Source organism: Schistocerca gregaria, chromosome 3, assembly GCF_023897955.1.
Source record: "Schistocerca gregaria isolate iqSchGreg1 chromosome 3, iqSchGreg1.2, whole genome shotgun sequence".
Taxonomy (NCBI): domain Eukaryota; kingdom Metazoa; phylum Arthropoda; class Insecta; order Orthoptera; family Acrididae; genus Schistocerca; species Schistocerca gregaria.
In genome coordinates, this window is record NC_064922.1 from 520,288,918 (window position 1) to 520,361,006 (window position 72,089).

Genomic DNA, 72,089 nt, shown 5'->3' on the forward strand with positions numbered 1-72,089 from the left:
TATATCCTCTTGCTTCTTCACTGCACTACTTAATCCTATATTTGCTGCAACATTATGAAAGTAATTGTTAAAGTACTTGCAACTTGTGAATTATGAGTCTGAACATTGTCATTTAGTTTAATTGTTATGGAATCTTGAACACTGACTGATGGGCTGCCGTGTCTCCTATTTGACAGTGCCCCTTATAGTTTTAATCTTATTACCTGCATTATTTCTGTAAGGACAGGCATACATCTGGACATTGTAATGAATTTCCTTAAAATACTAACGTATTTTCTGTAGTATGCAGTAATGTTGGATCTTGACTTACTCTGGCCTTTACATACATTTTCCTCTTAAACAAGATTTTAATTCCCTTAGTTATTCACAGCTTACTTCGCTCCTTTTTCTTTCAAATTGATCTTTTGGGTAATTTTTTAGCAAATAGAATATTTTGAATTAGATGTTATCATCTCTTTTTGCATATACCTCATCCCATACCATTGCTTTTAGCTTAGAGTTGCTCAATAACAGGCTGTTGGTCAACAACACTAAGTGTGATGTTGCAGGACCTACATTTAATTTACCGGCCACTATGACGAGTGTTAACCTGTTACATATAACACTGCCGCAGCTGTATCGCCCAGATGAACCGGTGGAAATGATGTCCAAACAGATACCTGGGAACCCATCCTGGCCCATTCATTGAGCCAGATGATTGGCGTGCAGGAGGGGTGAATCACAGCGTCACAACTGTTGCAGCATATAAAACAATATTTGGATGGCAGATATCAAATAACCTTGATGTGGAGAGGCACAATTCCTAGCATCATAGTAATTCTGATTTTGCTTCGCTTAGCCTTTACGTATCAGAGAGGACGAGCCATTCAGAGACCTGATCCAGGGACAATTTGAGTTCCTGCAGACTGAATACCCACAGAGAGGGATGGAGAATAGACTGTTAGGTTCAGGATTAATGTGATAATTGCTTAATAAGAAGGAATAACAAGTCTAGTGGTAAATGTATTTGTTCACGAAGGGGATGAAGTAATCTTGACAGAAGAGATGGTCGAATAAGACGTGAGGGGCCGTGTCTACCATGTGGAGGAGGGCAGTATAATGCCAGTACCCAGTTTTTAGCAAAAATAATGAGTAATCTGCTCTGGATCATTGCATTAACAGCCACAGGCTGGTAACCACAAATAAGGCAACATGTGAGTGAGAATAACATACATGTAAGGGGATTGTGAGACGAGGCTAGCTGCACTCAGCGGAAAAGTGCACCACACAGAGATAATGACTGTAGCACGTGGGTGAATGTCACCACACCAGCCCAAGTCTCTTGTTATGGTCGACGTGACTAGGGGCCTGGTTTTAGTGAAACAAATGCACTTCAGAGTGCTGTAAGGAGGCAGAAGGCATTCTCTTGCTGACAGAGCCCGGCAGCAGCACCACCATGATGCCAAGGGCCATGCTGGGTAGCAAGAAGAGTGGGCATTGCCAGCAGCAGCCACGGGTTTGAGGCCACACTGTGCCTGCCACCACCAGCACTAAGTTCCTCAGTTCTGCCACCCTTCCGTCCATGCCTGCTGCCACCAGCACTGAGTTCCTAGGGGGACTTAGTGCTTAAGTGCAAGCAATTGTCCGCTCCTGCCAGGCAGCAGTGAGTCGAGGCCAGCACACAGCTGTCTCCACATGCCACTGCAGTAGATGCGTGCTGAGTCAAGGGGCTGCCAGGGACCCACACCACTGAGGAAAGTAGGACGTTGCTGTCACGGTCATCGCCTAGACAGTCCACCAGCCTGCCATGGGCCTTCTACCAGCATCACAGGGTGCCTACACAGCATTTGAGGTGGAAGCTGCTCCCCATGAATCAGCACTGGCCAGAGACAACAGAGTGAGATATGTTTGCCTTCCTGAACTATCGTATACTGTGTATTTGAATGAAATAAAGGCATTGTTCACTGTTGCCTTTGTTTCCACTAGGCCTCCCAGCATGTCACAACCACTCACTCACCCCAGCCCCCCCCCCCCCCCCCCCCCCCCCCTGAGTGCAACTGCACTCTTCACTACAGACCATTGAAGTTACAATTGAAAAATGCATGCTACTGAGCAATTCATTTAGCAGAAAACACTGATGCCTCTGCCAACACTGTACTTAGCAGCACTCGTAGTGTTGTTGCGACAGACATAGACATATTAGATGTCATCTAATGTCTTGATTGCTATCAGGACCAGTGCATGGAGATTGGCACAAACCCATCAGCATTACACTTCACGTTTAAGCCATAGGAGTGGCCTAGTGGCAGGCTTTTGCCCCTGCAATTTTGATGGTATGTAGCATTGTCAAATCGTTGATGGGTTCTGGGTTCTTGTCCTCACTTTATCTCTCAAGACACTTTCCACAGCACCACAAAGTTTGTTGGTGCACTTTTGTTATTTGTGAAATATCTAATGATGTCAATGAAACATTAGATCCAGCTAAATTCCTGTTGTCACCAATGATAAAGAAAGGTCATCAGGTTACTAGTTTATTTGAACTACATGAAGGACAAAATTTCACATTTATAAGTGATAAACTAAAAATACTTTGAATTAAAAAGTATCCACCTTCTTGCAAGAACACTTTCTTTTTCCTGTTGTTTAATCCCCAAACATGTTTCATTACAGTTGGGGTATTTTCAGTGGTTTTTGTTTCTTTTATTGTTTCTCAAATACATACAAGTTCAGCTAAGTACCTAGTGTTTACAATAATAAATAACTTAAACTGGAATGATCACAAAGTCAATGTTGTGGGGGTAAACAAACTAAAGACTGCTATTTATTGGCAGAACACTTCTAAATCACCACATACTATGCTTGTTAGTCCTCTTCTGGAGTACTGGTGTGCAGTATGCAATCTGCATGAGATAGGATTGACAGAGGACAACGGAAAAGTTCAAAGAAAGACAGCTCATTCTGTATTATCACAAAATAGGCAACACAGTGCAAAGGATATGATACACTAATTGGGCTGGCAATGATTAAAACAAAGCGGTTTTCATTGCAACAGGATCTTCTCATGATATTTCCATCACCAACTATCTCCTCAGAATGTGAAAATATTTTGTTGGCACTCACTCACATTGGGACAAATGATCATCATAATACAATAAGAGAAATCAGACCTTGCATGGAAAGTTTTAAATGTTTGTTTTGCCCCGCACTGTTCGAGAGTGGAACAGTAGAGAAATCTGTGATTCTTCAGTTTCTCTCGGCCTATTTCTTGCGCGAATAGTCCACGGGTGAACTGCCGGTTCATAATGTCCAACAGGCACAACATTTCAGCGATCAGACAAGTCGCCAGTCTCCATGATCCACACCCGCGGGCATGTGTTAGCAATCGCTAAGACGCTTGCATCGGCGTCTGTGGTGGCGTTGGTGTAATTGCCTCGTCCGCCATGGTCGCCCTCTTTGCTGAGCGTCCTTTTAATTAGACTCAATTCTGGTTCCGATGCCCTGCTGAGGTTATAGCCGCAATCTCGGTTGATGAGTCCATCCCTGGTACGAATTTTGATAGCCTCTCTAGCGACACTGTCTCAGTATTTAGATGTCTGAGCCAAGACCCGGGTATGTTGGTAGTCCATGTCACGATTTTCGGAGAAACAGTGCTCTGCGACTGCCAACTTATTGGGGTACCCAAGTTGCATGTGCCTCTGATGTTCTTGGCAATGATCTTTGATGGAGCGCACTGTCTGTCCAATATAAGTCTTCCCACACTGACATGGAATTTGGTATATGATGGCCTTCTGCAAACTGAGACTCTCAGCAAAGAAAACAAACGGGCGACCAGGGCGGACAAGGCAATTACACTGATGCCATCACAGACGCCGACGTCAGCATCTCAGTGACTGCCAACACATGGCCACGGGTGCGGACCGCGGAAAGAATGCCTTGCAGGGGGAGGGGATTTAAGAAGGCTGCCCTTCCTCAGGAGCTCAACTCATCAGTGCACCTGACGATGGCGACATGTCTGAGCGCCAAAATATTGTGCCCTGTGGACACTATGGACCAGCAGTAAACCTATGGACTGTTCAAGCAAGAAATACGCTGGCAGAAACTGAAGAATCACGTCATATACCTCTACAAGGAGCATGAAGAAATTAAACAAGCTGCACCACCAAAGAAGCTGTTTTGCTCAGTGCTCTTGCTTTTTTAAAGAGATATGTGCCAATTCGGTTGTGCCAAACTTTGCTAAGGTCATGCATTACATCGATTCTGCAGCAGCTAAGAGAATTAAGAAGCGTGCTAGCCATGCTTTGGTTTGTGAGAGGGTGCACTTTACCAGACGCAGCCTTGAGAACAACTCCCAGGAACTACTTAAACTACATCTACAACTAGCCAATCATTTTAATTCCAGGACCTAGGACTGGATTGATGCTGTTACCTGGGTGACAGCCGATTCTGCACATAAGAAGGCCTCGGGATGTCAGATACCTAAATTCTCTCGTCTCTCTGACAAACCATCGCTGGAGGCCCCATGCAAGACGGTCATCAATCTCGCAGACATTGAGCTGACTGGGGATGCAGTTTCTGTTCTGGAGAAGGGACTTAATTTTGCTCCCACACTTAGGTTCACGCCAGTGGTAGACATTGTCAATGCAGTTGAACGGGTTGCTGCGCTACTACCACCTGAAACAGCTGAAGAAGTACGCTGGGAAACCTGCCGTGCTCTGACAAGAACTAAACCGATCAAGTCAAATATTACCAGCAGGGAGGGGGCAGCCATTTGAGACCTGAGACAGAGCCCTGAAATTGTTGTCTTACTGGCTGACAAAGGTAATGCTACGGTTGTTCTTTCTCAGAAGGACTACATTGAGAAGATGCAGAATCTGCTAAATAACAAATCTTACAGGAAGATCAATGCTGACTGCACAAAAAAGATGAACAACAAGAATAAGGCTCTTCTCAAGGATGCAGATTTACCAGAGCATGTCGCCAAGAAGTTGACACCTCAAGGACCTGTAACACCAAGAATTTATGGACTACCTAAAGTACACAAAGAAGGGGAGCCATTACGCCCAATTGTCAGCAACATTAGGGCACTTACATATTTACTGGCCAAATACCTGGCAGAATTACTAAGCCCTTATGTGGGTAAATGCCCTGATCACATTCGTAACTCTGTGGATTTCGTAAAACGTCTTGACAACTTCAAGCTGAAAGACTCAGATATACTGGTGAGTTTTGATGTCGTTTCATTATTCACCAGGGTGCCTCTTCAAGTCAGTTGAGCTTACTGCACAGAAATTTGACGAGAAGACAACCGACCTTTTCAGGCACATTCTAACCTCCACATATTTTTTCTTTAATGGAGAATACTATGAACAAACAGAAGGAGTCACACTGGGGAGCCCACTCTCATCTGTGGTCACAAATTTCTGTATGGAGTACTTTGAGGAGGAAGCTTTGGCATCATCCAAATGGAAACTAACTTGTTTTCTCCATTAGGTGGATGACACATTCATGATCTTGCCAAGCTCGTAGACTTCCTTACACACCTGAACTCCATACATCCGAACATCAGATTTGTTATGGAGACTGAAACAGAATGAAGATTACCATTCCTGGACGTCATGGTCAAAAGAAGAGCTGATGGCACGCTGGGCCAATGGGTACACAGGAAGAAAACGCACACCGACCCGTATTTGCATGCGGATAGCTGCCACCACCATTTGCAGAAGAATGGGGTGCTGAAAACATGCTAAAAACACTGGTGCACAGGGTGTCTGCCCCAAGAGCTGGAACACCTCAAAACTGTATTCCGGAAAAACTGGAACTCAGAATGGCAGATCCGACATGCTCTCTGCCCCACCTCTAAAGTATCTCTGCCCCACCTCTAAAGTATCTCTGCCCCACCTCTAAAGTACAGCGTGTGGAGACAAAAGAAGAGATAGCCACTGTCTATATACCATATACCAGCACACTATCAGGGAAAATAGGACGAATGTTGAGGAAGCACCGAGTAGAAACTGTGTTTTGCCCACCCAATAAAACACAAGCATTATTGGGAAGTGTCAAAGACGATCTTGGTTTGCGGAAGGCCGAAATACACCCGATTCCGTGTCAGTGTCAGAAGACTTATATTGGACACACATCGAAGATCGTTGCCAAGAACATCAGAGGCACATTTGACTTGGATACCCAAACAAGTCAGCGGTCGCAGACCACTGTTTGTCTGATAATCATGAAATCAACTACCAACATACCAGGGTGTTGGCAAAGACATCCAAATACTGGGACAGTGTTGTTAGCGAGGGTATCAAAATTCGTACCACAGATGGACTCATCAACCGAGATTGCGGCTATAACCTCAGCAAGGCATGGGAACCAGCATTGAGTCTGATTAAAAAGACACTCAGAAAAGAAAATAAATGGGCGAACAAGGCAATTATGCCGACGCCAGTGTCTCAGTGACTGTTAACGCGTGGCCATGGGCGCGGAGAGAACGACTCGCAGGGGGAGGGGATTTAAGAAGGCCACCTGCTCTCAGGAGCTCAGCTCGTCAGCACACATGATGATGGCGACATATCTGATTGCCGAAAAATTGGGCCCGTTGGCCACTATGGACCGGCAGTATACCCGTGGACTGTTCCAGTAGAGAAATAGATTGAAAGTGATTCAATGAACATCTGCCAGTCACTTTATTATGAATTGCAGGGTAATCATGTGGATGTAGACAAGAAGTTGTATTCCTCTGACTGTTAAGATTGCAAATTAAACCTGGGTATGCCAAGCTACTCTGCAATTCAGTATCCATACTAAACTTTACGTCCCTCTGTAACTGGATGTGTAAGTTTGATCAAAGTTGGAGCTAGCAGGGGCATACCACTTCAGATAGACATGCCTAGTAAAGCACATGTGTTTACTCCAAGTTTTGGGTTGAGAATAACTTTAAATTTTAGTAATAAGTGCATCTTAGTTAAGCAGCAGCTTATTTGTGCCTTTTTAAAAAACTCACTATTTCCATAGGACTGCTATTTTAGTACTACTTAAATTTAGCACAACGAATGTTGATACTGGAACAGGTGCAGACAAAGATGTAAGAAATTAATAGGTGGTAACACAGAAAGTCACACAAAAATATGAGTGGTGTTTTCACTATAGAGCTGTAAGAATTAACACAAAAGTAACGGAAAAAGTAAATCTATAAGCCACATGTAAATCTCTCACCATTTCTCTGTTCCAACAAACAACTGAAAAGGGTTGCAGACCATGACAGATTCTTACAGAAATAATGCACGGAAAGCTGAGTTACATATTAATCAGAAGAAAACAGAAAACAAGGTCGTGATCATGGCACTGACAATTGATGAATTCACTTTTTAAAGAGTAGACTCATTCAAATATTTGGGATGCATATTTAGCAAACAGAATAGAAAGGAAATTGAGATTAAGGCAAGGATTATGGCAGCAAGTAGACCATATTTCAGCTTGCGGGGCATGCTGTGCAGTTGAGCTATTTTGAGAAGTTTTAAAATCAGACTGTACCAGAGTGTTATTTTCTCAGTAGTTCTATACGTGCCAAACAATTACATTAAGGAAAGCAGGTGCAGATGAAAAAAAGTAATATTCAAGAGGAAGATACTAAGGGAAATATTTGGTCCCATTAGGGACCGGGACCACTGGACATAGAACTGGAGGCTGTTAAAAAGTAGTAACTGGCTGAGCTATACCCACAAGATGATATTCAAATAGATTTTGAAAAAAAAAAGGTTGATGTTGGCAGGACACCTAATCAGGATGAAAGAGGAAAGACCACTATGAGTAGCATTCTCAGGATTCATAAAGGGGCTGAAGAAGACCATGAACAATGGTGGTACCAACAAGGATAAGGAGGCTATGGGCCTGAGAAAAAAAGAATGAACCTTGGAAACTACGAACAGATATGACTGGTGGAGGTGTGTAGAGTATGTTTACAGTCTTCAAGGCCAAAGTTACAATTAAGAAAAAGAAGACACCTTTTTTAATGTTGCTAGCTACTTTCTTTACAGTAGCATCTCTAAATCCTTAACAGCTGATCTTAGAGTGTTTCGCTAAACTGGAACTTTTGATATGATCTTCACCTTGCATTTTCATACAGTGCTTATCAACTAGTTCTTACCGATTTACCTTTGTGTTTACCATTGTTTCCATGCACCAGCACTTGTTTTGTTTAATTTTCATGTACTTTTGAAACTATTTAATCAACATTCTCATAAATTTATTATTATGAAATGACTAATTGGGTCTTCTGTGGATACATGCAGAATGTTGAAAAATGTGAGAAAAGATAAGGTCCAAAAAAGTTTCATTTTAACATCTTCTCCTTTATATTCCATTATGCATTCAGCTAAATGGGATATGGTCTTTCATGTTAGGTTATCATGGAGTGAATTCTCTATATGTTGTAGAGCTTTTGCTACTGTGATGTTTTATACTATGAGGGACAGTTAAATGAAAACTGAACATCTGCCAAAACAAGACCATGGAATCGTTCCATTCAAAAGTAAGCACCATACATGTTAAGACATTTATCCCCCTGGCAGATGAGATGATCAATTCCTTTTCCATAGAAAGTGGTTGGCCTCTGATGGATCCATAACCACATCTGCTCTTGCAATTAATCGTCCGACTGAAACTGACGTCTACACATCTTTCTTCAGGTTGCCAAAGATGTGAGAATCGTGAAGTGAAAGATCAGGCTGTACGGAGGATGTTGCAGTGTTTTCTGGAGTGTGGCTTTCATCCAATTGGCAGAGTGGAGTGCATTATCGTGCAACAAGATGGCTCTGTCTGACAGCATGCCAATAGCCTCAGGGTGAAAGGCAAAGCCAACAGTGGAAATGACCTTCTGCTTCAACTGCAGGGGCCCTCTGTTTTTCAATGTCCTGAAGCTTGGAACCGTAATCAAGGCACAGCTGCAGCACTATGGGGATACTTTGCACAAACTGTGACGTGCTTTAAAGTCAAAACACCCAGGAATGTTGTCAGACAGAATCATCCTGTTGCAAGATAACACCTGCCGCAACTCTGTGAACGAGATGAAGGCTGCGCTTGGTTGGGAGTCACTGCAACATCCTCTGCACAGCCTGGATCTTTTGCCATGGGGTTTGCACATCTTTGGTGACCGGAAGAAAGATGTGTATGGATATCAGTTTCAATCACATGAGGAAGGGTAAGAGTGAGAGCGGTTGTGGATCCATCAATAGCTGATGGCATTCTATGAAACAGGAATTGTTCGTCCCATCTCCCAGTCAGATAAATTTCTTCTGTTTTTCATTGGACTGTCCCTTATTCATCTGGAATATTCACCAGTAACAAACCCTGTCTCACAATTACCAGCACCCACTTTAAAAACATAAAAAAAACATTTTTACAGACTATTTTCATAAGACCATGAAAAATAAGAATCTAAATTGTTAGGCTGAAACACAAAAAACAAAAAAACAAAAAAGCGAGTTTTATGACAGTAAGCAGCTCCGGCAAAATGTGAGTAAGTAAAAAGTAAGAGAGACCACTCACTGAATAGCATACGTGTTGAGTCACTGACAGGGACACACAAAAGAGAAAGAACACTTGCTAGCTTTGGGAATAAATCTTTTGCCGAACTACAGCGCGCGCGCGCACACACACACACACACACACACACACACACACACACACACACAACTGTGCCCCTACAATGTGCCAGCTGGATGCACAATGCTAGGATTCTATTTGGGCAGGTGGATTAGTGTGAGGGAGGGGGAGGGTGGGGGAGAAGGAGAGAAGGGGGGAGAGGGAGAGAGGAGGGCAGGAAGAGGAATTAGGATTGAGCAGGTAACGGCTTTGAGGGAGGCAGTAGGTTTGGTGGCTAGAAACACATGAGGTGTGGACTGGGAAGGGGACATGACAGAGGAGGCGACACTGTTGGATGGAGGGTGTGGAGACAGTGGGTTAGGTGAGTGTTACGGGAGTGAAGGATATGTGGCAGGGGTAAATCCCAACTCCATTGTTCACAGTAGTTCATGCTGGATGGAAGGATACAAAAGCACAGGTTGTGAAGCACCCTTTGAACTGGAGCAAGTTGTGCTCAGCTGCATGGTGTGCCACTGAGTGGACAATTTTGTTCTTGGCCACAATCTGGCAGTAGCCATTCACTCTCATTGCAGTGATTGCTGCAGAACTGATAGGTGGCCGCAACTCTGATTTGGTAGTATAAGCCCCTGAATGGACTGGAGTAGCAAGTTCTGGGTGGGTGGATTGTACAGGTCTTGCAGATGGGTCTTCCGTAGGGATATGGTCCCTGTGCTAAGGGATTGGGAATGGAAGTTTGGAAGTTGATACACAATAAATAAGTTTTGAAAGTATATTACATTGTTCGATACCATGACTTATCATTTCACTTAGGGCACGTAGAATAACGTTTGAAACAGGAATCTCTACCTTGTGGATGACATACAACGTTAATAAGTATGAAACATCAATACATCTAATTTATAGAATTTGGTTGATTGGCACAAATGTTGGGAATTATCGTATTCTGTTGTAATAATTACAATAATGTAATACAGTGTTACTCACTGTTATCTGCCATCTAAAAATACCTGAAACAGAATCTGGAACAAATCGCTGACTGTTGTTATCCATCTGTATAAGAAATGTATGCAACCAAAGCTACTAATTTTCAAAATAATTATATCAACTTGAGGCTTTATTCGAAACAAGACATGTCAACAAATCATCAAACAGTACTTTGTGAGTAAAAGACAGCATTTACACTAATACTGTGCTATTAAAACAGGAACATGCCAGAAAGTCATGTTTAATTTCATCTTCATGTAATTAGGAAAACTTTTAAGTTCAGGGTTTGTTTTACATGTTATTATTGTTGTTGTGGTCTTCAGTCCAGACACTGATTTGATGCAGCTCTCCATGCTACTCTATCCTGTGCAAGCTTCTTCATCTCCCAGTAGCTACTGCAACCTACATCCTTCTGAGTCTGTTTAGTGTATTCATCTCTAGGTCTTCCTCTACAATGTTTACCCTTCACGCTGCCCTCCAATACCAAACTGGTGATCCCTTGATGCCTCAGAACATGTACTACCAACCAATCCATTCTTCTAGTCAAGTTGTGCCACAAGTTTCTCTTCTCCCCAATTCTATTCAATACTTTCTCATTAGTTATGTGATCCACCCAATACTTTCTCATTAGTTATGTGATCCACCCATCTAATCTTCAGCATTCTTCTATAGCACCACATTTCAAAAGCTTCTAATCTCTTCTTGTCCAAACTATTTATCACCCATGTTTCACTTCCATACATTGCTACACTCAACACAAATACTTTCAAAAATGACTTCCTGACACTTAAATCTATACTCGATGTTAACAAATTTATCTTCTTCAGAAACGCTTTCCTTGCCATTGCCAGTCTACATTTTATATCCTCTCTACTTCGACCATCATCAGTTATTTTGCTCCCCAAATAGCAAAACTCATTTACTACTTTAAGTGTCTCATTTCCTAATCTAATTCCCTCAGCATCAACTGATTTAATTCAACTACATTCCATTTTCCTCGTTTTGCTTTTGTTGATGTTCACCTTATATCCTCCTTTCAAGACACTGTCCATTCCGGTCAGCTGCTCTTCCTAGTCCTTTGCTGTCTCTCACAGAATTACAATGTCACTGGCAAACCTAAAAGTTTTTGTTTCTTCTCCATGGACTTTAATACCTACTTTGGATTTTTTCTTTTGTTTTCTTTACTGCTTGCTCAATATACAGATTGAATAACATCGCAGATGGGCTACAACCCTGTCTCACTTCCTTCCCAACCACTGCTTCCATTTCATGCCCCTCGACTCTTATAACTACCACCTGGTTTCTGTACACATTGTAAATAGCCTTTCCCTCCCTGTATTTTATCCCTGCCACCTTCAGAATTTGAAAGAGAGTATTCCAGTCAACACTGTCAAAAGCTTTCTCTAAGTCTACAAATGCTAAAATCATAGGTTAGCCTTTCCTTAATCTATCTTCTAAGGTAAGTCGTAGGGTCAGTATTGCCTCACATTCCCGTATTTCTACAGAATCCAAACTGATATTCCCCGAGGTCAGCTTTGACCAGTTTTTCCATTCGTCTGTAAAGAATTCGTATTACTGTTTTGCAGCTGTGACTTATTAAAATGATAGTTCCATAATTATCACATCTGTCAACACCTGCTTTCTTTGGGATTTGAATTATTATATTTTTCTTGAAGTCTGAGGGTATTTTTCCTGTCTCATACATCTCGACCACCAGATGGTAGAGTTTTGTCGGGGCTGTGATAAATTTGCAATTTGGCTGAATTTTATGTCTAAAGCTGATGATAGTATTTGGAACTGCAATACATGCAGGTCAGTTCAGTTACATGTAATTATTTTTACTGTAAACATCTAAAATGCATAACAGCAACAATGAAAACATTGTTTGATTTGATATATAAGTGCAAAATCTAGATTCTGTCGAGTCTTAATTGTCATATTCTTACATAAATTCGTTTTTATTTAAAGATGATGATGTTACATCATGAAGTGGTTGGAATATTATGACTTATATAAATAGAAACACCAGTGAGTGACATAGGGATGGATTAGAATGTTGTGTAGGTTGCGTGGGTGATAGAATACTACTTCAGGTGGCATGGGAAGTTCTTCAGTAGGATGTCCCTAATTTTCAGGCACAAAGATCTACATCTGCATCTACATCTACATCGATACTCTGCAAATCATATTTAAGTGCCTGGTAGAGGACTCATCAAACCACCTTTACAGTTCTGTATTATTCCAGTCTCATATAGCGATTAGAAAAAACGAACACCTATATTTTTCCCTATACGCTCTGATTTCCCTTATTTTATCGTGGTGTTTGTTTCTCCCTATGTAGGATGGTATCAACAAAATATTTTTACATTCGGAGGAGGAAGTTGGTGATTGGAATTTCGTGAGAAGATTCCGTCGCAATGAGAAATGCCTTTCTTTTAATGATGTCCAGCCCAAATCCTGCATCATTTCACTGACACTTTCTCCCATGTTTCGCGATAATACAAAACATGCTAACCTTCTTTGAACTTTTTGGTTGTACTCCATCAGTCCTATTTGGTAAGGATCCCACACCGTGCAACAGTACTCTAAAAGAGGATGGACAGGTGTAGTGCAGGCAGTGTCCTTAGTAGATCTGTTACATTTTCTAAGTGTCCTGCCAATAAAACGCAGTCTTTGGTTAGCCTTCCCCAGAACATTTTCTGTGTGTTCCTTCCAATCTAAGTTGTTCGTAATTGTAATTCACAAGACCAGTCACATAACTAAGACGATATTCCATAAGCATGCAATTTCACTACAAGCTGCTTGTGTGAAACAGTGTCCAAAGCCTTCCGGAAATATGGCATCGATCTGAAATCCTTTGTCGATAACATTCAACACTTCATGCGAATAAAGAGATAGTTGTGTTTCACAAGAACAATGTTTTCTAAACCCATGTTGACTGTGTGTCAATAGACTGTTTTCTTCGAGGTAATTCATAATTTTCAAACACAATATATGTTCCAAAATACTGCTGCATATTAACATGAATGATATAGGCCTATAATTAAGTGGATTACTCCTAATACCTTTCTTGAATACTGGTGTGACCTGTACAAATTTCGAGTCTTTGGGTAAAGAACTTTCATCGAGCGAATGGTTGGATATGATTGTTCAGCATGGAGCTAATACATGAGCATACTCTGAAAGGAATCTAATTGATATACAGTCTGGACCAGAAGACTTGCTTTCATTAAGCGATTTAAGATGCTTCATTACTCCAAGGACATCTACTTCTACATTACTCATATTGGCACCAGTTCTTGATTCCAATTCTGGAACATTTACTTCGTCTTCTTTTGTGAAGGCATTTCGGAAGGCTGTGTTTAGTAACTCTGCTTTGGCAGCTCTCTCTGCGATAGTATCTCCATTGCTATTGTGCAGAGAAGGGATTGATTGTTTCTTGCACCAACATACTGCACATACAACCAGAATTTCTTTAGATTTTCTGCCAGGTTTTGAAACAAAGTTTCCTTGTGGAAATTGTTATAAGCATCTCGCATTGAAGTCCGCGCTAAATTTCGAGCTTAAAGGTCGCCAATCTTTGGGATTTTGTGTCTGGTTAAATTTGGCATGTTTGTTTCATTGTTTCTGCAACAGTGTTCTGAGCCGTTTTGTGTACCAAGGATGATCACCTCTGTTGTTTGTTAATTTATTTGGTATAAATCTCTCCACTGTTGCCTATACTATTTCTATGAATTCAAGCCACATCTGGTCTACACTTATATTATTAATTTGGAAGGAATGAAGATTGTCTCTCAGGAAGGAGTTAAGTAAATTTTTATCTTCTTTTTTGAATAATTATATTTTTCATTTATTTTTGGAGGATTTGGGAGTTACAATAGTCAGTCTCACTATGACAACTGTATGTTCACTAATCCCTGTATTGGTTTTGATGCTCGTTATTAACTCAGGATTATTTGTTGCTCAGAGGTCAAGTGTGTTTTCACAACCATTTACTATTTGCATGGGCTCATGAACGTATTGCTCGAAATAATTTTCAATGAATGCATTTAGCACAATTTCGGATGATGTTTTATGCATACTCTGGAATTAAACATGTATTTTTGCCACCACATCGAGAATAAATTAAAGTCACCACCAACTATAATCGTATGAGTCGGGTACATGTTTGAAATCAATCTCCAGTTTTCTCTGAACCTTTCAGCAACTGTACCATCTGAATTGGGAGGTAACGATGCATAACCAAAGTCCTGGCAATAGGTATGATTAAGTTGTTCCAATCTAAGGTGATACTGGAGAGAAAATCTGCTTGAGGACAAGGTTTTGGGGATACTCTCTGAAGAACATTGTGGAACCTTCAGCATTCTGGGCAAGGAAATTCTCATCACTGCAGATATGCCACCACAGATGGCCTGGCTGTATGAGAACAATTTTTTGTTTAAGAGGTGACAGCTGTCAAAATGTAGGTACAGTTGCTGGTTAGTAGGCTCTTAATACAGAAATAGAACCATCATAGAGGTGGGGGTCAACATCAAGGATGGTGGTATATTCAGTTGAGGAGTATCAGGTGAAGCAGATGGGAGAGAAAGTATTGAGGTTGTGGTTTGTACATATGTGCAATCATCTCCTTGTTTAAGTAGTAATTAATACACCTTGAACTGGAATAGAGACTTTACTACTTCAGGAAAGACAACATTTTTTTGAACTACTGTAAGCTGCTCTGGTAATGAACAATCCATGAGACTTTTTAAAAAATTTCCCCCATTACTTACATGGGTTAAATTTTTCTACAAGAATTTGTATTATGTCACTGACCTCCGTACAATCAAAAAATGTATTTGACTATCATAGCTGAGACTCTAGAGTAGTAAGAATGGCAGAATTTAATTGTCAGCAGATAAATTTCTGTAGAAAACTTGACAGTTAACAGTGCTATTAATGTCTGGGATATGCTAATCAAATGGAAACCTCACTTCACAAAAAGACACCTTTGTTAAGAAAGACACATATATACATAAATTGTATATTAAATTAGTACTAAAAACTTGGGGGTATTCCCACCTACAAATAACTCCAGCTAAGCAAATTGTGAACAATCTAGAGCGATGCATTAAGAATTTCACATAGTATATTTTCATACTTGTATCACCAGGTGCTGACTTTCTAGGAATAGCTTCACACTTCTTCGCAGCTAACATCAGCATCCACCATCCTTCAGTGCCTCATAGTCTACTTTTTTCAAACTTAGTATTTTTCCTATAACCAATTACTTTGCATTGTTAATTGAGCATATTTATGAGTGTCAACTATGTCCCTTCTAATTGTAACTTCGTTTGTCACAGTAATAATTTAGATTTATATAAAAAACAAAGATGCTGTGACTTACCAAATGATAAAGTGCTGATAGATAGGCACAATAAAAAACACACAAACACACACCAATTTCAAGCTTTCACAAACCAAGGTTGCTTCATCAGGAAAGAGGCAAGGAGAGAGAAAGACGAAAGGATGTGGGTTTTAAGGGAGAGGGTAAGGAGTCATTCCAATCGCGGGAGCGGAAAGACTTACCTTAGGGGGAAAAAGGGACAGGTATATGCTTGCATACACACACATATTCATCCGCACATATACAGACGTAACATATGTCTGCCTGTGTCTTTCTCGTTTGGTAAGTCACAGCATCTTTATTTTTTATATACATTTTTCCCATGTGGAATGAGTCCCTCTATTATATTCATATTAATAATTTAGATTGTTTGACAAAAGCTTCAAAAAAGTCACCTGTAGTAGGAAAAATTTATTTATTGTTGTTGCGCACATAGTTCCGCGTAGTCAGCGCATACACAACTTTGCCACTAGAGCGCGCCCTGCTAACCACAACAGCGCAGGTGCAGCGTTCGTCCGCCTCAGCACTACGAGATGGCACCGTCTCAGAGACGGACCAAATTCTGCTTCCGCCGATCCACGTATTAATATGTAACGCAGCGAACGAGATTGCTGCTAATGTAGAACCTTTTATCCTCGCGGATCACACTCGCACAGTGATACCTGAACGCTCGAGGTATTATAGCGAGTGTACAAACCTCCGATTAGTCAGTCTGCATTAGTCTGCATTTGTGTGTACCAGTCTATAGTCAAGCTTCAGTCTGCGTCTAATAAGATTATCATATTCCTGTACGTAGCCTTGAAGAGAAATGTAGAGACACTTTGTCAAGTATCAGACATATGTGAGAGTAAGATTAACGTACCAAGACCAAAGGAACTTCAGATTGTCAATTGTAAACAGCACCCAGAACCAAGTTCAGTAGTTTTCAGGCTTGTTATTATTTTAATAAGTGTGTGTGAAAATTAATCAAGTTCTGTTTAAAGTTGGTCACCGTCAATCTGCTACTCTAAGCGTGCAAGTGGCATTTCTATCGTCTGACCTAACGGCAGAAGATAAACATGCCACAATAGGACCACGAGACATATTGCTGACACTCGCCTACTTCGTTAGAGCGACAAGTCAAATAATCTGATGGTGTGTGTACCGAAGGTCTTACAGTACGCACATCACAATTATATACAGGATGTCAGACATGACATGGCCCTACCATTTTACATTCTAAGCTGCAGTATTATTCAGGGTAATAATTCACATGTGCTACATTGAATATTTTCATTCATTTAAAACACATGCATTTAATTATAATGTCTTGCAATCTGTGTTCCTTTTGCTGTAATACAGCTGATATATACTGTTGTAATATATAGTTGCATACTATTTTCTTTCCTGCTTTTCACATTCTGCCAATGACAGTACCATCTTACAGAGAATGGGTAAAGAAATTATTTCGAAACTGTGTTACATATAAGCAATGATAACTTGTTCCGTTCTTGAACTAAGCTCCTTTTAATATGAGTCCAAATGTCTTTCTTGCATTGTCTAGCTGTATAATGAATATAAGGCATACAACAAATTGGAATGCATAAATTAAAATACTATGAAACAAATATGTTTTATTAATAAAATGCACAAAAATCTGACAGAAATCACTGTAGTTTACAAATTTCTATTACTACACATTTATTTCCAGTTGTCAATTATGCACCTTTTCCTCAAGTGTGATGCAGTTGATGCGCAACATTGTGAAAGGGCTGCGATAGACTGAAAAAGAAAATCATTATCAGAATACTGTATGAAAAAGGCAAAAATTAACACTGAGATTGATGAAGGAGTTGTTCTTGCACTCTGGAATTCAACATTTTTCTAACATAACACTGTAAACTTATCTAAATAACAACTAGCATAGAAAATTCTTCATACATCAGTAATTGATTTTATTAATATAACATTCAACTCACCACAAGAAGACTGGCATGAACTGGGGAATGTGAGTGCTAATAAGTTGTAGAAATAACGAAAAGGAGAAGAATAAGAAAAATAGGGGACAAAGAGAAAATTAGGTCAAAAGAGGTCTTATCAGTATATACATTAAAACCATATGTGTCTAAGGAGAAAGGTTTACCTTGAAAAGCCGTTATCCCATATGTATTAGCCACACAAATTATCTGCAAAGCATGTTTCACAGTCAAACAAATTGTATACCATCACTTTCACTGGTTGCATATAATATTAGTAATTACCTAATTTCTAAACTTAAAGCAATTTATGAATTAGAAACTACTTAGCAACCACTAGTAAGAAACCATTATTTTTCCCGACAGTACTTTTCCGAATCACAGAATCACATTTATTTTACATATTTATTAACGTTGCTCCTATGGATAAAGTTACAATATAAGAGTATTCTGACCCAGGACGTATTGAGTGCACTGCAGGTTTTACCAAGATTAGTAAATTGAAGGGAAAAAAAAATGATCCTACTGTCTAGCAATAAAACATTAACAATGTGTCTTCCTATTCTTAAATATGGTGTGACAGAAAAACTTTTTACAATGATTGACAAAATTTTAATCTTTCTAGCTGAGGATTCACTTCTAAAACACAATATGGTGATCAGTACTCACAATTTATTCTCATGTATTGCTTTCTCCTTATTTTTCTGAAATGTGTCTTTGTATGTGACAATGTTTTTTCAATAACAGTTGCCTCAACATTAACCAGATTAGGTGATAGAAGTGGCCGACCAATGAGTGTAAAATCAGCTCCTCCCACCAGCATAACCTTGAAAGGAAAAAAGAAAATTTACAAAACTAGCAGTTAGTTGAACTTTTAAAAAATTGATTATTTGAACTGTTACAAAATCTGAGAAAGTAAATGCCACAAAACATATTGAAATCTAACTTTTCGCATCGGCATAGACAATGAAGACCAAAAAAGGTCAATTAGGAGGGGAAAATCATGTAGTCACAAATTTTTTGCGCGGTGCTAGGAGAGAGTGTCCTGAACAACACACTAAAAATCCTGATTGGTGGGGTGTGAGCACTGGAATGATGGTGGGTTGAAAGGTCACTTTTTTATGTTTTTCTCAAATAACTCTAAAACATCAGCTTCAAACGAAAATGTTTTCCAGTACAAAATTAAACTAAATTAAATTTTCTACAAAAAAAAGGGCACTTCCTTTTTCGCTCTAGGACTAATTGTTTCCACATTCAGGGGATGGAAAAACTGTAGAGTCTTAAAAATACTGTTCTAATGATGGGAAATCAATGTTTTTCAGTAACTGGAGTGGGTTAAAAACAAATATTAAATGTGTGTGTCTCATGTAAGTGCAGTAGATCCATATTTGGGAATAAACTGTGTTCCAGAGTGTAACAGGGTGGACAGGGGAGATGTGTGTAATAGAGGTGCAAGGGAAGGTAGGTTGCTGGATTGTGCACTTGTACTTTCCCTCCTTCCCAGGTCTGTAAACAGAAGATTGAGCAGGTGATTCCCCACTCTATCAACTCCATTACATCACAAGAAGCAACTACAGTGAGTTTCACAAAATTGTACACGCCCTGCACAGCTCCCCTTATGAATCATTGGCGACATAAGAGGGCAGACGTGCTTGGGGAGCATTTATTTTGCACAAAATGTATTCACACTACACTGGATGCAGATACATGGGTTACTAATAACACTAAGACAGGTAATGCATATGGACAGAATCTATGATTCATATTTGATTCATCCTCATAACTTTAGTATTAACTCCTTATTTATGGAGTTTGTTTTCTGGCTTTGCAGAAATGTACTAATATAGTTTTTGTTTTCCGCTTAAACTGTATCATCTATGGCAGCATTCCAAGTCTGAGTGCCATAATACATCTGGTCATTATAGTCTTTTGTTAATCTTTCAATTTGTCAGGCCTTGGACTTCCAATTTAAAGTGCCTGCCTAGTTGGTGCAGATATGACATTAGTCACATATTTGGTTAAACTATAGGCAAGTAATGCTGCCAGACATATTGATGGAATACATGGAAACATTGAAACCTGTCACGTCTACGTCCAGTGAGGTTGCTGTCAGCACGGAAAAAAGCAGTTTCTCCGGCCGACCGATCACATGAAATTAGCGAACTGGGCAATTTACAACCAAAGGCAACAAGCTCACTTTCATTCTTTGTGAGTCAGCCAACACAGTGTTCCAATCTTAACTCACATTTCCCAAGATAACGATGCTATAATTATGGCCTCTGCTGGATAACAAATCAGACTGTTCTTACTGTTGTGCAAGTTGACTTAGCCTGTTTGTGAGAGTTCCAGAGTGAAGTGGTATACTTATTCAGCCAAACGAACTAACCATTAATGTGGTTTCCACCTATGTCTATCAATATTGTCACACCTCTGTTACTATCCAGCAACTTGGCTGTATTCAAATTAGCCTGCATGCACAGGTAATTAATTGTGCAAATTATTTTCATTTTCTTGTGGTTCAGGACAATTATTTTATTTTATGTGGACTTACTAATTTTTGTTTCATGCTGCACTGTAGTAATGGAAGTGTAATAAATATCCATTACCACGTAAGAGAGAATCACAAAACTGTCACAGTAGTATACAAAAATTATGAAGATACTTCATCTTGTACACACAATTTATTTTATTTTCCACAGACATTTAAACAGTTTTGAGAAAGCAGGAGTTCATACTGCCTCTTTTTTTTTTTTTTTTTTTTTTTTTTTTTTTTTTTTGTCATTCAAAGGGCCACCCAGAGCACAAGGTTCACTTAGCAGGCAACATTGTGTCAGGTGGCCTGGATCTTGCATTTCACATAGGCCAGCTGCTTCATCCAAGAGGTGATCCAATTTCCACATGTCGATCTTCCAGCATGGCACACCCATACTTACCCTGTTCAAAGTTCACAACACAGGGTAGGAGAGCTCACTCCCACAGGCCAGCTCTTCTCTTGTGTTCTCTGTGTGTATGACGCATGCCTGCCATAGATTTCACATGTATCATTTTTGCTGTTGGTGAAGCATTGTGGCTATGCCATAGCATTTATATGGATCATTTTATTGATGACTCGGCATTATGGCTATGCTATAGCATTTGTATGGATCATTTTACTGTTGACTTAGCCTTATGACTTTGTTTCTCTTTTCAGACACTATGTAACACATGTTGGTACTTCTTTTCTGGCAGACCTGTTTATATCTGTTAAAATGTAGGTAAAAATTTGAATAAACTTTTGACTAGCAATTGGTTGGCTGTAGAATTCCCACTGTATTCATAATTCTACAGTTGCTGACTGCTGCCATATTCAAGATTTTAAAATTCTTGTATTTTCTCTTTTAATTGCTACGCAAATGAATGGACATGGGAAAATTTGTTCCTTATAGTTTACACAGAAAAGCGGTTGTTTCCAAGTGCGACATATATGTTCACCACATTTTGGGTCTGCCATGTAGTAGGATGAAGTATCCAAAACATAATCATCAGAAACACCCCATGTGAGACAGGACGTAAGGATTCACATCGCACATGTACATCATAACATTAACTTTTTCCAGGACATTTTCTTCAAAACCAAAGATGAAAGTACCTGTGCCTATTTGGTTATCTTTTTGCGCCTTTTATTACCTCTCAGATAAAATGCACACCACGTAGCTCCTCATCTATCTGGAGTATAAGGTTTCTGAAAGATAACTCTCTGTAACATAATCGAAGTTTTATGTGGAATAATAGTCAATGCTGTATCGTACAGTCTTTCACATGTAAGCAGCACTAGAGACTGTACAACAGAGGGGGCTTTAATCAACAACAGCCCATTTCATATTTTTTTCCACTGCATCTACTGCTACAAATTTATGCTGTATTTGTTCTACAAAAAATAACAGCTTTGTGAAGCTGCTTTGCTCGCAGTTTTCTGGCTTGTTCCTCTTCCCACAGCCTAGGGAAAGCAGATGGGTTGTAGCTATCCACCCATCTATTTGTTGAGACTGTTGGATCAGTATGGCCATTGAGTGTAGTTTGATACATTTCATGTGCAACCTAATCTGATCAAATGCTCTCTCCATCAACGCCACCCAACCACAGAGAAGGTCATTTGGCAAAGCAGCTGTTGCCCAGAGTCCTGATGCTGCAACAAGACAGGTATCGGCTCCTTGCCATGTGTAGGGAGCTAGCGGATGAGGCATCAGAAGTGTGATTCCTGCCTTATTAGAGGTTCTATTGAGAGGATACATAATAACCCCACCACACTGGATTGGCTACTGAATTCGCTTTTAACTGCATATGTATCTACACAGTCATTGTGCACAGAGAATCTTCAATACTGGAGGCAGTAGGTGCTCTTTGAGGTGTTCTGTAATTGGACTACACTGTAGAAAAAATTTAGAAAAAGTAGGTCAAACACAAAACATCACCAAAAATTACTTCAGCCTAAAGGTGATGTAAGGTAAATGCTTAAAGATATAACCAAAAGAAAGTAGAACCCAGATACATAGCTAGGTCAACATCAAAGATTGCCACAACTGGGCAGAGAGTAAGAAAATGAAGGATAGTTGGAGATGGGAGATTGCAGGACAAGAAAGAAAGTAGGTGCTGGACCACACACTCACCATGTATGTACTAACAAAAGAATTGTGACCCCCAAGGGATGTACACCATTTGTATTATAGCAGATTTTATAGAGACATTGTCAAAGATCAAAACAGAAGCCTTGGAGTAATGTTAACAAACACTTCACACAACGAATAGAACGACACATTTTAATACAACTCAATTACTCCACCATAAAATTCTACATTTAATCATAAAATTATGTTGGTCTGAATTTAAAAGGTTTTATACATGTGTGATTAATGTGATACTTACCTTTTCTAAACGTATTCTGTCGCCTACGGCTGGTGGCCAATATCCTTCAACCAGAATTATATCTTCATCTGTTACTTTAAATTGCTTCCCACATAAATGAACAACAGCAAACAGACGGCCATGTTTTGATGTTTCAATCTGCTCATTTACCTTCGAGATTACATCTGTCATACATAACATAAAGCTAAATATAAGTGTTTTCAGATAATGTCAGCAGGGGGGGGGGGGGGGGGGGACACAGTTATAAGATTTTGATAAATTATAAACAAAAGAACAATTTGATGTGACTTTCAAACATATTTATACATCTGAAACTCTATTCAACAAAGATAAATATCTATGGCCACTGGATTAAAGTCATAGGAATTGCTTCACTGGCTATAAACTGATATTACTTTCTGTTCTACTTTCCAACAAATAAAATGGAATGTTTCAGAATTTAAGGAATTTCTGAAGGCTTCCCTACTTTTACACTGCTGGCCTGTTATATGAAAGTTTTATATGCATTCAGCACAAGAAAACAATATCTAAATACAACTTTAAAATATTTTTATTCCAAAACACCTTTCAGTTATGTAGGTGAAAGCACAGGCACTGAAGTTGGTAAAAGATATCATATAACAACCATAACAGTACAGTTACACATTTTTGGACTAATTCAGAGTACTACAGAGTACTATACAAGAGTGGAATACAATTACACATAGAAAATTAATTCTAGCTGCTCTGATCCAACAACTAATTTAGTAAGTAGCACCAGGCCCTAAATTTTCATACTGGGCTCAGAGCTGAGTCACATATAAGTATATTATTTTGCTTTTGATTCCACATTTCATAATTTTATGGAAAACAATGCAGGAAAAACCCTGTTAGGATACATGTAAACACACAGAATACTCAGTTTTCCTGTGCAATGTGAGACATAACTCTCAACCTCATTATGAAACCAGTGTTCAATCAGCTGCCACAAGTCTCAGTGCTCTTACCATCTGCTGAAGTGATTATTTTGTTAACATTTCTGCAGCTATGATGAATTTTCCTGTTGCTATGAGTGTGACACTAACTCACAAGATAAGAATTATCAGGATAGCAGGGCATTTGACACCGTGCCCTTTCACACGCAATGGTAATTACTCCAGGTAATTCATTTTTCCGAATTATTAGTTACCTTGGTAACTAGTTGGCTGTTTATCCTCCAGTGCTTTTACTGGATAGTAATGCTGTTATCTTGCTATCCACTATTTTCTTTACTAAACAATAGATATTAGAGAAAAAGTAATATGCCCATAAAGGGCCACAGCTAAATAATAAAAATACAATACAATACAATACAATACAATACAATAAGAAAATAATCCAGCAATCAAGCCTCATCTCCTCCAGGGCTGCACAGAGAGTAAGCTTGGCTGATCTACTTCTAACAAAGACAACCCCAAGAAAATAGCATACACAGCTGAAACATGTCTTTCCAGATCAGTCAGTGTACATTATAGAAAAGTTAAAAGAGGATGATTGCCACATAAAAAAACACCACTTAAATAACACTTAAATGTGTAGTTCTGAGAACATGATCTCCTGCAGCTCTGCCGAGTCTCAAATTACAGTACTGTTGAATAAATTGAGCTAGATAAAACAATGGACTTATATCAGGGCAGGCTAAGTTGTGCTCCCAGACAACAAGTTTGGTTAGTATAGTTCACCTACATCACTCTACACAGGAGTCAGTACAGCTCCTTCTACTAACCAAGCCACAATTAAGTTACTGCTATACTGCTGTAAATATAAGTCTCTTGTTGACGAATTCAAATGTAAATAGATCTATTTGGTAAAAACAACTGTGATACTGATACAAATGGTTACAAAAAATAACTATCTTCTTACCCTTCATATAACTTAACTTAGTTGAACAAATTATGTAGACTATCAAATAAACTATTTGCAATAACTCATATGTATTACAGAAAGTTACTTTTAACTGAGGCCCTGCTACCTTTTCAAAATGCTTTGCCAACATGTAAAGAATTCTTTTTTCTTTACTAAATCTAGTCCCAGGATTTTCCTGTTCTGTAGCCATATGAGTGTACAGCTGATCTAATTTTCATAGCTGTGGGAATTCTATTTAACATACATATGTATTTTGGGTATGTATACTCTGGAACTAAGTATTTTGTGATCAATACAGTACTACTTAAACAAGTGCAAAATACAATCTAATGGCTTTCTTTTGCTATAGCTAAACTTCTTTCAGCCCAGCACTTCCCCCCAAAAAGTAATTCATAGTGTAAGTGTGCACATAAAGTGGTTTAATATGCCACAAGCATACGCTATTTACCCTCACAATTCTTCTGCCTTCTTAGGTGATATCATGCTCTTCCTACCTTACTGCTGTACTTTACAGTGTGGGCATCCCAGCATTATTTACTACCCAGGTAAATGCCTAACAATGTCACAGGGTCCTTGAGTTCATTTGGTCTACTATCAACATTTGTAAAGGAAGAGATGATGTGGTCAGTTTTATTGTTTTTTAAGTCAATCTGTTTCCATGGAATTAGAAGCTAGCTTTTCCATCATCAAATTGATCATCTGTTCAAAAACTTACACATTATTGTGTGATGTGCTGAAAGTTGAGTTATCAACATATATCATAGCTTAATAAGGCAATAAATTGAACAGATTATTTACATACAGTAAACAAGAGAGATCCATGCACAGAGTCTTGTTCAGCTCCATAGATTTTACTTATGATATTGTTCTGAGTCTGTAATTTTGAGGTTGATTTCTGTCTCTCTTTTTTGTATACACCAAGACAATTTATGCTTTCAGGAACAACCTGTTCATAAGATGAAAATGTCTAACACATGTACCACCTTTTTTTTTACAATACAATTAGAGAAACCATAGCAATAAGTATGTTCTTAAACATAATGGAAAGTGTGTTCATTTCATTTTAGATTCATTTGCATGACTATTTTTAGATATTGGATCAATGGAAGTTAGTACAGAACCATGGCAAAGTTTAATCAAGTTTAATCAAGTTACATAAATTATCTTTATTTGGATCTTGGGTATAATGCTATTCACTGTGGCAATTTGAAAGTTGTTTCAATCATATTCTCTGTTCTTCTGCTGTGTTTGAGATTTGAATGGTTTCCATAAATTGCAGTGTCAGCAACAAATGCTCTAATAGCGCAGTGCTCTTTTCGTGTAAACTGTCACCTGCATGGAAAGTGAGCCAAAACACCATGATCCCACTCATGTTCCTGAACTGTAAGCACCTAATTATCACCACAAAAACCAGACACATTGAATATGTGACAGAAGAATGAGCTTTTCTTTGAAAGCAAATTCATGCAAGATAGAGAGACTTAACAGAAACTGATGAGCATCTTTTAGACATTTTCTATAAACTTAGTGACAGCATGCAGCAAGACAATTGAGATGAGATCAACAGCACCACTCGTAGGAGCATGCAGAACAAATACAATCATTGCACTAAGCCATGATGGAAAAAGTATGAAAGATGCAGAAAGCATATCGACAAGTCATCTCTTGACATGTAATGCAGAATGGTCAACCTGAGTGAATGACCACTGACCTCAAATTGTCTGTCCTTCAAAAAGGAGGGGATTTAACTAACATCTCCAGAACTTTATCCTTGGAGGATGTCACTGCTAACATCGAAGAGGGCAGCCAGACCTCTTCCTTGTGAAAAACTTTAGGAACTATGGATTGAAACCAACAGGATACTGCACTGAGCAACATCACCATCTTGCAGGCTGAAAGAAAGAAGAATAGTTACAAGCTATCAAGAGCCATAAGCCAACGAGAGCATATTGGTACTGCCTGCTGACATGAGAAACACAACTGATGTAATGAAGACCAAAGATTATGATCAGAGGACTATAAGACCCAATGGTGAACTGAAAGTTAAGTGTACACTTGATACAGCAGATCCCAGAGAAAAAAAAAGTTAGTTAATCAAGGCATCTTCTCACCAGGTGTCCTAAAATGGTGAAAAGAGGTCATTTTGACTGCACATAAAATACTTTCATATTTGACTTAAACAAGTACTTTTTTTAATGTTTGTTAACCCATATTTTGTTTCTAGTATTAACAGTTATTTACAATTATAAATAACAATTACTAATTTATTTGGACAACAACATATCATACAAATTTATTGTTGCTACTGCTGACAAGTTTCTTAACTATAGATTTTAATAAATTAACTGCTCATACAACCGTCTAGACACATGTAGATTATTTGGCCCATTTTACTCTCACATGTGTTTTACAAACAGCTCTGTTTTACTTTTCACACAAGTCATTTGAAGCTGCTAGACGCACTTAGCACAGGTGATTTTTGTTTTACATGCACATTTTCTGCACATGGCTTTGTGGCACTTTACACAGTTATTGCTGGTCTTGTTGCCTTTGCAGAGACTGGTTTGGCACTTACTTCGCTTTCTAGGTGATTTAAGTCCCATATCCTCTTCTTTTGCCTGATGTTCTTGCTCTTTCGTTCCCTTGAGTTCATTTGCCAGTTGAATAATGAACTTCTTCCTTTCCATTCCTGTTTGTTACTATGTTATAGATGAGCCAAGCATTTAAAGCTCCCATGTTGAGTATATTGTAGAAGACATGCATTGGCCATCTCCTAATCTCCTACATGCAACCTTCATAGTATATTTACGGGTCATCTGATCAACAATGTCCACCCCGAACTCTGTTGCACTGTAGAATGTTACGGTTTCAGTTTCCTTCCTTGTTTATTGCTTTTTCAGCATGCAGCGTACTCAAAAGAATGGTGTCTATATTCTTCTTTCCTTGGTATACAGTTCAGGTACAGTCTGTGTTGCCGCTATTGTGCAATATTGTGGTGGAGTGTATTTCAGCATTCGGCTTCCTTACTTCATTGGGGATTTTATGGCGGATCATGTTCATTGTACCAACTAATGAAGTTTTCTTTTCTTTGAGTTTTTTAACTAGTTGAGGAGATGTAAAGAAGTTGTCTGTGGTCACATTTCTTCCTTGATTTACAAATGGCTCTATGAGATGCAGAACAACGTACTCTCCATGTGGTTGTTACTCTCTATAGGCGTTGTTTGCGGAAGGAGACCAGACAGCAAGATCATCAGTCTCATTGGATTAGGGAAGGATGGGAAAGGAAGTCGGCCATGCCCTTTCAAAGGAACCATCCTGGCATTTGCCTGGAACAGTTTAGGGAAACCTTGGAAAACCTAAATCAGGAAGGCCGGATGCGGGATTCAACTGTCGTCCTCCCGAATGCAAGTTCAGTGTGCTAACCACTGCGCCACCTCGCTCGGTTCTCTCTGCATGTCAAGGTAAGGGAAAGCATTACATATACACCTTGTCATCACATCAACAACCAACCAGAATTTCAGATGACATTTGTCTGGTTTGTTGCACATGAACTGAGTAAACCTTCATCTTGCTTTGCTTGTTAGTAGTTGCTCGTCAATGGTTATATTTTCTCCAGAGTGGTAAGCGCAAATACTGATTTCATTGAACTTTCCCCAAATTTCAGATACAAGAGCGAATTTGTTGGCTGACAGGTGTTCAGCCCGGGTTGATTTTCATCAAAACGGTGAAATCTGAGAAGCTTCTGAAATCTGTCCCTTGGCATAATGTCCTTCATAAAAGCAGAACCCCAAGAATGTGACCAGAGATCATTCACAGACATAACTTTTGTGCGTAATATTCCCTGAACATACACGATGACTATCAGTTTCTCCAGTTCCTCAAGCGATACAGTCCAGTCATTGTTTTTTAGTACTTATTGAGTATCTGAATGTGTATATTTATTATTGAGACGCAGCATTGCTTCTTCAAAAATAAGGCAGAAGGCACCGACGACAGAGCTGTCTACTCGTTGGCAAGCATAAGCAGTGGGACCTCCTCTCTCCTTCAGAACATTCACAGCTGACCGCTTTCCAGAACATAAATAATTTACAATCTCCCAAATGGTTCCATCCCTTGCAATCATCTTTGTAGATGCTTCCAACTGTACCTGCTGTGGTGAAAGAGGTAATGATTGACGTAAATCAGCATCTGAATCCTCTTCCATTAATTGCCCCTCATTCACAGTGTCTTCATCTTCACTCGTGTTAGGTAAATAATCAACATCTTCATCAGTGAAGTTAATTTCCGATTCAACTTCAGAATTCTCTAAAAGACATAACACTTCATCACAAAGTCCACACTGACGATACATGTTCGAAAATGTGTTTCACAGACAAAGACTACCTGAGTGACACAACATAAGCTGTGGCGGACTGGAATGTACATGTGCCAAGTTGTAACAATGAGGAGCAACTGCTCTGTGTTACTGCTCACTGCTGCCACTGTATTGTTGAATAATTTACTTCTATTCAGAATAGAAATTACAGTGGGGTCAAATTGACCCCTACCGCCATTCTAGGTATTCTGAATGAAACAGTGAAGAAAACTAAAATATTTTGTAAATACTGAAACATCCCCCTCATGAACCATGGACCTTACCGTTGGTGGTGAGACTTGCACGCCTCAGTGATACAAATAGCCATACCATAGGTGCAAGCACAACAGAGGGATATCTGTTGAGAGGCCAGAGAAATGTGTGGTTCCTGAAGATGGGCAGCCATACCATAGGTGCAAGCACAACAGAGGGGTATCTGTTGAGAGGCCAGAGAAATGTGTGGTTCCTGAAGATGGGCAGCAATCTTTCCAGTAGTGGCAGAGGCAACAGTTTGGATGACTGACTGATCTGGCCTTGTAACATTAACCAAAATAGCCTTGCTGTGCTGATACTGCTAATGGCTGAAAGCAAGGGGAAACTACAGCCGTAATTTTTCCCGAGGGCATGTAGCTTTACTGTATGGTTAAATGATCATGGCGTCCTCTTGGGTAAAATATTCTGGAAGTAAAATAGCCCCCCATTCGGATCTCTGGGCGGGGACTACTCAGGAGGACATCATTTTCAGTAAAAACAAATCTGGCATTCTACAGACCGGAGTGTGGAATGTCAGATCTCTTAATTTGGTAGGTAGGTTAGACAATTTAAAAAGGGAAATGGATAGGTTAAAGTTAGACATAGTGGGAATTAATGAAGTTCAGTGCCAAGAGAAACAAGACTTCTGGTCAGGTGAATACAGGGTTATAAATACAAAATCAAATAGGGTTAATGCAAGAGTAGGTTTAATAACGAATAAAAGAAATAGGAGTGCGGGTAAGCTGCTACAAACACCATAGTGAACGCATCGTTGTAGCCAAGATAGAAACGAATCCCATGCCTACCACAGTAGTACAAGTTTATATGCCAATTAGTTGCGCAGATGACGAAGAGATTGAATAAATGTATCATTAGATAAAAGAAATCATTTAGATAGTTGAGGGAGATTAAAATTTAATAGTCATGGGTGACTGGAATTCGATAACAGGAAAAGGAAGAGAAGGAAAAGTAGTGGATACATAAGGAATGGGGGTAAGGAATGAAAGAGGAAGCCGCCTGGTAGAATTTTGCACAGAGAATAACTTAATCATAGGTAACACTTGGTTTAGGACTCATGAAAGAAGGTTGTATACATGGAAGAGGCCTGGACACATTGGAAGGTTTCATATAGATTATATAATGGTTAGACGAGATTTAGGAAACAGGTTTTAAATTGTAAGACATTTCCAGGAGCAGATGTGGACTGTGACCACAATCTATTGGTTACGAACTGTAGATTAAAACTGAAGAAACTGCAAAAAGGTGGGAATTTAAGGAGATGTGACCTGGATAAACTGAAAGAAGAAGAGGTTGTAGAGAGATTCAGAGAGAGCATTAGGAAACAATTGACAAGAATGGGGGAAAGAAATACAGTAGAAGAAGAATGGGTAGCTTTGAGATATGAAATAGTGAAGGCAGAGGATCAAGTAGATAAAAAGTTGAGGACTAGTAGAAATCCTTGGATAACAGAGGAGATATTGAATTCAATTGATAAAAGGAGAAAATATAAAGATGCAGTAAATGAAGCAGACAAAAAGAAATACACACATCTCAAACATGAGATCAACAGGAAGTGCTAAATAGCTAAGCAGGGATGGCTAGAGGACAAACATAAGAATTTAGAGGCATATATCACTAGGGGTAAGATAGATACTGCCTACAGGAAAATTAAAGTGATCTTTGGAGAAAAGAGAACCACTTGTATGAATATCAAGAGCTCAGATGGAAACCCAGTTCTAAGCAAAGAAGGGAAAGCAGAAAGGTGGAAGAAGTATATAGAGGGTCTATACATCGGTGATGTACTTGCGGGCAATATTATGGAAATGGAAGAGGACGTAGATGAAGATGAAATAGGAGATATGACACTGCGTTAAGAATTTGACAGATCATTGAAACACCTAAGTCAAAACAAGGCCCCAGGTGTAGACAACATTCCATTAGAACTACTGATAGCCTTGGGAGAGCCAGCCATGACAAAACTCTACCATCTGGTGAGCAAGATGTATGAGAGAGGTTAGATACCCTCAGACTTCAAGAAGAATATAATAATTCAAATCCCATGGAAAGCAGGTGTTGACAGATGTGTAAATTACCGAACTATCAGTTTAATATCACGGCTGCAAAATACTAACACAAATTCTTTTCAGAAGAATGGAAAAGCTGGTAGAAGCCGATCTCGGGGAAGATCAGTTTCGATTCCATAGAAAGGTTGGAACACTTGAGGCAATATTGACCCTAAGAATTGTCTTACAAGGTAGATTAAGGAAAGGCAAAGATACTTTTTTAGAATTTGTAGACTCAGAGAAAGCTTTTGCCAATGTTGACTGGAATACTCTCTTTCAAATTCTGACAGTGGCAGGGGTAAGATACAGGGAGCGATAGGCTATTTACAATTTGTACAGAAACCAGATGGCAGTTATAAGTCGAGGGGCTTGAAAGGGAAGTAGTGGTTAGGGAGGGAGTGAGATAGGGTGGTAGCATATCCCCGATGTTATTCAATTTGTATATTGAAGAAGCAGTAAAGGAAACAATAGAAAAAATTGGAGTAGGAATTAAAATCCATGGAGAAGAAATAAAAACCTTTAGGTTTGCTGATGACATTGTAATTCTGTCAGAGACAGCAAAGGACTTGAAAGAGCAGTTGAACAGAATGGACAGTGTCTTGAAAGGAGGATACAAGAGGAACATCATCAAATTAAATCACATGATGCTGAGGGAATTAGATTAGGAAATGAGACACTTAAAGTAGTAGATGAGTTTTGCTATTTGGGAAGCAAAATAACTGATGATGGTCAAAGTAGAAAGGATATAAAATATATTGCCAGACTTGGCAATGGCAAGGAAAGTGTTTCTGAAGAAGAGAAACTTGTTACCATCGAGTATAGATTTAAGTGTCTGGAAGTCTTTTCTGAAAGTATTTGTATGGAATGTAGCTATGTATGGAAGTGAAACATGGATGATAAATAGTCTAGACAAGATGAGAATAGAAGCTTTTGAAATGTGGTGCTACAGATGAATGCTGAAGATTAGATGGGTAGATCACGAAACTAATGAGGAGGTACTGAACAGAATTGGGGAGAAGAGGAATTTGTGGCTCAACTTGACTTGAAGAAGGGACTGGTTGGTATGACATGTTCTGAGGCATCAAGGGATCATCAACTTAGTATTGGAGGGCAGCGTGGAGGGTAAAAATCGTAGAGGGAGATCAAGAGATGAATACACTAAGCAGATTCAGAAGGATGTAGGTTGCAGCAGATACTTAGAGATGAAGAAGCTTGCACAGGATAGAGTAGCATGGAGAGCTGCATCAAACCCGTCTTTGGACTGAAGACCACAACAACAACAACAACAACAACAACAACAACAACTAAAACATCTTCAAATGAGGAGAACAAATTAGAAAAAGTCATATAATTTCATTAACAAAGTAAATAAATTGGATATAAGAATGAATGAAAAAATGCATGGCAGGGGTCATTCTGACTCCTTCTGCTGTTCTAGTGTTAAGACCAATTATATGTGCTCCTGGATGACTTAAGTACAAAAGGCCAAACACTTGGCCTCTGCTTCTGCTGCACATGGGAAAGACCAGCACACACATAAAGGATTGAAGAAAATTCCCTGACAAGCTGAAGAAACTAAAACTTATGCCAAATGACATCCTGGTCAGCATTAATGTTGTTTATTTGTTTATCAGAGTGCTACTCAATGAAATGCTGCAGTGTATCAGTTCCATTTTCCCATAGGATATCAACAAGCCCTTTCATGCATGTCTTATAACAAGCTACTTTATGTGGAATCACAATTTCTAAGAAAAGCTGGAAGGCATCACCATGGACAGTCCACTGATCCCAGTGGTTGTCAGTGTCTTTATAAAGATTTCAAAAGACAGGCACTGGACTTAGCACACTATAAACCTAAAATGTGGTACAGGTACAGCAATGACACGTTCAGGTGGATCCATGCTGAGGAACAGTTAGGTGACTTCCTAAGACATCTGAACAGTCTCCATGCCAACATAAAATTTACTGTGGAAGCAGAAAAGGACCAACAGCTACCCTTAATAGATGTGCCAGTTACAAGGAATGGTGGGAACCCGGGACACAAAAAGTACTGAAAACTGACCGATACTTGCAAGGCGAATGTATGAGCTGCAGTAGCTCAGACATGAGATGCAACACCTGGAATGCCATCTGACGGGCAATGTATACTCCACCAGTTGTGTAGGAAATGTCACAAATCTGGCACTTGGAAAAGTGACATGTTGGGAGAAGAAATGTCAGGAACAGCTTTTCTGCCATACATCCCCAAAATGATGGACAGAAGTGGCCATATACTGTGCAAACCAAACAAGAAAATCAAAGACTCTCTCAGATGAGCAACATGCAAAAGAGACCAACTCAACAATGTCGCGAACATACAGCATACTATGTACATGGGGAAAAGTCTATGCTGGAATGACTGGAAAATCCAGCAATGCTAGTATCAATGTACACAAAAGATGTTGCAGATTGGGACCAGTAGATAAATCAAACTTAGTGAAGCATGTACTGTGAGAGACTGACCATGATATGAATCTTCTTTTTATGGGAAAGAGTTGACACACTTGTTCAGGGAAGCCACAAAAGTTCACAAACAAGAAAATAGCTTCAACAAGAATGAAGAAAACCTCAAGCTAAACAGATCCTGGATTCTTGGACTGCAGCAAATGCCACTGCAACCAGCAACAGAGGGTGAACCTTTCAACAATACCAGCCATTCATGCTGGCGAACCTTCAGGAAAATCGTTAAACAAATGTCAGCTGAACAACCCGAGATGGAAGCCAATAAGAAGTAGGTCATTATGACCAATGCCCAATGTGAATTTGAATGTTGTCTGGTGGTGCTGCAGGAACACATGTGGCAAGGAAAGCATATGAGCGGGTCAGAGATGAATGAGGAATCATCCTAGTGACAATATTGGTCACACATGGGGAACTCTGCTGATATAAGCGAATTTGGCATAGGCCAGATTGTTACATATTACCCGGCACCTAGGAACAAGCATTTTGGAAGCTGCGAAGCTGGTCTGTTGTATGAATGCTACCAATGTAAATGTCTGTGGAAAGTGATTGAAGGGCAGTGAAACCACAAGCAGGCAACGAGGTGTCGGACGTCCACGCCTCATCACAGAATGGAGAGGTCAGAGACTTACTCCCTGTGTAAAATAGGTTATGCGGGCAAACCACTGCTTGAAACATGCACTATGCAGTGGGCGAAGGATGATGGAAGCAGTATTATGCTATGAGGGACACCTGCCTGGGCTTCATGAGACTTCTGGTATTTATCTCAGGCATGAAGACAGGATCATACCATGGTCACAAAATTCACCTGATCTGACTCGGTGGTACATATCTGGAGTGCTATTGGCCACCAGTTCTGCACCTACAAACCACTAATTCTGCACACATACCTACAGAAACCTACCAAGTACTTGTCGAATTCATGCTATGCAGAATAGCAGCTGTATTGAGTTCCAAAGGAGGAGGAACACAGTCAGTAAGCAATTAACATACTGTTTTGGTTTATCAATGTCGTTTATAAATGGAATGTCGTCCGCCCCTAGTAGCTGAGTGGTCAGTGTGACAGAATGTCAATCCTATGGGCCTGGGTTCAATTCCCGACTGGGTCGGAGATTTTAACCACTCAGGGACTGGGTGTTGTCCTAATCATCATCCTTTCATCCCCATCGACGCGCAGGTCGCTGAAGTGGCGTCAACTCGAAATACCTACACCAGGCAAACGGTCTACCTGACGGAAGGCCCCAGCCACACGACATTATACTATAATGGAATGTCCAACCTGACGTGTCAAAACCCGAGCTGAAATTTTTTGTGAAACAGATGCACTGCCAAATTTAAGCTGCTAAGACACAGTGCACATATTTTATAAAATCTGTTGAAGTTACTCATTTCTGTTGCATGAAGAACCACTTATGACAAGACAGCAGTTTGTAAAATCCTTCCAGCCTATGCGTGACCGGCCATGAGAAGAGAGCATAGTGCCGCTTAGTGCTAATATCCGGAGTAACACAAGCAAATTTGAAGCACCTAAACCATACAAAACATGCCACGCATCATTAATGTTTTGAGTAAGAGGCAGTTCGCATCAACAGCTAAATTGTTGCATACATAATTCTTACAAAGGTGACCAAAAGAGGAAAATAAATCGAGGAAATATTTGATGTTATATTACAGATGACTTGTATCAATCTCGGCTTTAAGTTACTGAAATGAGTATTTCTTACACACACATCATTTTATAATAATTCTGCAGCACAGTTCTTATAATGATTTTTGAATAATGTACATTTTATAATAATAAACTTTATTGAGCACAAGTTGTGCATATTAAGATACATTGTTTAACATAGAGGTCTATGATTGATTTCAGACGGTTTCTACACATTAGTACATGGTATCGGTCACAATGTTTTCCACAGAGTTCACATATGCATATAGAGTGTGGGTCGTGGTATGTCTTCACCCTGCAGATTATGTTATGGCAGCCATGGAATTTATGAAGTGTCTCAGCTCCTGGTTTGTGCCAGTCCATGTTCTGTTCATCATGACCTCTGAAGAGTAGAACTCTGGCCATATCTCCTTCTTTTCTTCTCCCTCTCTAGCCACAGTTTCTTCCAGTTGTCTGTGTAAGGTAAGTTGAATTTCCATCTCAGGTCCTCTGCTACAAATGTTTCTCTCGCGAGTTCATACACTAGTCTTGACTTGGTGTACTTGGAAATTGCGAGTGCTCCCTTTGGGAATCTGGCTTTCACTTTTTCCATTCATAGTAGGTCTCCATAGCTTAGCTTTCCCAATGTTATCTCTATTCCATATGTTAGAATAGGAACGATTGTGGCTTCAAAAAGGGCAATGGCTGTATCCAGGGATAGTTTGGTTAGTGACTTGATGTCATAGATGGCTTTGGTTGCGGCTCCTGTTCATTGTATTGTGTTCTGTTGTCTGAACCATTACGCCCAGATATTTGAAGCTGTTCGTAGTTTGTAGAGGTTCTTGTTTGAGATATATTTTGTACTTCATGGATAGGCATCCTCCTTTCCTGAAGACCATGTGTATAGTCTTTTCTGTGTTTATCTGCAGTCTGTTGTGTTCAGCCCATGTTCCACAAGCATTTACTCCTTTCCGTAGTTCATTTGCATCATGTGATCCAACCACCATGTCGTCTGCATGTATATAAAGATCTTGAGGGACGGAGCTAAAGTTCTTATTGCCAGGACCACGTTGTGTGTGGCTACATTGAAAAGAAGGGGAGTAAGGGAGTCTCCTTGTAACACTCCATTTGTCTGTGTAATTTCTTGAGAGGTTGTTACATTGTCTGATATTATGATGGTGTTTTCGCTCAGGATGTTGTGTGTTAAGACACTTAGTTCCTAGTTTTGTTCCACCATCTGTTCTAGTTTGGCGCATGTTATGGTGCTGTTAAGATTGTCAAATGCCTTTGTGAAATCGACAAGAACTGTGTGGAATTTTCCTTTCAGGAGTCTTATTTTGTCCTCTGTGTTATCTATGAGGTTTCCGATTGTGTGTGGGATGCTTTGGCCTTTCCTGAATCCAAATTGTTCCTCTGGGATCTTGTTACTGATTTCTTCTGTTAGTCTTATATTCATTAGGCTTGTCAGTATTTCGAGGATGTTGTTCTCTAGTGCAAATTCCCTGGTGCAAGTTTGGGTCATGTGGTTCTCCTTTCTCCTTGTACAGCATTCTGACAGTCGAGGTTCTTCATCGCTTCGGGATTCGTCCTGTGTGCAGACTAAGTTCATCACGTCTGTGATTGCTGGAATTAAAACCTCTGGGGCTGCCTGGATGTGTTCATTGAATATCCCATCCGCCTCTGCTGCCTTCTTATTCTCCAGAGTTGATATAGTGTTTCTAATTTCCTCTGCCGTGAATCTTCTGATGTCTTTGTATTGTCTTGTTGTTTCATGAGCTTCGTTGACTCTTGGTTGATTTAAGATGTTGGTGAAGTGGTCCTCCCAGACTGGCATACCTCTTTTCCCCATTTTGTGAGACTGTTGTGGCTTTAGGGCTATGTAGGGATTTTCTTTTGCTTCTTCCACCATTCTTCTAGCCTCAAGTTCTGTGAAACTGTCTCGTTTTTTCAATAGGACGATCTTGTATTCTTTACTGAGTCTGCTATATGTGATCAGGTCGTCTTGTTTTTGTGTGCGTTTGGCCACATGGAGAGCTAATAAGACTCTCTTCTCTCTGTGTAGCACTGTTGATCGAACCATCTCTTTGCATTTCTCTCACTGGTTGTGGTGGTTGCAGCTTTATTTATGTCTCCTAGTGCTGTTGCTGCAGCATCTAGGCCTTTTCCTGTATTTTGTTTTCAAAGACGGTAAGCTTGTCTACATTTTCGCATATTTTATTCTTGACTATCTTTCTGGAGGTTCTTCTTGTGTGCTTTGTTTTCTGTTGTGTGCATTTAGGTTCTTTGATTTTGAAGGTAGTTGTCACTGGACAGTGTGTCTTTATTGGTGTCTCTGCAATGGAATACATAACCTTGTGGTCCGTTATTTCGAGATTGTTGCTTTTGTAAAGGATTATGTCTATGGTGCTGTTACTGTTGTGTGTGAAGTAGGTACTGTTTTTTTCTCTTGTTAACCAGTGTGAATCCCTCTTCAGCTATCATCTGAAGTAGTTCCCTCCTTCTGCAATCATGCTTATCTAGTCTGCAGTTTACATCTCCTGCTATAATAATACGTTTTCCCGGAGCTGTCTTTTCTAGAGCAGTCATCACAATTGCTACGATGTCCTAAATTGGGGTCAGGGGTGCATTTTAGTAACCATGTTAAAATTCCTTGTTTATTCCCTATAGTCATCAATAAAGAGAAGTATCACCTGAATGATGAAAACAAACATTTTTCATACACCAAGGACATATAACAAAAGCAAAATTAACACTCTCAGGCACGTTACAGTAAATACTAGTTTTATTTAGACAAAATTGCAGTGGAGCGAGACATTGTCCTGGCTGTTGCTCCACTTATCGTACTGCATACTGAGCATACTTAAAACAATTTGTAAAATGTGGCAATGTAGAATGATAATGCACAAATGACTGAAATTTAAGAATTCTGTTCTCCAGATTAATCTCAAATGACACGGAGCTACTGGAAACTACACTGTCCAAAAATTTGCTTCAAAATACTTTCCACAGTCGAAAAACTTCTTTATTGTGTGTTGGATTGGTTGTTCTGGCTGAAATCTGAATTGTATCAATAGTGTTTTCATCATCCTCCAGAGAAAGAGAGGCATCGTTATGTCCAGGCCAAGCGTCCAGTTAAGCAATGAATTAATTTCTCCAACTAGTTAGAAGCTGTTTGGAATGAAATGTGAAAAATTCTTCTTTCGTATTTTCCCAGGTTTTGATAGGTTGATTATAAGATTTTTTCCCACTAAACAGTCCTGTTTTTATTTTTGGTGCTAATACACCTTAACACCCCTGGAGATAGATCTACAGCTGCGGAACCAGTAATCCTTTCATACTTATCACTGTCATTGTTGTATATGAATGTGCCACTGCGTTAATCAACTGCACAAAAGATTCTGTATTTTTTTCACCTCGAAATGATAAAGTGCAGTTTGCTCAAGGTTCTTTCAAGAAATCTGACTAATTAGCATCAGAAACACCCAATATGGGGATGACAGCAAGCTTCTTCTTCACATCAGCTACGAATTAATGGCATTCCTCTACACTTTTACTTGAAGTAAAATTTGTTGTTTTTGTGACTTCCTATACTGTATGATTTCTTGAATCTGCTTAACCATGTCAGAGGAGACTTGAAATCAGCAATGTGCATCTCAATTATCAATTTGGAGGGTCTAGTCTCATAGATCTTCATCAGTAATAGTGCTGTGCCTCTCACGAGCAGCTCTACATGGTTCATATCTGAAGAAAACTCCTGTAAGAAACTGTTGTTCATATTATTTATTCTAGTTGTTTATTAATGAAAGTGGTGGTGGTGGTGGTTAGTGTTTAACGTCCCGCCGACAACGAGGTCATTAGAGACGGAGCGCAAGCTCGGGTTAGGGAAGGATTGGGAAGGAAATCGGCCGTGCCCTTTCAAAGGAACCATCCCGGCATTTTCCTGAAGGTAACGGGACTTTATGGCCAGCCTGTCCAGTAAATCTTTAGGGCAGCTTTTCTTCCACAGTTTTACAAGTTCAAGTTTTGTGAGTATTTGTTACTTTGTTTAAGTCTTTAATCCTTTTATACAATCAGGTCAGATTTTTCGAAGCAAAATCACGTTTACACACTGCTTAACATAAGCATTAAACACAGTGATTATTAATCCAGTATTATCTCCACTGTTGACACTTACACTACCATAAAGCAACTGGTAATAATTATGGATATCAAATGAGTTGTAAATTTCAGCGAACAGTAACTGTGGACAATTTGTTTTAGAGAAACTATCAATGAAAACTGAAATTCAGTTTGCAAATTACATTCACACCAAATTGTGTTATCTGTTTACTGATGTGCCCTCAATCAAGGATATGAGAATGCCATGTCCACTACAGTTGCGGTAGGGGTGTGCGATTCTCCAGCCACCTGGTGAGTTCCAAACTTGGCAATTTTAAACTTTTTTTAAATACTTGTAGTGCACCTAATCAGCTAAAATTTTGACAGGGTCTTTCTTTTGGTGTATTCTTCCTACATAAAAAATTTCAGGGCATGTTTTGACATGTTGCATTGCACCATTCCCTTATTAGACAGATAAGGCATGAACTTCAGAAATAAAAATAAACATACAGTTTTGCTCCTTTGTCAAAGTGTTAGACACAATATTATGAGGTATGAACTGTAATTTTTTCTGTCAATCTCCCTCTGGTCCTGTTCCTGATGAGTGCATCTTATTCCTATGAATATTCTGTAATATACTTTATAACAATAATCAAAATTCTTGGAAGAAAAATAAATAAAATAAGGAAAAGGTAACGACTTATCTTTAGAGAACCAGTGCGTGGCTCAAGGAAACATGTAACAGAAATAGTTACCACCTGCTTTCAAGCACAGTGGTGTGTGTGTGTGTGTGTGTGTGTGTGTGTGTGTGTGTGTGTGTGTGTGTGTGTGGACTCATGCAGGAGACAGGTTTTAGACTAGATTTAAAATTTGCTTTCCTACGTATGAGATATTTTATGTTATTGGGTCAATGATAAATGATTTTTGTTGCTGTATGTTGAACTCCTTTCTAACAGGTAGCTTTAATAAAGGTAACAAAAGTTATTTTTTCCTCTAATACTGTAGGTGTGGATCTTGCTGTTCTTCTCAAATTGAGATAGATTATTTATGACTAATTTCATTAGCGAATACAAAATATTGTGACCACGCAGTTAAATGTATGGCTCCTTGAAGAGATATCAACGTAACATCCCTGGATGAACACCTATTCTTACTGCTCACTTTGCACACTCAACACTTTCTAAGTGGCTAGTTACCCCAGAAAATTCTCTCTAACGACATTTCTGAGTGGAAATATGCAGAATATGTCAAGAGGCTGATATGTTTGTTTCCCAGATTAGAAATTATATGGTGAGCTAAAGTAGATGAACATAATTGTTTGAGACGCTCAGTAATATGCTTTTCCAGTTCAAGTTTTATCACATGTACACAAAAAATTTGGAGCATTCTACCCTACTTCTGCCTCCTGCTCATGTGTTACATCAATTACAGGTGTGACTATTTGTTGTACAGAATTGGTAGTTTTTTTTTTGTTTTTTTTTTTAATTTTAGTGAAGGTCCATTTACAGAAAGCCACTTAATAATTCTTTGGAAAATATCACTTACTAACTCTTCTGTTGCTTTCCTTCTAATGGGATTTGTTATGACACTAGTATTGTTTGTGAGAAGTACCAGTTTTTCTTGCTGAATGTTAAGTGGAATGTCAGTTATATATACAAGGAATAGGACTGGGCCCAAAATTGACTCCCTTTATGATTTTACCCCAGTCACTAAATTTTCTACCTTTACAACACTGTCTGAATTGAAACTTCCTGGCAGATTAAAACTGTGTGCCCGACCGAGACTCGAACTCGGGACCTTTGCCTTTCGCGGGCAAGTGCTCTACCATCTGAGCTACCGAAGCACAACTCACGCCCAGTACTCACAGCTTTACTTCTGCCAGTATCCCTCTCCTACCTTCCAAACTTTACAGAAGCTCTCCTGCGAAACTTGCAGAACTAGCACTCCTGAAAGAAAGGATATTGCGGAGACATGGCTTAGCCACAGCCTGGGGGATGTTTCCAGAATGAGATTTTCACTCTGCAGCGGAGTGTGCGCTGATATGAAACTTCCTGGCAGATTAAAACTGTGTGCCCGACTGAGACTCGAACTCGGGACCTTTGCCTTTCGCGGGCAAGTGCTCTACCATCTGAGCTACCGAAGCACGACTCACGCCTGGTACTCACAGCTTTACTTCTGCCAGTATCCGTCTCCTACCTTTTGTAAGAGAGTAACATGATCTGCAGAATCAAATTCCTTGGAACAGTCACAAGAAATACCAAATTGTGATATTTTATTATTTAAAGCTTGTACTCTTTGATGAGTGAATGTATAAATAGCATTCTCAGTCAAGTACCCCTTCTGGAAACCAAGCTGCGTTATACTTAAGCAAATTATTTCTACGTAAGTGTAAGACTGCTCGAGTACAATACTTTTTTGAATATTTTGGAAAAATATGTCAGTAAGGACGTAGGGTGAGCGACACTGCTTATTAAGGGGAGCCAGAATGATGAAAATGGCAAAATTAACATTTTTTGGGTTTTTTCATTACAAAATTATTAGGAGTTTTTTGGTTAAAACAATCAAGTTTCACTCTTCTAAGTGTATTCTAAGTGTGTTTTTTATCGTTTCAAAGCTGATGTGCTGCGCTCCGTAAATGGCCATAGTGAGTTGGTGTGTTATCTCTGACGGTATCGCTCGCAGTCTTTAGGCAGCGTTTCTTGGCGGAATTCACCAGTGTTTTGTTTTCCAACATTATAGGCCTTGATCTCTGTGACAGGTGTATGTTCATATCTGCAAACAAAAATGGCATGCTGTGTTTGTTGACTTATGAAGTTTGCTATGTGTTTGTTGCTTGGCTCAGCAATTTTGCACATTTGATGAATTTTCATCATATCTGTGTGACATATTTGGTTTGTGGATATAAATTTGCCACATTTCAGCAATCGAGTGTATAAGAAAAGATGCAATGAGTGGAAGAAGAAATCATTTGTTGCGTCAAAGGGAGATGTTGTTCCGTCTGGTTCACCAAACACTCCAAATCTGTGTGAGAAAACTTTTTCCAGTAAGAAACTTTTTGACAGCAAAGAAATTGAAAATTACGAAAGTGACAGTAATGATATTAATTAAATAATTAACATTTCCTTGATGTCTAATATTTTAAAACATAATGTATTATGCCAAGTTTGCCAAGAAAGAGGACTCAAATTGAACATAATTTCACACATTGGATTGGCATGTAAAATGTTATTGAAGAGTGACAAATTTGGTGGAGAGGTTTCATTTTATAATTCTAATAGTATTTCTCATAGTGTTAACAGTGGGAAGAAGGTGTATGGCATAAATATTAGGCTGTTGTATGGTTTGAGTTGGACACAAAAGGGCAGTGTTACAGGGACAATGTTATGTGGAATTATGAACTTGCCAAAACCACCAACCAAGTTTAGATTATCGGTGGGATCTCCTGCTAAAGATGTTGCACAACCAACAATGAAGAAAGCAGTTGAAGAGGCTGTGACTGATAATGAAAATTGTAGAGACTTAACCATTGCTTTAGATGAATCACAGCAACTTAGAGGTCATAAAACTTTAAATGGAGTCATGACAGCTATCAGTGGAGACAGTTGCAATGTTACTGATGATGCTATTCTCTCCAAACATTGTAGATGTAAGGGCAATACGAAGAAGCAACATAATGAAGGTTGTGAAGCAATTTTCATGGCACAAGTGGAGGGATGGAAGTAGAGGGAGTGAAAAGAATTTTTTCCATATCAGAGGAGTGGTATGTACGATATACTAACTATCTAGGGGATAGTGATCCTAAGGGATACAAAACTGTGAAGGAACTCAAACCTTATTGCAATGAAATTCACATTAAAAAACAGGAATGCACTGGACATGTGCAGAAGTGCATAGGGGCTTGCCTGTGCAAACTGAAGCAGACATTAGTATTCCAGAGGCTTAGTGATGGTAAGACCCTTGGAGGAAGATGGAGATTGACAGATGAAACAATTGACAGATTGCAGAGGTATTATGGTTGTGGAATTAGGCAAAATACAGGAAGCACCTAGCATATGAGGAAAGCAGTATGGGCATTATTTTTTCATATTACATCAACAAATGAGCACCCACAACATGCAGTATGTCCAACAGGTGATGACTCAAAGTGTAAGTACCAATCAGTTTGCCAAATGCTGTAACTGATGTAATTAAGCTCATATTCAGAGATTTGTCACAGCCAAATTTATTGGAAGAGTGCCTACTTGGGAAACCACAAAGTCCCAATGAAAGTGAACAATTTAATTTGGATTAGGATTCCAAAAACAGGGCTTGTACAGATAAAAGCATTGCACTTTGGAATGTATGATGCAGTTGCAACATACAAAGCTGGAAACATAAAATGTGATGTGCTGAAAGGTTTAGGTTTCCAACCAGGGCACAACACCATTTCCACAATGCACCTAATTGATGATGTAAGACTAAGAGGTGCAGCAAGAAGAGACAAAAGTCTGCAACATGCAGCAAACAGGAAGAAGAGACCTGTGAAAAGAAAACTAACACTAGAAACAGAAGAGGATGCTGATGATCCATCATAAAGAGCACGAGTGTATTAAAAAACATTGGGAGCCAATTCCAGCAAGTTTCAAATGTTTATACTTAAGGAATATTTTCTCAAAAACTACTAACAGTAGAGGGCTCAAAATTATACAAAATATTGTTTACTTCATTTCCTTCATTGTCACAACAAATTGTAAAAAAGATTCTGTGTAATTACGAAGTTATAGAAGAAAAGATGCAAAGTTTTAGAGAAAAAACTGGCAACATTAAAAAAATTGTAAAACAAAAACCAGTAAATATTTCTTAACATGACATTATAACTTTGTAGAGAAAAACTCATTGAAAATATTGTCCAAATTTCAGAGTCATATGTCTAATGGTTAAAGAAAAAATGTTCATTGTATTTGCTGAAATTAACATTGAGGAAATAGAACATTCTGGCTCCCCCTGTTGGAACAACTTTTCGGAATTCTGTTAGGAATTCCATCAATACCACATTAATCCCAGTACTGGCTGAAGTCTCTGAGAGCATCATGTGTAAACAAATTTATGAGCACCTAGAACCAGACAGGATGTTACGTACATCACAGTTTGGTTACGAAAGACAGATCATGCATGCATGCTGTCGAGCTCTTAGAGATATTTTATCAGCATTCGAGGACCGTGCTCGAACACAGTTAACCTACTGTGATCCAAGTACAATCTTCAACTGTGTTGAGAACCATGTTTTGCTCTGCAAACTACAACACTATAGAATTTGTGGCAAAACTCTGAAACTAATGAAATCTTACCTCAATAAAAGAAAGCAGGCACTGAGTTCAGGAGGTCAGTTATCAAACACACTTGAGGTTCAACATGGAGTGCCACAGGGACCAAAATTAGATACCCTTCTATTCCTAGTAGAAATAAATGACTTACTGGATAATATAGATGTAAAGACACGCATACCCAGATGATACTGCTTATCTGTCTGTAAACTATGTATCTGAAAACCTTGTCAAAAGAAGCAAATTGGTGAAAGAAATAGCACCACCCTGGTTCAGTGCAAATGGTTACTATTAAGTGTAAATAAGATGCAGAATATGTGGTTCAGTTTAGCCAAGACTGCAAAAATGAAGAACAAAATGTAACATTTTGAGACATTACACTTGATGACAAATTAATGTCTAACTCCCTTGTAGAGCAAGTAACAGATTTTCAAGAGCAATAAACTTGTAAAGTGACTATTGTCATGTGTCACTTTCAAACATGTAAGGATAGCCTAGGTAAGGTTAGTGTTGTTTAACGTCCCATCGACAACGAGGTCATTAGAGACGGAGCCAAGCTCAGGTTAGGGAAGGATGGGGAAGGAAATCGGCCGTGCCCTTTCAAAGGAACCATCCCGGCATTTGCCTGAAACGATTTAGGGAAATCACGGAAAACCTAAATCAGGATGGCCGGAGACGGGATTGAACCGCCGTCCTCCCGAATGCAAGTCCAGTTTGCTAACCACTGCGTCACCTCGCTCGGTAAAGGACAGCCTATTTTACCTTTTTTCACTCTACTTTAAAATACAGATTAATATTCTGAAGAAATAGCAAAAAATATATGAAATTCTTGTAATTCCGAAGGAGGCAACTATGGTAATGGCAAGAACAATTGGTAAAAATCACTGCAAGTCTTCATTCACAAAGTATAAGATTTTAATTGCAGTTACTATACATATTCAAGAAAGTGTTAATTACATAATCACTGAACAACCAGATTTAAGTGTAACTAATCAAAAACATGATTATAATACAATGACAATTACTATTCTGCTCTTACCATGAAACAGACTAGCAAAAACAAAAAACAGTCATACCTATACAGCAATCCAAATATATAAAAAAAAACTTTGTAAAGACTGCACTGCTTCTTGCTGGGTAACCCATTTTATTCTTTAGAAGAATTTTTAGAAATGTCAAATACAACAATGTAAATGTGTATTTTGTAATATTAATAACTAAAGGTACTGACAAAGTATACCGTATATACAGATGCTGAAGAACTAATAAAGAATATGAACCCAAACTATCACTTCTTAGAAATTTTATAATTCAGTGAAGGTTGTTTGTGCTGCCTCTAGCTGTTTAAAGTTTTGTGGAATGACATTTTTAGTATATTTTCTTGCTTCTCAAAATGAACCGCTTAATCATATTTTTGCTACTGCACTTAGAAAGTAATTGGTAGAAGTACTTGCAACTTGTGAATTATCAGTCACAACATTGTCATTTAACTTTTGGCTGTCCTGTCTCTCATTTGACAATATCCCATACAGTTTTAATCATATTATCAGCATGATTAATTTTAGTCAGGGCATTTTAATGACTTCTCTTAAAATAATATTGTAGTTTGCACCAAATGTCAGATCCTGACTTGCTCTGTCCTTTTAGTTAGCTATGACTGTTCATAATTGACCTTCTGGATAACTTTTTAGGAAAGCAAATTTCAAATATCAATACAAATTTACTATGTAATAAATTGAATTTGATTTTAGCCCCTTTTTCTACATCTACTTCATCCCACACCACCCCTTTTAGCTTATTCTTAAAACAATGTATTCTGTTCTCATTAACAGGCCTCTCTGCTTTGTATGAACCTCTCTCAGGACTGTAAGATGCTATACTGTTTATTTCCATTAATTGCGCATCATGATAAGATAGTCCATCAACCACTGAGTCCAGATTAATTGTTTCAGCCCGAGCACTGTCTATAAAAATGTCATCAATCAGTTTTCTACTATCTTCCTGCACATGAGTTGGAAAATTGACTAGTGAAATTATATCAAAACACCCACATAATGATTCTAGTTCACTTTTCCTGTCTGTATCGTTTAAGAAAACTACATTGAAATATCCACAAACTACTAACTGTTTCTCCCTGTCTGACAAATATCTGAATAATGCATCTAGATTTCTCATAAATAGCTGAAGGTTTTCTGGGGGGGGGGGGGGGGGGGGATCTGCAGCCTTTTACAATTATCAGAGAAGTATTCTGCAGTAACGACCCACAAGCACATGATTCTAGGTTCTGATTAACACAACAAATATTTGTTTCAATATTTTTTTTAACTTTGTGTCCAACTTTTACATAATTTGCAACTCCTCCTTTTTCCATGTTAATTCTACACAAAATGATGCTACTCTGTAAACCTTGATATTTAACTTCTCCATCCTTGTGGTTATCTGGTGTTCAGAGAGGCACAGACCATGATCATTTCAGAAGTTTCCACAACTTCAAGGCTTACAAGAAAGTTCTTGCTTTACAACCCCCTCATGTTCCAATGACACAAATTTATTATTTTTTTCTGGAAATTGTTACATAATGATCCTATTTGCTCTAGTTTCCTTCAATATTGCCAGTCTGTAACCTGGCTCCACCCCAAAAAATGTGCCCCTATGACTCCAGTTATCACAGGGATTTTGTTTTGTGAGCTTGCAGCCCCCACCCCCCAATTGCAGTTTCTGCAAGATGCTCAGCTAATCTTCCATTCTCCCTCCTACTCAGGTGCAGACCATGATTTGAGCATCCCAATCTCCCTTTTGCAGCAACAGACACAGATCTCATATGAGACTTTGTCTCAGTCAGAAGCAATATGATCAGCTCTCGTTAAAAAGGCTGTTAGTGCTCTACATCAAAATCTCTGCACAATGCCCCATGTTCACTGTCACTTATTGCACATATCATTCAAATATACAACATATGCAAGTACTGAAGTGATAATCTCACCTCTTGTTAATTTATTTTCTGCTTCTGTAGAATCGGCAACAACTTCTTGCTTTATTTCTGATGGCTGTGTAAGTGCCCTTGCCCTAGCATCAGAAGATGAAAATTTGACTGTTGTTGAACCTGGAAAATTATTCCAAAAAAAAAAAAAAAAAAAAAAAATGCTGTAGAGAACAAGAATAAATTTTACACAGTACAAATACCAAAAGCAAATCAAACCACTGTCCAAAAACACTTAGAACCATTATGAACTCCTGCTCCATTACTACAACATACTGTAATACAAACTATAGTTTTTGTTATTGGTATAACAAGAATTATAATTATTGTCTTGAAATCTCATTCATTCATTTCACCAACATGCAACCAAACTTAGGTCAAGTGGAGCATTCGACACAGTGCGCCAGTTTTGACTGATGACATAATGATGTTAAGGCATATGACATCACATTTTGATGGTGCATTTGAAAGTTGGCTTTTGAAGTAGGTGTTGTTTGATGTGGCATTCCCTTTTGGTAAATTTCCATTTCTGGAAAACTGATGGGCACAATGTATCTGTAATTTGCATTAGGAGATTTCTGTATTATTGCCATGGATTCGACTTTACAATATAGTAGCTGAATGTTGAAATAGGAAATACATGTCAATATGATACCATTTTTGCAAAAGTAAGGGGCACTGTCCGGTATGTTGACCTGGCAAGACTGAAAAACAACCAGAAGCACAGACTTTGATGACAGCCGCTATGTGGAACTGCTGCAACCTGTGAGCGCTGCCATCGCTGCCGCAAGAACACGCCTGTCATCGCACCTATCAGCACTCACACTGGCCCCCTAAAACCAGCTGCTCAGCACCTCAGTAGTCAGTCATGATTTCTTGCACAGTTATATTAATAATGCTATACATCATTGTCTATGTTCTGAATTCACTAAACCTCAGCCTTCAGTCTTATTTTATTTATTGGACTTATTACTCTCCCATGCCTTCTCCACTGCTTGTTGTTCCCTAGTTGATTTTTTCCACCTATTTACTCTTGGCAACTGGGTGTGATGCCCTCGGCTGGTCGGCCTGTTGCACTGGTTTTCAAGTCGTTCCCAGCCTTGTTGAATTCAGGTCACAGAAACTGTTTACGAGACAAACATTTAGCAGTGTTCCATGGATTCCAAGCTTGTAAAACTCGTGGAGCAGCAACAGGGCGAAACAGGTCAAAATCCTCGAGGGTGTCAGCTACTGTGCATGCCACCCATGGGCGACGCCTTACGACAGTTCACACTCTGAGGAGGCTGGAGTGCCACTATTCAAATCAACTCCACCGGCACCAACAGACTGCACCACTATCAGATCTATAACACCCACCCTTGCCAATCCCCTAGGCAAGAAGGTAGAGTCCTCACTGTGGCCACCACCCCTTTGGCCATCATCAGCCCTACCATTTTACCCCAGTGCGTTGCCTGACAACCAGGCTTCTTCCTTCCAGCTGGCAGGCTTCAATGCCAAATCTCCTTCAGTGTCAACATTTCACCTTCCCACGCTACATGCTGGGCGCTTCCACCCCTATGTGCCCATTTCAGGCGAGAAGGAACCAGTATCACGGCCCAGTGAGTTTGAAAGTCCGGTAGAATGCACGGACCTTGATGACAGCAACTAGGCAGCAATGCAGCAATCTGTGAGTGCTGCTACCAGTGCCGATGTGAAGATACTCCTGTCGTGCTAGCCTATCAGTATTCGCGGTGGCTTTTTAAAGGCGCAGTCCAGCACCTCAGCAGTCAGTCATGATTTCTCTGTGCTGTTTTACTGATACAGCTATACGTCTTGGTTTGAAATTCACTATGGCTCCAGTTTCGATTTTAGTTTACATGCTGGGCTTATTACTCTATCGTGTTGTCTCCATTGTTTGTCGTTTGTCAGTTGCTGTCATCCACCTATTTACTCCCATGCAACTTGCTGTGATGAACTTATCTGGTCGGCCTGTTGCACAGGTTCTTGAGTCATTCCCAGTCTTGTTGGATTCTGGTCACAGTACACTGACCAAATATCAAACTACAGTAAACCTATGACAATGGTACAATCACAGGATGGTGGTTGTTGGGATGTTTAAGGGGGACTAAACAGCTAAGGTCATCAGTCCCCCATTAAAAAAACAGGCGAGACGAAAATTTATGGAGCAGGTAAAACCGCAAGGGGGGAGGAGACATAAACTGAATGTTGCGAGTTGAATTATGGGAGGCACGGTAGGCGGGACGGGGGGGGGGGGGGGGGGGCATATTTGTTGTAGGTAAGTCTATTTTAATAAGAATTTTGGGGAGGGGATGTGGTTTTATTTTTGTATGAATCGAGGAACGAGGGTGTTGGAAGAACAGTGGGAGTGTTTATCTTTGATTTTTATTTTGAGTAAGTCTTGATTAGCCTAATTTTTTATGATGATGTTTCTGAAAGGTATGTTAGCTATGTAATGTATTTATTCAGTTCTTAGGATTTTGTGAGAAACAGGACTGATGGGTATCATATGGTTCATTGCATCCATATAGGTTAACTGAAGTTTATGATCAGTTCTATGTTCAAATAGATTTGGTATCACACACATCCATGCCCGAGGCACGATTCGAACCTTCGACCGTAGCAGTCGCGCGGCTCGGGACTGAGGTTTATCATCACCCTCATACAAGTTTTCTGTGACTGGAACCCAGTTTTCCTGAATGCAAATCAAGTGTCTTACTTTATCTGTATACTATAATAATATAATCTATGAGTAGGGCCTATACTGCTTACTGCTAGCCATGATTGTGCCAGCCATATACAACATAACAAATTAAAATGGAAATCTGTACTTTGGTAAAACCAGTTGTTTCCTCCATTATGTTAAATAGCTGTTGTGTAACACTTGCTGATAGCTAGTATTTACCTGATTACATTGGTATTTATCTAAGAAAGTAGTTAGGATACATACACCTGCAACAACATGCACCTGTTTAATACAAACAAATGTTGTGTGATGGAACTTTACGACAACCATCAATTTCCATGCAACTAACGGGAATTTCAAAGCCTTGAATCTATAATGTCAGGTACTTCAGAGCGCAAATGTAAAATTATAAAATTTTTACGTATGGATGGTTGTAGTTGCATACCTACAACAAATTCGTAAACACTGGACACGACATGTATTGAATGTTGCATTCAATGGGAATAAACCAGGTAAATGTTCACAACAACAAAAAAGCAACGGCTATGCAAGTCTAGTTACACAAATAAACGTTTACCACAAATAATTAGGAGGCACGCAAATGGATGCTACGTAAAACATCCACGTTCCGCACTAATCTCGCTAGAGCTGAGAAGTTGTGCACTAACATTAGTTACTAAGAAAGATATAGCAACGAAACTAACAACAGAATCACTGCTTCAATACCGCAAATACACTACTTAGTTTATGTTTCTTGTCATCAAATGTAACTTAACAATTAGTTCTGAAAAAGTAAAATAGTTACTAACATACTATCATACTTATTACTAACCTGCTATGGGGAAAAATTGTCTTTTACTAATCCATTTATGGGTACCAAATGAGATACGGCCGAAACTTTTGCATATTGCAGACAATGCCATTACGTAATAATCAACATGAAAACCACAAGGAGTATGTTTTTTTAAATATATTTAGTTAAAGCTTCTCCTTACAACTATTCGTGCACTACACTGTGCCCCATGCTTTGTTTTGTAAACATTTCAGACCAAAGATTAAAGGCCCCTCAACGTGTAACAATTTGTCTGTGCACATTCAGCTGCGCAAACAGATCGTTGCACATAAACAGGAGATTTGCGCAGGTTTCAGATGTGCGCATAGCTGGAAGATGGAGTTCGAGGTTTGAGCGAAGTAGCTGAAACCTGTGGGTACGAATTACTTTTGTGCAGGCCAGCTGTCCGGCGCTAATACGTGTTCGATTCAGTTGTTTTTCAGTCAGTCGTTTCTCGTCAGTTTGTGTGCAGATTGAATATTGAAACGGCAGTGTTCCAGACACCTCATTGTAGAATTTGTCGAAATGCGTAGGAATCACCGCATGTTTGTGGAAACTATAGCGATAGGGATAAGAAGGTAGCTGCTTGTAATTCTTTAACAAATAAATTACGAGCGGCTGACCCAACGACAAACAATGAAATAATACATAATAATGAAAAAATTGTCGGAGATTGTTTACCACAAAGAGCTTAACGAAATGTATTTGATCTGATGCCGGGGAATTACTAGCATAAATTCACTCAGTATTGTCCTGTGCCATAGTCCAAGATTAGATGTGACAGCGTAGCAAAGAAAATTAGGTCCTATCTGTGGTAAAGAAGAGTGCTGTTAAGAGTGCCGTTAGAATATTGAGTCATGCTGATAATGGTATGTCTTGACACAGTGCCTTCAAGAACGTTATTGTTATTGCACGTCTTTTCCTTACGCTTATAATAGGTGGTTCATGAGAAGAGTGATTTGGAGGTGATTTACAGAATTCAGAATCACAGTATTACAAGGAAAACCGTCCAGATATACTAAGAATTTTATTTCCTGGGGCAAAAGTTGCTCGTAGACTTCAGGCAGGAAACTGAAATTCTCGACTTAAAACTAAATGAACTATAGCTCACTGGCCACATATATAACTTCTAAGAATATACCGTGTCTCAAACACCTCTAAAACTATAAAAATATGATCTCTACCTTGTCAAAATTGAGTGCAGTACTTTAATTGCCTACTTAAAATCATCCTTCAGGACAGCGTAAATAGTTCACCTATGTTGGGGATGATTTCACTTAATGTTGTTTGGAAATTGCATTAGTACATTTAGATCCTTGCAGCTTCTGTTACCAGGAATCTTAACATCACCGACAGCGAAACTTGCAGCGAAACTGGTCTCCTCATGCAAGGCTTTTTTAATGTATTATACTTGGAGTTATGAGTGTCATAATTATAGATTTCTAAATCCTTCCTCAAACAGTTACGCCAGTTGTAGAGTCCACCCAGCAGCCTGAGAAATAAATTTATATGCGAAAACTGCCTTTGCTTAAGCAGCCAATGTATAAGCCATTTCGATCTGCCTTTCTGTTTCTGGCATTTTGTCTTTTGCAACGTATGTTCCGAATACAGACCTTAATAGGATTTACTCCATTTCTGAATAAATGAAACAAACTTCGATGTTACTGTGTGAGAGCGTAGTCGCTTGCCACTGAAATGTCTTTTCTACACCGACAGATGGCGGGCGAGCCATAGATTGGAACTTTTATTGTGCGAACATACCATGTTTGGATTGAGTTATTGCATTCACAGGCATTTGTTTCCGTTTATCAGCGTGTTAGACAGGCCTTAAAAAATACAAAAATGAAGTGCCATACTGCCATGGAGGTAAAAATATCCCCATTTTTACCCCTATGCCAACTGCAACCTTTTTTGCTTCTAGCATAACACCATTTAATCACCATAAATTTAAAAAATGACATTTATAGCAAGGTAACATTTAACCTTTATCAGACACACTCTGTGGAGGAGACATTAATAAATGTATCTTCAGAATACTATTGTGACACATAGTGCCTGAGCGTTGTATATCTACATGTGCAGTCCATGGTACGTCCCATTGTACCAGTTTTGTTAGGGTTTCTTCCCACTCCATTCACATGTGGACCATGGGAAGAATGATCCTGTAAATGCTTCTGTGAGTGCTGTCATTAATCCAGTCTTCTCCTCACGATCTCTGTGTGAGCGATATGAGAGCGATATATTCCTAGAGTCATCGTTTTACGTTGGTTCTTGAAATTTTGTAAGTACTTTGCTCAGAATAGTTTGCGTCTATCTTCAAGAGCCTGTCAGTTCAGTTTTCTCGGCATATTTGTGACACACTCCTATGGGTTAGACAAACCTGTGACCATTCTTTCTTCTGGTGCCCCATATGACCTACTTTTAAGAAATAACATAGGTGGAAATGAAATGAGAATATGGAATTTTTGGCCGGGAGGTCCCATACAGGGAAGTTCGGCCGCCAAGTGCAAGTCTTATTTCAGTTGACGCCACATTGGGCGACTTGCGTGCCGATGATGAGGATGAAATGATGATCAGGACAGCACAACACTCAATCCATGAGTGGAGAAAATCCCCAACCCAGCCAGGAATCGAACCTGGGCCCTCTGCATGGGAGGCAAGCACATAACCAACCAGCTAAGCAGGCAGGCAGCATAGGCATGGTGCTGAGTCAAATGCTTTTCGGAAATCGAGATATAATGCATTTAGCTGATTGCCTTGTGGTTGGGTTTCAGGGAGTCATGAGTGATAAATGTGAGTAGCGTTTTGCATGATCCATGTTTTCCGAATCCATATTTGTTGGCGCTGAGAAGGTCATTCTGTTTGGTATATTATGTTCTAAGATTCTACAAGAAATCGATGTCAAGGATATTGGACAGTAGTTTATGACCTCTACTACCCTTCTTGTAAATGGGTGTGACCTGTGGTTTCTTCCAACAAACGGGCATGGTTTTTTAACTAAGGGATCTACAATAGACTATAGTTGGAAGAGGTGCTAACTCAACCACAAATTCAGTATAGAATCTCATAGGGATCCCTCTGGACCCTGGAGCCTTGTTCATTTTTAATGATATCAGCTGTTTCTCAACACCACCGACACTAACAACTGTTTCACTCATCTTTCCAGTGGTACAGGGATTAAAGTAGGGCAATTCTCCTGTGTTTTCCTTTGTAAAGGAACATTTGAAGACAGAATTAAGCATTTCAACATTTGCTTTGCTATCCTAAATTTCAGTTCCTGTTTCATTCGCTAGCGACTGGATGCCAGATTTGGTGCTACTAACAGCCTTTACATATGACCAGAATTACTTTGGGTTTTCTGAAAGATCATTTCACAATATTCTGCTGCGGCAGTCATTGAAGACTACACACGCATTGCTCTCTTGACAGTCAAATGCTTTCACACAGTGTATCTCTATCTACGCTCCTATGATTTATTTTACACCTATTGTGCACCAGTTTCTGTTCCTTAAGCAGTTTCCTTACACTGATGGTATACCAACCCCCCCCCCCCCTATGAACAGTTCTACTGGGTACATGTCTGTCAACTACATGGTCAACTATTCTTTTAAACTTGAGCCAGAGTTCCTCTACATGTTCCTGCCATGTGCTGAATGTTTCAAGTTCCTCAATGAGTATGATGCTACTAATTTTTAATCTAGTCCACTGAATATATAAATCTTTCTATTTGCGTTAGTTGTCCTCTATACCTTGGTGACTGCACATGGTCACTGATATCAGTTTCAATGTGGACATCCTCAAAGAGGTCAGGTCTATGTTTTGGCACTAGATCCAATATACTTCCATCACAAGTGGTGATCAGTACAATTTGTTCAGGTAGTTTTTGGAGAAGGCATTTAGTACTTCTTCGCAGGATGTCTTGTTATGCTAGATACAATTGACAGCAAACCACTTGTTTTTATGAAAACAGGTAATTCAGTTCTTGTAATAAGACTGATGGTCATCATTCCTTTTAGATTTTACTATCTTCTTGAGATATAAACTTAGCTATGGCTTCAGATGTACTTCTTGTTGTATTCCCAAGAACTGGGATAGTGCAAAGTGGTTGGTAGTGCCAAACTCTCTAGAGTTCCTGTAAAAGTTTGACTCTACCAGTCTCATAATGGCTGCATTGAAATAGAATATGACTGACATCAGAAACTGTGACATCATCACACTGACAGTAGGGAATCCCTTATATGTTGATTTTATGTAACTAAGCAGGGAAAAATCCATGATTGAGATGCATCTGCACAACAGAAAACATTATTTTCCATGTCTCTTTGGACTTTACAAACCATGGCTGTTCTGGCACAATGGGCTGTATACCTGTGAGCTTTTAGCCCATGTTTTATTGACTATTAGTTCATTCTCCCTGCCACAAAAGAATCGCTTGTCGCTTTATTTCAAAAGGTAATCTGTGTATGTGAATTTTATGTCTATAAATCTTACACTGCTAATAGCTTCTCTTGCTAATTGATCTATTTTGTCGCTATGTTTGTACCGACCTGAAGATCGACTGAGAAATCACAAGCAGCAATTGACTATTACAGCGAGATATATTATGTCTTTTACAAGTTCTTTGTATCCTGTTTGGCATGTATCTGGTAACCTAGCGACACTATATAGTGTAAACGTTGAGTGTATTAAAAGTGTTTATTAATAAATTGCGTGTGCTTTCATTCTGAATCAATGCATCACTCACGAAATCCTAGAATGGTGATTCGAGTAGGAACTTGGAGAAATGACAGATCAACTTGGAAATGGTAGCGTTAAACAGAGAACGCAAACGAGATACTGCAAACACCGCACCTCGCTGCAGCTGGTGCCTCCACAGTCCAGCAACCATTGATTTATCCGTTTCCTGAAAATGTAAGACTGCACATGAAGTGAAACAGCCAGTGTACTGAACATTTAGACCAGAACTCTGCTTCACACATTTTCAGCCAACATGTTCACAACAACACAACACAATTTCACTGCCATTGCACATTTAAATGAATCACAGACTGTGCATGTGGAGGAGGTTTTACATACACAGAGTTATGAGACAGTAAAAAACCGCTTAATCAAACAGGTCACACTTATCCCGGATTCTAGGTTACAGACGTTCTTAACAGATGAGCGCTTGGGAAGCAAGTCAGCCAAACAACTATTATTAGAGCTTCGTTCACTGGCAGGCTCAGATCAGTTGCCTGAGAGGTCGCTGACAATGCTTTGGTAAGAAGGCTTGCTGATAACATGAGAATGATACCAGCCACAGACATGGAATTGCCTCTAACAATGTTGGGAGAAAAAGCAGAAGCCATTGCTGCTTGTTTGCAGTGTTATGTTGGCGGTACTGTAGCTAGAATCGACATGGTTGGCAAGCCCAAACCCAGCATTTCAGGAGCAGTTACAAGAACCAGCCCCAGACCAGGCATTCAGTTGTATGATCCGGTGAATTCCATAGAGCAGCTGGCCAACAGCATTCAGGTACTTAGTGCACAAGTCGTGGCACTACAGAATAGGCAACATTAACAGGACACGGAAATTAGTCGAGGACGTAGGCACCCGGACAAGCAATATAAATGCAGGGTAAATAAGGATAATGGTTATTGTTGTCGGTTTCACCAGCGTTTTGGAGACAGAGCATGCAAGTGTGCAGTTCCTTGCTAAAACTGTTTCGGCGGCCTATGAAGGGCACTACAAGCCATCATTCTGCAATTTTTAGTCACCTCTTCAAGCCTTCCCATGCCACGACTACCACGCCACGTATGCAGGAGACACCTATAACTGGAAATCTCCTCAGTGTGCACTAGGGCTCGCAAGAGGATTTGCACGGAGGAACTGTCACAGCGTCCTGCACAGAGCACTAAACAGGTGAAGTGGCCAAATTCTGGAAGGCCTCAGGTTTCTGAAATGGAAGAGGTTCTCAGCCCTAGTCTACTGAGTAACAGGGCAAGACTTTTTCTGCACAGCAAAATGCGGGTGTGCAACGTCATAAATTTGAGCCTGTGTGTACGTCTGGCTGCGAGAACCTCAGCTTTGAGGAGTTACGATATTGTTTCCGTGACATGGCCAGTAGTCCTAATGTGCATTGTCAGTATCCTCAAAGTAGTGGTTTTAGAGTGCACTCAGCGTATCTCAGTGGCTCTTTGTGGTATACACAGATTCAGAAACAGAATGTTTGATGGAAATAGGTTCAGACCTAAATGAGCTACTGATAAGTCGTTTTGAACTGAACAGCATGATGGTTCCACTACATCTTATGGTAGTGAACAAATCAGTCATTGAAGCATATGGCAAGAAGACTATGAAATAAAGCAGAGGCTTAAGCAAGCAATTCGAGTGGTATTTTTTGGCAGCGGACGTCAGTGACCCCATATATTTTACTCCATTTCATATTGGTCATGCACCTCAACAGTGGAACACTGCAGACAGCTGTGGAGACCGCACTGCTGAGTATGGAGGACATTTAAGATATATTTTAGACGAGTTTCCTGGCATTACATTAACCCACAAGTGTACATGCCGCTTTTTATAACATGAGAGGGCATGTGGCGTACCTTGAGCACATGTAAAGAATAGCTTCTTTTCGTTAGCAAGATATAGGACCCAACGAGCCTTGCCCAACCAATGCCACATGCCGTTTCAGTTTCTATCTCACTGGGTTTGAGTTTCGAGTTTGTGACTATTGTGGCAAATACACCATCACCATTTTCCATTAGCCTTTTCTCTCAATATATAGTTGATTTATTCCAAAAATATCATATCTGTCAATTACGAGTGTTAGCCAGCTTTATGCATCTAGTATTACGTAAACTTAACTACGTCATAGGAACTCATCAAGCCTGAGGAAACCTTCAACAGTTGATCACTATGATTTTAATGTTCTTTTCAGCAAAAGCCATTTCTTTGTGTCTTACAGCAGTACTTCGGGGTCTCATACAGCTATCATTATTTGGACTGGATGAAGAGTCACCTAATCTAAAAATCTTGTGTGTGCATCCTACACACGTTCCACTACCAGGACAGCAGCCTCTGATGTGCAGTGTACGCTTGACCCATTTAGGGGGACGATATAGTTCTCAACACTGCAACACAAGTAAAGAAAGTCACAGCCTAGCTTGTCGCAGAACCATCAAAGTCTCTGGTTCGAGCCTTCCATTCGACTCAGAACCAAGGAGTGGCTCTCCGCACTCGGGACAATGCGGCAGACAGTAACTTGGTTGAAATTCATTCAGCACGCTCAGTCTTCGTAACATCTTCTACAAGTCGTTTGGAAAAATGGACCGGCCGGAGTGAGATCCTTTTTCCTGTATTATGCTGTGATTTACAATTATGCTTTATGAGTTCCTGATGCACTTGCAAAATTGAAAGTGATGATCTGCATCGAAACTGGTCATAGAATAAAGATATATTTTCAGACAATCTTTGTAATGAAATATGTAGTGATTTGTATATCTCTGGAACTGTGCCAGTAACGGTATCTACGTATCTGATTTGAAATTTCCAATTTTTTGGGACCATAAAGTACTGTATTTCATGCATTACCAACAACTTAGATGACACTATTATCACCATATACATCAGAACAAAGACTTAATACATGGAACATATAACACATTTCGTGCCTTTCAAGACAATGGTTTAATCTGTAGTTTAAAGACATGCAAATTTTTCCTGTCGAAAATACTGCCATTTCGGACAGTATCAACATCCGCTCTAAGGATGGAGATTTGCTGATAACTCACAACTTGACTATTCTCTAGAAATTTTCGTTTCAAATACTTCTCGTAATGTACCAGCACTATTATGTCGCTTACACTGACAGGATGAGATGTTTTATTCGCCGAACAAGAGCCAAAATGACTTTCAAGTTCTCGCTACGTGGTTACATTTTAGCCCCTGGTTTAGAACATTTCACCTTTGAAAAACCACTTGTAATCACAGAAGGCGCACCACAGTAAGATATCGCAGCAGTGTAGCTTTTCCACACTGCAGAATCATCCCACAGCTCTCTCAGCTCAAATTCAGTCATGAATACACAGAAATATGCGCAACAAGTACTAGCTGACCATCGGCGACGTGACAAGTGCAGCATTCATCGCTTACGAGTTTTTGTAAAATATTGCAACGGTTAGAGGATCGATAACGTAAAAATATTTCACAATCAGACACAGACATCTGACGAGAGGCCATTATACTCAACCCATGCGTCAGGGCCATAGCGGTATCAGTCTCACGCGGCAATTAGTGAGTCGATATCGTTTCTGGCCCCGCCTGGATACAGGTATCGAACGTTTAGCCCGACGCTGAGAAGCCTGTGCCGAAAACTAGCCAACACACACGCAGAGATTTAGCCAAAGGAGAACGTTGTCAAGAATTTTTGCACCTACCTTTCCATGCGAATTTTTTAACGTATGTTACCATTTACAGTGCTACCCATTAAAACTGCGACACCAAGAAGATGGGCTCCTGACGAAATGTTATTGATTGTGCTTATACTGTATAGTAAGGAGAAGACATGGTTAAATCTCCTCACTTACTTATTTACTTACTCCCTTACTCCTCACTCTCTTGGCTTCACAAACTGCAGCCGGTTTTAGACTTCGTCAAGCAGCCACTTTCACAGTGTTCTGTCCTTGGTATCTTCTTCCCTTGCTTCAAGTATCTGAAGATCCTTGGCCATCTGGTCTTTCCAACTTGCTTTCGGTCTGCGTAAAGGTCTTCGTCTTTTGGTTCTTCTCTGACACAGCCCATCCCAGTCTTGGCTTCCCAAACAGCATGTGTGTTCATTATGCAGAGTTATTCAGCTGCCCCTACCGATGTTGTTTTATGCAACCCGCAGTGGCTGGCCTTCTAAAACCATGAGCGAGATTTTGATGTTCTCTCATTTGCTACGCGTAAACTAGTCGTATTAGTCCTAGAGAAAAAATCAACAATACCTTTTTGTAGGAAATTTAGTATAGTTAAATTTTGTAGTGGGATACGTTTTCGTCAGAGGCTGTGGTTTTAGAGTTATTCAAGAAAACTCCCACACTCAGACCCCACCGATCAGGATTTGTAGTATGTTGTTCATTGCATTCTGTCCTTTGCTGTATACAAATTTGCGATTGCACGAATTATTTGCCACACTCGACCTTTGTTGGTCTTCATTGACTAGCTACACTTTCCAGTTACATTAATGTGACCACCTGCGTAGAACGCTGCGAGACGTGCAGGAAGAGAGTCAGTGAGGTTCTGGAAGGTACCGACAGGGATTTGGAAGCATGTCGGCTCCAGTTCCGTGGCCAGCTGCGCTAGGTTTCTCGTTTGAAGACCCATGGCGTGAACAGCCCGATCGAGATGGTCCCAGAGATTTCCGACTGGGTTTAAATGCGGGGAGTTTGGTGGCCAGGGGAGAACTGTAAATTCATCCTGCTGCTCTTCGAACCACGCAAGTACATTGAGAGCTGCGTGACACATTGTATTGTCCTGTTGGCGGATGCCATTGTGCCGTAGATAAACAAACTGTGTGTAGGAGTGGACATGCGCCCCAAGTATAGTAGCATACTTGTGTTGATCCAGTGTGTCTTTCAGAATGACGAAAGCGGCCGAGGATTGCCTCAATGCGTTTCCCAGTACATAACGCTTCCTCCTCCCCAGAACCCTTCCCACGATTGTTGCAGGGTGTTTGCTTTCAGACGTTTCACGCCGACGGAGCATAAAACGTGATTCGTTTGAAAAGCCCACCTGTCGCCAGTCACAGGATGTCCAGTTGCGGTACTGGCGTGAAGTTTTTGCCTTCGTCGCCGATGAACAGCAATCAGCATGGGTGTATGAACCATGCGCCTGCTGCAGAGGCCCAAAGGCAGCAACGTTAACTGAACAGTCATTGAAGAGACACTGTTGGCAGCCCCTTGGTTCATCCGGCAGCCGCTCAACAGTTGCACATCTATTCACCCATCCGTACCCCTTCAGACGTCGTCCACCCCTGTCATCTGTGGCCGATGGTGCACCAGTTTCCTCGGCTCCGGTGTTGGTTGGCGCCATTTTGCCACGCTTGGTATCTTTAGCCACGGCGGCACGCAGACAGTTCACAAACTTGACTGTTTCGAAAATACTTCAACTCTTGGCTCGAAAACCAATGATCATACCCTTTTGGACATCGTATAAATTGCTCCATTTCTGCATTACGACAACAACTGCAGTTTTACGCTTCCTCAAGACACGCCTTATATACCCTCCACCGTGGGCGGTTATTACACGTTGACGTAGAACATAGGCGGTTGTATCATTCATGTGACTGCACCGTATAGCTTCAGTGTCTTTAAACTGAGTCAAAGAGACTCACCAAGTTTGGAATGACTTCAGCCATTGAATAGCTTTCTTCAATGCGTTTAAATCGAGCCATAAAGACTCGTCAAGCTTGACGTGATTCCAGCTTGACTGAATAGATGTCATCAACGTGTTTAAACAGGGTCATGTAGACTCGTCCAACTAGACGAGTCTATATTACTCGATTTAAGCGCACTGAAATAACTATTCGACAGTTGTTATTTAGATCTGCACACAAAAATAATGATTAGATTTGCGACTGATAGCTGCATTCCTTTTTCTTTCTTAAAATACACTACAGTCGCTAAGCGTAACTCTTTCAATGGAATCGAACATGATTAAAGCGCAGGAGTATAAATTCAACAAAGGCCCAAGGAGACCATGGAAGCCTCCACCCACGCAACTGACCCTAAACATAGACAAATGTAGCGTATTGCAAATACATAGAAGGAAGGATCCTTTATTGTATGATTATATGGTAGCGGAACAAACACTGGTAGCAGCTACTTCTATAAAATATCTGGGAGTATGCGTACGGAACGATTTGAAGTGGAATGATCATATAAAATTAATTGTTGGGAAGGCGGGTGCCAGGTTGAGATTCATTCGGAGAGTCCAATGGTTCAAATGGCTCTGAGCACTATTGGACTTAAATGCTGTGGTCATCAGTCCCCTAGAATTTAGAACTACTTAAACCTAAATAACCTAAGGACATCTCACACATCCGTGGCTGAGGCAGGATTCGAACCTGCGACCGCAGCGATCGCGCGGTTCCAGACTGTAGCACCTAGAACCGCTCGGCTACTCCGGCCGGCTTGGTAGACTCCTTAGAAATGCACCAAAAAGGAGGTGGCTTACAAAACACTCATTCGACCTATACTTGAGTATTGCTCATCAGTGTTGGATCCGTACGAGGTTGGGTTGACAGAGGAGATAGAGAAGATCCAAAGAAGAGTGGCGCGTTTCGTCACAAAGTTATTTGGAAAGCGTGATTGCGTCACGGAGATGTTTAGCAAACTCAAATGGCAGACTCTGCAAGAGAGGCGCTCTGCTTCGCGGTGTAGCTTGCTCGCCAGGTTTCGAGAGGGTGCGTTTCTGGATGAGGTATCGAATATATTGCTTCCCCCTACTTATACCTCCCGAGGAGATGACGAATGTAAAATTAGAGAGATTCGGGCGCGTACGGGGGCTTTGCGGCAGTCGTTCTTCCCGCGAACCGTGCGCGACTAGAACGGGAAAGGGAGGTAGTGACAGTGGCACGTGAAGTGCCCTCCGCCACACACCGTTGAGTGGCTTGCGGAGTATAAATGTAGTTGTAGATGTAGAACAGGAAAAGAGAACATACGTGACGGTCGGGACCGTTTCAAGGGACTGGCGAGATAGGCCCTCGCCATGGCGCAGGCACGAAAGGAGCGCAAGAATTACCTATAAACAAAATAGAAAGAATGTTTAAGAATTAACCGGGTTGAGACACGTGAGTTCATTTACTCCATGGGTTCTATGCCCTGCCTGCAGGAAGAAACCTTTCCTTCTGTTAGGGGCCATTCTAGCATGAATGAAACTCTGATATAAGTATCGAAAGCCTTAAGTCTCTTCGCTAATAACTACTCTAAATATCTTGTTTCAACTCTCACTGGTCAATCATATTTGCTGTGCCTGCCAGTCGTGCTGATATGGATGTGTCGGTAAGATTGTATCCGATCTTAGAAAAAACTACAGAGAGGTGGTTTTACGGGGGTAGGGGGAGCAGCTTTAGTAGCTCTGCCAGTGGGCAGTTAGAGGGCGAAGTGTCACTGAATTACCGCGGTTTGACTTTGGTGACGAAGGGAGCCGGCATTTCGCAACGTCTCGGACGACTGTCGCCCGGTGGGGCACAAGCTGAACACAGCTAGAGCCTCGTATCAAATGAGAAACTGATTTTCTACTTGTATTCCTAACAGATCATACTTTCCGTTGAGCTCGATTTCGAGTCCACTCGTATTGATTACATTCCACTTAACAGTCAACAAGGAGAACTAATACGTTTGGCAGACGATACTAATATTATAATAAATCCCATTAAAGAGAAAGCAACAGAAGAGATTGTTGATGATGTTTTTCAAAGAATGATTAAGTTGTTCTCTGACGCCGGCCACGGTGGTCTAGTGGTTCTAGGCGCGCAGTCCGGAACCGCGGGACTGCTACGGTCGCAGGTTCGAATCCTGCCTCAGGCATGGATGTGTGTGATGTCCTTAGGTTAGTTACGTTTAAGTAGTTCTAAGTGCTAGGGGACTGATGACCACAGCAGTTAAGTCCCATAGTGTTCAGAGCCATTTGATTTTGTTCTCTGACGACAGACTCTTCCTTAATTTTGAGGAAACACACCAATCCAGTTCTACACAACAAAAAGAACCATACCAACAACTGATGTAGCATTTGAACAGGAGTCAGTAAATAGGATAGAATGCTTGAAATTTGTGGTGTACATAGTAATGAAAAGTTGAAGTGGAAGAAGCTCAAGAGGAGTGTTCAATAAGTAATGCAACACATTTTTTTCTCCGGCAATTTCGATTGAAAAAAATGCTGATTTTGTTGTGGGACATAGTCGAATATTCCCGCTTCCGACCCTATAGCTTTATGAAGTTCTGACAGATGGCAGTGCAAGATGTAGCCTTCAAAATTACGTCTTTAATGGAGATGCGTTCCAACAGAAAGCAGTCACTGAGTCTCCTTAGGTAGAAAACCAGAGCACCGCGCAGATATTTATAGGCGCCTGCAGAATGCCTATAGAGACGTGGCAGTGGACAAAAGTACGCTGAGTCGTTGGGCGAGGCGTCTGTCATCAACGCTCAAGATCGCGCAAACCTATCTGATATCCCGACTGCCAGTCGGCCTCACACAGTTGTCTCTCTTGCAATGTGGACACTCTCATTAGAGTTGATCGACGGATCACAATTAAACATCTCGCTGCTCAACTGCGCGTCTCTGTTGGTAGAAGTAACACACTCGTCCACCAGTTGGGATACTCAAAGTTGTGTGCCAGCTGTGTTCCTTGCCACCTGACAGGAGAACATAAAGAGCAACGAAGTATCGTCTGTGCGGAATTGCTTGTGCGATACGAGGCCGCTCGCGAAAACTTTTGTCGAACATCGTCACAGGCGATGGAGCTTGGGTTCATCACACCGACGGCAATCGACGGAGTGCCGCCTCACTATCTCTCCTCTGAGAATAGTTGAAAGCCACACCCTCAGCAGGTAACGTTTTGGCGACTGTCTTCTGGGACTCAGAGAGGGCTATTCTGTTTGATTCCCTCCCTCATGAGGAAATTGAAGAAACGACTTCAGCGTGTATGTCACCAAAAAATGTAAACGAACTTCTACTGCTCCGTGAAAATGCTGGGCCTCGCACTAGTCCGAGCACCCGAGAGGAGCTTACAAAACTTCATTGGACTGTTCTTTCTCATCCATCATACAGCCCGGATCTCTCACCTTTCGACTTCTACCTGTTTGGACCGATGAAGGATCCACTCCATTGGAGGTAGTACGTGGATGATGGGGAGCTTATTTACGCAGCAAGACGTTGGTTCCGACTTCGATCTGTAGAGTCGTACCAAGAAGGCATACAGGCCTACCCAATGACGTAGCGTAAGGAAGTCACGTTGAATGGAGATTATATTGAAAAACAGAGTTTCGTAGCCAAAAAATGGGAAATAATATGGTGTATTGGAATCATGAATAAAAGCAACCTGCTTCCAGAAGAAAAAAGAATGTTGTATTACTTATTGAATGCCCCCGTATTACTGCACTTCTCAAACAAGGAAGTTCAGCTACTTTTGTTCTTCGTACGAGGGTAATCCCAAAAGTAAGGTACAGAACTCTGTGTGGCAGTTGATCACGCTGTTATGAAAAGTGCTTCACGCGCTGTGTATAAACATGCGCACGCCGCGCTGAGGCGCTGTTTTCGCTTAGCAGCCGTTGAGAATGGAGCTCCCGCTGGACGTTAGCGGCAAGTACGAATTGCGCGTAGTTATTCGGTTTTTGAACACAAACGGCATCCATCGCCGATTGACGGAAGTGTATGGAGAGTCCTGCATGGATGTCAAAAATGTTCGTAAGTGGTGTAGCGAGTTTGCAGCTGGTCGGACCGAAATTCACGACGAACAAAGGAGCGGGAGACAGTCATTTCTGAGGAGGGAGTGTTGAAGGTTGAGCAAAGCATGCGTGAAGATCGGCGGATCACCCTGGATGATCTCTGCACGTTCGTTCCTGAGGTTTTCCGAAGCACCGCTCTCAGAACGGAAACATTGAACTACCGGAAGGTGTACGCAAGGTGGGGGCCACGCATGCTCACTGAGGACCACATGCGGCAACGAGTTGAAGCTTCCCGCTCATTTCTTCACCTCCTTGCAGCCGAACAGAACAACTTTCTGGACTCAATTGCCACGGCTGACAAAACCTGGGCATACCACTTTACACCTGAGACCAAGCAACAATAACGCCAGGGGCGGCATCCTTCTTCGCCAAAGCCGCGGAAATTCAAACAAACACAGTCTGAGGGTAAAGTCATGACAACCATTTTTTAGGATCGAAAAGGGGTATTGTTGGTCGACTTTATCCCCACTGGTACCACAATTAACGCTGACAGGTACTGTGAGACTCTGAAAAAGCTCAAACGGGCAATTCAGAACCGGAGAAGAGGAATGTTGAGCAAAGGCGTACACATTTGGCCGGAAAGCGTTTCAGCTCCGACGACGAGGTGAAAGAAGAGGTTCATAACTTTCTGAACAGCACATGGCAGCAAGCTGGTACGACATGGGCATACAAAAACTGCCACAGTGTCTACAAAAACGCATCGATAGAAATGGTAATTATGTCGAAAAATAGCTAAATGTTCAAGCTGTAAACTGATGTAAACCATTGAAAAAATAAACAGGTATATGTACTTATAAAAAAATAGGAGACCTTACTTTTTGGATTACCCTCGTATGGTAGCTAGTCTTTCAAACAAACAAATCAACCTCCTGACATATTTTATTTCCACTCAATAACGTCTTACGGAACAATTTTCTGGCGTAACTCATTACTCGCAAAGAAAGCACAGGCTGTCCGCAAAAGAATGTCCCAGTTGGTAGAATCAACTGTAAGTATTGCAGATCGGTTCAAGGTCACAATTAAAGAGTAACTAAAACAGGTTTAGATAAAGTAAGTACTGCTTTTTTGTTTTCCCGCTTGCAGAGCCACGTACGCCACATACGCAAAATTGTGACTCCTGACTGTAACGTGCTTTCTTTTCTACAGTTTGCTACGAGTGAATGTGTAATATCAGCTCAACCTTCATTTCGTTTGAAGTTTAATTGTGACCCCTCATACAGGTAAAAACATCCGCCAGTGGTACAGTAAGTTCGAAACGACCGAACGTGTGTGTAATCGGCAATGCACAAGAAGACCGGAAGTGTCAAAAGAGGATGTTCACTGTATATGAGCATCTTATCGTCGTGGTGTAAAGAAGTCTGTTCAGAAAGCAAGACTCGAACTTCAGCTACCAAAGAAGACGGTGTGGGAGGTTTTACAAAAACGTTCCACATTCGTCTATGCCAATCGCAGCTGACACATACTTGAAAGCCAGATGGCTGTCGTGTACGTAATAGTGTGTTGCAGCAGGAAGATGACTTTCTTGATAGTATGATGTTCAGTAATGAGGCAACTTTGCATTTAAGTGAGAAAATAAATACCGATAACGTCTGTATCTGGTGATCAGAACATCCTCATGGACCTGTACAGTATCAAAGAGAGCTCCCAAAATTAAACGCTTTCTGCACTGTGTGCCGACGTCAAATGTACGGACCATTTCTTTTTTGCTAAAACTACCATTGAAGGCTTGGCTTATCTAGATATTCCAAAAACGGCTCTTTCCTCAATTGGAAGGTGAATCTGAAAACTTTGGCAACAAGATGGAGCCCTTCCCCATTGGCACCTCTTTGTCCGAGAGTCCCTGACCATTGGATTGGTCGTAATGCTCTATTGAGAGAGCTCTTTCCCACTGGTCTCCACTTTTCCCTGGTCTCACGCCATGCGATTTTCTCCTTTGAGGCTTGTAACAAATCGTGTCGACGTTCCAGCACTACGTAATGATTTGCCAGAATAGAGACTCATCATCAGAGTTGAAGAGGCCGTTCCTTCGATTACTTAGGACTTTTTAACCAAAGTGTGATGTAGTGTCCTCTTCACCTCAAACATTCATATGAATAAACTATATCCAGAAGCGACTATAGACAGTAATTAATATGATGAAAGTAATTAGGTACAAAGAGTCAGATCGCTGGACGATTTCAACTGCTTTCCACACTCATATAATATTTTCCTCTTAGAAGCGCACAGCGAGTTCATGTAATCTGTCTCTCCAGCTGTAGACATGATAGGGTGTAGACTTGTCTATGTGGTTGTTCTTGGTTGTATTGTTTTCTATTATATTCTACTGTATTGCAAGATCGGCTATGGTTCATTAAGGGAGGGATGACTTTAGATTAAAAATGAAAAGGTAAAATTCAATGCCAAAGTCTGTTTAAGTATTAGGATAAAGCCGATTCTACAACACTTTTTGTGGGTTGCATACATGCAAGGGGCAAGCATTCATTTAGGGCCAAATTATGCCCTCCCCTTAATCTGTTGTTCTGTTAATTGATTTATGTCCCCACAGGATTGATTTATGACCACAGGGGATGCTTCGTCCTTCTGAGAAACCTCCACCACTCCCCCTCCCCCATGCCCCAGGGAAATCTCCAATCCTATCTCCTCTCCCCCTCGGCAATACCAGCACAGTTTTGAGATCAAATTAATTAACTGATTAATTAAACCGATCAACTAATTACCCCTCCAACTCCTGGGAAATACCCTGCCCTCCCCTCTATTCCTGCATCTAGAAACTGGCAGGAAAAAGACCCAGTCTGGGTTCAACTGCAGGAGAGTAAGGACATAAAGTTGTTTAATTTCTTTATTTACAGTGCTACCTTGTTGGAAATCGACAGGAAAAGCTCAGCCCCTCCCCTCCCCTCCTCTCGGAAAAATGATGTGCATCAGAACTGAGCTGTTGGACTGGAATGTGCAAGTATTACTTGCTGGACTGCCAGCAACCCTTTGAGTCCTGAGCGCTGGACTGGGAGGCACCGATGTTGGCTTCCTTTAAAATTTGATACCAGACTGACTTCCTGTTTTGTTCCCAAACACACGTTCCACAAAAGATCAGTCGAATCAGCTTCTCTATGTGCTCGCCCTGACTGAATTAGTTCACAATACCTCCAGCAGAGGATGCTGAGAGAAGAAACCACTCCACCCTTCCTCCCTCGAATCCCCTATTCCCATTCCCATCGCCCCTCTGGTTAGTCCCTGTCAGACAAAGCTCCAGGTGGCAGCACCTCTTTGACACTGATACAAGGGAAATTCTTGTCGAAACACATACAATCTCTCTCTCTCTCTCTCTCTCTCTCTCTCTCTCTCTCTCTGTCCCCCTCCCCCCCTCTGTCTCTGGTATACTTTGGTCTATATGTCCGAGAATTAACCGTAAGTGGATGCACTGCATGGCCATCTATGTACATTAGCACTGTAATATATAGCACTCGCAAAGTAGTGGAGGGGTAGTTTAGCAATGATGCAGAAATTGGGAACCATGCTGCAATGCCATTGGCTCATAGCATCACGAGATCGACGCAGTGACAGGTTTTATTGACGTGACAGTCGTCCAGAGCAATCGTTTAGTCCTCGAACAGTTGGGTAAAATGCGTTGAAATTACGAAAAATCAGGTAAAATTGATGGAAAGTACTGTACGTAAAACTGAGAAAAATATGACAAAAATGTGGGGGCATGAGGGTACTGTTTGCCTGGTTGTATGAAAATCATTCCATTCGTGCAACGGTGCGACTGACAACTGATGAAACATACTATCAGTGCTCTATGGATTTAAGTCTTGCAAAATACCTCTTTGTCCCATAAGCGCTTCTGCACTTTTAGCCATAGAAATTTGGTAAAATGTGTTAAAATTACGGAAAACCTGGTAAACTTGCGAAAATTGTTGTAAAATACGTACAACTGAGGAAAATACGACAAAAATGTGAATGAATGAGGGTAGTTACTTGTTTGATTGGGTATGTGAAAATCATTCCATTCCATTCCTCTCTTCTGTTATGGTGGCTCTGAGTAACAGAAGTGCACCGAGGGTTTCAAACAGCATGGCGCAGGTCAGTACTGGACTCTAGCATATGCATCATCCCTTGACTCGTTGGCCATCCAGTAATACAGCAAGCACAGAGTGTGGATGGAAATATACCAACAAACAATATCTATCATCTCAATGCACGATGATGTAGCACTCATGATGAAGTCTGGAGACCGATCCATTTATTTATGACATCCCAAGAGCAGAATACCTAATGCCTCTTCTCGATCCTGATTGGCTCAAAGACCTACATGTTAAATCATTTCTTGAAAGTGGTGAAATCGAGACATTTCATGGGGATGAGACGTCTACATCTACATCTATCTACATCTACATTTATACTACGCAAGGCATCCAACGGTGTGCGGCAGAGGGCACTTTACGTGCCACTGTCATTACCTCCCTTTCCTGTTCCAGTCGCGTATCGTTCGCGGAAAGAACGACTGCCGGAAAGCCTCCGTGCGCGCTCGAATCTCTCTAATTTTACATTCGTGATCTCCTCGGGAGGTATAAGTAGGGGGAAGCAATATATTCGATACCTCATCCAGAAACTCGCCCTCTCGAAACCAGACAGCAAGCTACACCGCGATGCAGAGCGCCTCTCTTGCAGAGTCTGCCACTTGCGTTTGCTAAACATCTCCGTAACGCAATCACGCTTACCAAATAACTTTGTGACGAAACGCGCCGCTCTTCTTTGGATCTTCTCTATCTCCTCTGTCAACCCAACCTCGTACGGATCAAACACTGATGAGCAATACTCAAGTATAGGTCGAATGAGTGTTTTGTAAGCCACCTCCTTTTTGGTGCATTACATTTTATAAGGAGTCTACCAATGAATCTCAACCTGGTACCCGCCGTACCAATAATTAATTTTATATGATCATTCCACTTCAAATCGTTCCGCACGCAAACTCCCAGATGTTTTACAGAAGTAACTGCTACCAGTGTTTGTTCCGCTATCATATAATCATACAATAAAGGATACTTCTTTCTATGGCTGAGGTGATGTTTTCGTAGAAGTCAGCTGGACCTTATAAGTTAATCCTTCTACATTAAGTGTGCCAGTTCTTCTTGTTCCGGCATACGCCATGCAAGAAAGTATGTAGCATAAATAAAAGACAGGAGGGCTTTTTAATTGCTATGACGCCCTTTATTTCTCAACAAATTAGTGATAACGATGGTGTGCCGGATGGTTTTGCTACTAGGAAGATACGCTAGGCCGTGCAAAACGACACCCAGCTGGCGTAAGTGCGAACATACCATAATTTTTCGGACGCTATACACTTATAAATGATAATCACGCTACTTGTCGGGAACGTTATGCTGTTGGAAGGTAAAGTTACTGTGGTCAGTGTGTCGACATATCGCCAGACATGTACGGGAGGTGATCAGACAACTATTCCTGTCAAAATTATGTATCTCTAGGTGTAAGGGGAGGATAGATTTGATGCAGGAAATCGTGATTTCAACGCACTGATGGGTACATCCGACCGTAAGGGATGATAGATTCCGTTCGAAAACATCTGCAGGATATACAAATGCAAGGGTTCGACTGGACCTGATATAGTACACAAACAGGGCAGACAATATGGCCGTGACATCATGGATACGTAGAACGTCCTCTCACTGGCTCCCCTAAGCAGGTTCTCACAAGTTCTTTTACGCAGCATCGACTACGATGTTTATTGCAGTACACCAGACCATAACTGTAAAGTCCTCCAGCCCTTCCGTGTGCAGGAGCGCTGTTGATTATCACAATGTGCCAGACGCCTGTGCTATACGATGCTTATTTGACAGAGTCTTGGTGGGATGGAGCACCTTCCAGAAGCGCTGACAGAAAATATCTGCATTCGGTTCTCACATCTGATTGACTGGAAGACCTAAATGTCAAATAATTTCCTAGGACTGATGAGAATCGGGACACCTAGCTGGTGGGAGTGTGGGCACAGAATAATCTTTTCAGATGCTATACGCATATAAACGTTAGTCACACTGCTTGTCTGAAAAGTGTATTGGTTTTAGTGTAAAGTTACTGTGATTAGTGTCCCGATAAATGCAAAGAAAATGATGCGATTGAGACTAAGTCCAGTCGTAAGGGAGGTATATATATGGCGTGAAAAACTGCGATACCAGCACATCGATAACCATGAGGAGTATG

At 40.4% G+C, this 72,089-nt stretch overlaps 1 protein-coding gene across 1 annotated transcript; it reads right to left on the minus strand.

Annotated features, from left to right (window-relative positions):
- Positions 1-17,536: 17,536 nt before the first annotated feature.
- On the minus strand, positions 17,537-51,664 carry LOC126354112 (39S ribosomal protein L21, mitochondrial). Its single transcript, XM_050003505.1, has 5 exons — positions 51,403-51,664; positions 47,891-48,010; positions 22,807-22,970; positions 18,574-18,730; positions 17,537-17,710 (listed from the first exon to the last, which is right to left on the minus strand). Exons 1-5 carry the CDS (start codon positions 51,491-51,493, stop codon positions 17,643-17,645), a joined length of 600 nt encoding a protein of 199 aa, XP_049859462.1. The 5' UTR covers positions 51,494-51,664; the 3' UTR covers positions 17,537-17,642.
- Between the last annotated feature and the right edge of the window lie 20,425 nt (positions 51,665-72,089).

What these genes read in the sequence shown, in the direction of transcription:
- LOC126354112 (XM_050003505.1), bottom strand. Translation starts at nt 51,493, where the DNA reads ATGGCATTGTCTGCAATATGCAAAAGTTTCGGCCGTATCTCATTTGGT. An exon ending in ACAATTTTTCCCCATAGCAG is followed by an intron (nt 48,011 to 51,402) that starts GTTAGTAATAAG and finishes ATAATTTTCCAG; the next exon opens with GTTCAACAACAGTCAAATTT. An exon ending in ACAGAATACGTTTAGAAAAG is followed by an intron (nt 18,731 to 22,806) that starts GTAAGTATCACA and finishes TTTCCTTTCAAG; the next exon opens with GTTATGCTGGTGGGAGGAGC.